Here is a 72,089-nt window from a genome sequence, read left to right as displayed (position 1 = left end):
TGGGGGAGGGGGGGGGATGAGTTAAATAACCGCTGGGGGACAATGGTCCGTTGTAATATATTTAGAGACACACTCGTGCTGGAGGCGATCTGTATTCCGTCAGTTGCCATGGTAGCGCAGTATGTACAATTACTTCGACACTTTATTCCGTTTTCAATAGCTATAAGCAGTTAAACTCATAAGTGAACCTTCACGTTTAATGATTATTTTTTCCCTTAACGTGTAGGCGTTCTCAGTGTTTTTCATTAAGAGAAACTTGATTAAACTAGTTTGCAGTAGAAAAAAAGTGACAACCCTGATATAACTAGCTTTTTAAAACGGATTTTAGAAAGAAAAACGTATATCTGGTTTGTGTACCTTGATGTCACTCTTCTCGGCCAGCGTGGAGAACCTTGTTATTATGGCGCGACTGTCCTGATCATTGCTGGTCAGAAGAATCACTTTATTCCACTCAAAGTACTTGAGAAGACGCAGCCAAACGTCTGCCTGGTCAGAATACGGGGGGATGGTACGCAGGAACGACTCGTGGATAGTCTAACAGATAAACAGCACCAAGTGACAATAATAAACAAACCTAATCCTGGTCGGAATACGAGGTGACGCGCAAAAAAGACTCGTGGATAGTCTAATAGACAAATAGCGCCAAGTGATAACAATAAATAATACTTTCTACGACAGACAATTCGTTAATATAGACAAATTGTTAATATAGATAAGTCATAATATAGACGGTGAACTCTACATCACGTGCGGTGACGCCACATAATAAATATAAGATACGGAAGTGGGATAATGTTAGCGTAATTAATACGTTGTTTGTTACTTCGAATCAAAATTAGCCTCCTCCGCATCTCAAAGAAAAGAAAGAGAAAAAAGAAGAAAACAGTGAAAAAAACTAATTTCTCCTTAGTCTTTCTTCTCCGCAATTTCCCCACAGGTAACCCGTTTATTCCTAGCCTGCTTGCAGGCGGTACTCGGTGTTTATTGCGGAAAACCCTCTCCGTTCTGTTGTTGGGCGCCATCTTGTATTATAAGCCGCGTGGTTCCTGGGGGCGCGTTCTTTTCCTTCTTTCTTTTCTTTCCAATTCGGAGTGGCCTGCCGAGGCTAAACTAATATAATCTTCACGATGTACATCTACTGGCTACTAACACCCCTACCTCCCCCCACCCTCCACTCTAACGGATCTTAAGCTAAGGAACGGATTTTGATCAGTTTCGAAAGCAAATTTTGCCTCAAATTGCATTGACAATGAGACAATGAGGAAATAAAAAGCAATGTGAGTACATTGAAAATAGTGAAAATATAATAATGCTAAAAATACAGCGAAAATATGACAATTGCTAAAATATGGACACAGTGAAAATTTGACAATTGCAAAAGGATTTTGCGGCACTAGTATCACAGTCTTATCTTTCTTAGGCGAAATCCGCAAGTAATATAAACTAAGCTCTCTGTGTAAAAAAACACCGAATACTCCAAAACAAAGAAAAGTCATTTGACAACGTAATTAAAATTTCATTAAAAAGAACCGAGAAACGTTATTTGAAAGCCTCCGACTTGATAAAAAAATGGTTGTCATGTCAGGAAGAAATATCATTGTTTCTTTTGTATCTGATATATGCGCTACTGCATAGAAGTGTTACATTGAACCATAAAGATGTGCAAATGATTATGTACACAATGTCTAAATATGAATATTCAAAATTGGTCTTGAGATATTTTTAAATGCTTTATCAAATGGCCAAGATAGGCAAATTGGCTTTTCACTTCATAGACCTCTAGAGCATCGCTAGAAATGTTTACTCCTGAGGCTTTAGGTACTTATTCTGTTTATTTTCATTTATTATTTTTCATTTTGTGGAAAAGGCGAATTATTATGAATTAACAATAGAACTGCACTATAATTGAAAAAGGGTGATTATTGTATGGAAATAAAAAGAGCGATACGTGAAATACGTTCCGTGTGGAAAGAGGGATATTATACTTTCTACCGGAGCTGTCAAGCTGTGCCGAAAAAATATACAAAGCCAAAACCGAATTGTTCAAGGAAGCGCTTTTAATTACATAAAAGGGGATTCGTAGGTTAAACGTGTTAATCACTCTGCGTATTCAAAATATAACTTCTTCTTGATGACTTTTGTAGACCGCAAAAGTGAAAATCCGAAAGTGACAGCTTAAGATGAAATTTCAAGTAAATAAATGACGGCGATGTGAGACGCGCGGTTATGATAATAACATAAAAAATGTAAATGTAAGGAAGTAGTCAGCTCGGCTTTGGATTGCTTAGTTATATTCCAAAATAAACACGGGACTTACCTTGTCGGAAAATATAGATTCTCTGGCTGAAATCCCAATGACAGGAATTCGATAAAAACCGCATGCGTACGAAACGGAGATCGGTGGGTCGGTTGTACCATTTGGGTGACTAACTATTACAATATGCACTTGTTTCGCCACAAGCTGCTCGCACACATCCAACGCAGACCGAATCGGATTCTGGCTCAGAATAAACGAGCTGGCGTTGAGCTTTACTCCTGGAAATGTCTCGTTGTTGACATTCACCGCCTCGATAGCTTCTTGAAAAGCCCCTATGGCATCTGTAGACGATAGCATAGCGCCAATATTGAATGTTTTCGCAGAGTCAACGCTATAAGTCGAAAACGCCAACAACAAAAAGAGGCGGGCAGGAATCGCCATTTTCCCACAAAATGCTAGCTACTCCAACACTTGAAACCGACTCTAAAACCGCCGGAAAATTGAATAACGCGGGAAAAACCAATACACAAAGGATCGATTTCACAAATCGTTCCGTATGATTGAACGTTCGAAGCTTGTCGATATCCGATTGTTCGTTATTCAAAAGTCTCTGTCTTTTGAAGTAATGCTGGGGATGGCACAGTTTTTACATGTCAGTGGTTGAAAGGAAGGTACGATCCGATTCGCCGCCATCAGCACTCTGTTTTTATTACTAGTGGTCTCTTACGACCAGCACGCTACTAATTAACATACCAGCTGCCAGCCCTGGTTGCCTAGCAACTCCGCCTTCAGCCAACAAAGACACCTTAAAATTCAAAACAATTATTGTATTCAAGTATTGTATACTTGTGTAACCACAGGTAATAACCGTTAGTGGTTATATTTATATGCTGGTTTGTATTAAAATATCACAAATATTTCAGTTTTTTTTGTGCGTTTGGTTCCGAGAGTTTTCATGCATTTTTTTTTTAATTTCAGAAAGTCATTTTTTATTGCATGTGTAATAGTACGAGCTGATGGAGACTGGCAAAAAAGATAATTTGAACACCTTCCTTCCTTCAAAATCGTTATAAAAAAAAGACAGCTTTTACTTATTTCGAACTTTATTCCCCACTTTCAAATTTAATTCATATTACCCAGAATATGTATTCTTTTATCTTCAGCTGTTTTTTTTGCGCTTGGGCAAATATCCGTCTATGAGTCTGTCTGGGAAGAGTTAAAGAATACAAACCAGGTGGGCACGATACTGACTAGAAAGAACTCATTTCCATCGGTTAATTCGAGCAAGTGACTGAGATACTTCAATTTAAATATCGTTTTTTAATAAGGTATTAAACCTTTATCGTGGGTGGTTATTTTGAAGTTTTCTTGCAGATAATAAGATGTATTTTCAAATGTAAACATTTATAAAGAAGCGGCTGATCAACATTCTTTAAAGTCAATGGCCACACTTACTCCGCCCTACCAATAATTATAACAAGAAAAATGTGCATTTGTTTATCACTGAAAATAGTTTGGTCGCTAGAAAGACCTGATTTAGACAAAATGGCTGAATCATTACTATCATAATAGATGTAATTTTCTCTTGATTTCAAGGTGTCGGAGTCTCTCACCGCCAAAAAAAATCTTAAAGAGAATATACGATATTATATTTAGTCTTTCTTTTCTATATCTTTCCGAGATACAAAAAAAATCTCCTTAGTTATTAGAATTTGAAGAGCTCACACAATGATATTATGTTGATGCACTTTTCTATCCGTGCCGTGCATTCGATCAAACAATGTTAACCCCCCCCCACACACACACACACACACACAACGGCCAAAAGTCCACTTTCGGTTCTCAATAGACTATCCAATAGTGCTTTTTGTAGACAAAAAAACTATAAAGCATAAGCTAGATCACTCTCTGGTTTGTCATTAATCTATAAGTCAGACTTTTTGTAGCCAAATCCGACAATAAACGTCCCGTGGAGATAATGCATAGGCATAAGAAAAACTTTTTTATTCTTTTTTATTCTTTTTGGGGTGGGGGTCAGATTCCCCCCCACCCCCCTCCCTTTTCTCCCGGAATAATTAGATAATTAGGTCCACTTTTTCTGATTCCGCCCCCCCCCCCCCCCACTCACACACACACCCCAAGAAAAATCCTGGGTACGGGACTGATATGTATATCCTGACGAGAGTGCGCAGTTATCACAAACGATGTAGATTTTTTTTAGATAAAAAGTTCATTTTAATCAGGACTTTGCTAAAATGTCCGAGACTAATAATAAAGACTTGTAAAGCAGGATTTTCACTTGGGAACGGAAGCGGAGAAGAAGCGTCTCTTGTAAAGATTCCTCGAATAATTTTGTTGACAATATTTTTTTGTTCTTTTCTCAATACTATTGAAACAATTTATGCACTTGCGCGAACTTTTGTGTACGAACTTCAATCTCATGTATACCTATTTCAGGAAATGTTTCAATAAAATGAAAGTGCAAATAGCGAATGGCAATTGGCAAATGGCAGTTCTACGGTCGAAAGTAACCTTGCGTTTCGAAGAATATGGATATATAAAAACAATTATCTATTAAAGGTTACCAATGCTTGGCTCTGACTTTAATTTTACGAAGAATTAGTACCGATAAGCCATTTACCATTCGCTTTTGTGAAATACAACAAATGAGTAACCCAATGCTGCGTTGTCATGACAACAGTTTTTCTGTAATGTTATGTGGTAAGATTATGTTATTACTAGAAATATTACTAGAAAAGTTGAGTACTTCGCAAATGGAATCATAGATATTCAGATTTCACTTCTGGCAAAGCTCTCCAGATACCATAGTGAAGCTGGCAGGCAACTCAGCAGGCAACTCGGTGAAGCTTTAATAACGACGAATACGATATTCCCAGTGCATCACGAGTTACCTGCTGTACTGTCAAGTTGCCTGCTATATGTTTTTATAAAAGTAAATCACGAAAACATTCCAAAAAAGTTAGGCTTTAATAACGACATACATAATTTGTCGTACTTCGATTTCACTGTTATTTCAGTCAGAACTCTAGATATCGATTTTTTTTCCCACGGTCACGTGATTGATGGCGTCATATTTTAAAAGTTCATGATTGTAAAATCCCATGTGCTATTTGTCATATTTCGAAAGTTTCGTAATGTTTTCTCAATAGGAACTCGAGAAAATGTTTTTTCCCACGGTCACGTGATTGATGACGTCATGAGAATAACTAATACGGCGTTGTCTTCGTTATTACATTTGTACACTTAGGTTAAAGTTTGATGACTATCGGTGAAAATGGGACGTAGATATTGCGACAATTGTGATGTAACGACTTGCCTGCTGGAACATTCAACGTCACACAGTCACGTGATTAATAATATTTGATATCATACATGCATGAATATGTTTGTTGTACTTTTTGTACAATCGTGTCAAAATTTCGTGACAATCGGCCATATACCTGCCGAGATATTACACAAATCATCACATTTGAGTTGCCTGCTAACTTCACCGAGTTGCCTGCTGAGTTGCCTGCCAGCTTCACTATGGTCTCCAGATATACTGTAAGAACATCATGTTATTTTCACGTCATGCGAATGTTGGCGTTTTCATTGGTGTGATTTAATTAGGTCTTTTGTTTATTTTCAATTACACTAAAATTTACTTAAACCATTAGCAAGCCATTAATAAACAAGCGCAAAGTAACTATCCTACTTGGGACACAAACAAACGATTAAAGTGGAATTCTTAGACAAAACTAGCAAATCTAGAAATGCAGAAAAAAGGAAATTACATATTCCGGGGGTCTATGTTTACGATAACAGAGCAAGCTACAAAAGCGGCAAAGTCTTATGTTTCACAAACAAAAAGAGATGATTGTGTTGTCAATAGTAAATCCGTGGAGATTACTTCAATGTCTGAGCACAAAGGCTTGACTTTGATAACTGACATAACACACTAGGCGGAAATTAGTCAATCGTAACGCGGCGTGTTGAGCACACTACAATCGCTAGCCAGCCATCTCACTCATCACTTCCCCTAGTAGCACACAGAGCTCACCATGCCCGATGCGAGAACAGGCGATCAAGTAAAACTTCCCCCTATCGGGGCGATCTTTCGCGGTCCAGGTCCGGGGAGATACATGCTTCCCACTACGTGCAACTATAACATGCACGATGTCACCAGGAACAGGAGACCGGCGTTCAGTTTTGGGAACAAGCACATGCATGCGTTGACAAATGATTGCAGCCCCGGTCCGATGTATCTTCCAGATTCACGGATAACAAGGGTTGGAGCCGAGGGAAATCCGAAATATTCGTTAGGAGGAACGGATCGCTACGCTAAGAAGACGATAATAAGGCCGCCCGGACCAGGTAGGAGGTGTTGTGTTGCGCTGACTTTTCAAGTGGTTTGCTTTTCGTTTTAAGAAGGCGTTTAACCTAAGATTCCAGCCCTCTGTTGATCTACTCCCACGATCTCAGCGCTCATAGCCACAGATGGCTTATATTATTTCTAATGTCGGGAATATAATGTGGTGCAGTGGTTTTGTAGACGGCTAGGGTGATGGTAGTGAATGTGAGAGGCGCACAACGCAGAATCTCAACTCTACACAATGTTTGATGTATTTCCCATGCCATCAAACCTGCGCGCCTAGTTTTTCTACTGCTCGCCTGTATTCTATCTAGACCAAGGAATATGCGTGGTTTTGGATTAGCGGTTTTGTGGACGGCTAATCCTGTCGGTAGCCTGTCGGTAGCCTGTCGGTAGCCTGTCGGTAGCGAGGGGTGATGACCCGACAACGACACAACAAGGCGCACGCTCGAAACCAGGAATCTCTGACCATGATTTGATGATGGCAGCTACATTGTCATTTGGTTAAGTGATGCTTTGCGAATGCTCATGAAACACTTTTTTTTTAATATTGCGCGGCTGGATTACTGGCTGGCTGATTTGTGACACCAGAGGGTAACCGCGCGGTGACCACAAAACCAAGTCGCATAGCTTACCATATTTCTATACCTATGGAGCTCCGCGCGCGGCCTGCGGCCGCGCTGGCTCCGCTAATAACAGAACTCAAGAAAAAAAGGTCTTTTTTTTTCATCGAAGAATGAAATTGGAATCTGTGCAATATAGAAAAGAGTCGGAAGTATAAAATAATAAAAAGGTATTTGAAGCTCAAGCTAACCTTATGTTTACTTTTGGTTTGTTGACATAACAAAAACACTGCACAAACAAATGTCTAGTAGCGCTTTGTTTACTGTCCGAGTATCCGTGCACACGTCGAGTGGCTAGGATTAGCGTCTATTGTATGGAGAAACTTATATATTATATATCACAAAACACTCATTGACATAAGTGTACGAAAGCTTTAAGATCACACAAACTTTATGAAAAACAGTACATTTAACGTGCAGTAACAAAAATAATTGCGATATTTCCACATTTCTATACTGCTAAAATAAATTTCATCAAAACGTTTAAAAATACGGCAGATCCTATGCTTTGAAATAAAGTAAATATAATGTGTTGTTTACAAATTTTAGAATTCATGTGGTAGTTGCTAAGGGAACAGAAAAGTAGCCACGTGACCGTGTGATAATTTGTTGTCGTTATGAAGGCAAATTTTACACCGTTAGATTGCTGAATACTTTGAGAACTTATTTATTCTGTTTCAACCTTGAAATGTGATGCGTTGCCCTTATAAGCAAATTTTACATCGTTGATTCTGGTCTTCACCTTAAAGTAGATTAAAATATGCAATTATCAAATACTTTTTAATTGGATAAACAATCAAAATAGGAAAAGAGAGGATTATATTATCACAAAGTTGACTTTGAGATCTTTAGTGTTGAAAAATGCCTTAATATGTAGTTGCGTTGCTGAAGCACCGAGAATTTATGTTGTTTGTGTACACGTTTTTTAAAAGTTTACAAGAGTTAATATAAGTAGATTGTTAATCATAATTTTAAATATCGCCGTTTTATATTACCGCTTCATGCTAAATAAAGAAAAATAAGTAGATATTGTAGACTTTCGTAATGGAATGAAAACTTGACATAAACTTTATGTTTGCTAATTGCACCAGCTTTGCAAGAAAATGGGAAATATTTTCACAAGAAAGTCTACACGTCCTCGCGTGGGTTTCAGCTAATGGTTTACATTATATATACTCTGTGACGTCACAATCGCCCAGATCACCCGCGCGCACACTCGCGCTAAGAACGAGCAAAAAGCAACAAGATTCTAATGTTAAAAAACTAAGCGAGGAACAGAAAATGACAGTAGACGTAGATTGTACAGAGAAGGAAATAACGATCGCGGCGAAATGCCGCGGGCCTGGACCAGCGAAGTACCTTCTACCAGGAACAGTTGGCAAGAAGAATCACGACGTGAGAAAAACGACCAATCCTGCGTTCAGCTTCGGCCAGCGTCACCGAGATTTTTTTACGCAAATAAGTCCAGGCCCTAAGTATATGGTTCCTTCTGGCTTAACGCAGTGCGGGAAAGATGGGACGCCGGCATTCTCGCTGTATAGTCGCGCTAAAGAAAAGAATCTTTCTCACGTCCCTGGACCAGGTTAGGATGGTAATCACATATTTGCTCTACTTTATTTTTGATAACAAAATAGTTGTATCATACGATTCTATTGGCAGAACTCTGCGAAATAATGTTATTTTAGTGATCGTTAAGATGGAGACGGTGATTAAAACTGACAAAAGTAGCTGTGATAAAAACATGTCGTTATATAGTTTCTGGGTATATAGGAGCTGATTGTGGTGACGACGACGATGATTTATAATGATGATTGCGGTGATAGTAATGAGATGATGGTGTTGATGATGATGTTGAAAATGACGATGGTAAAAATTATGATGGCGGTGGTGGTCATGGTAATGATTTAAAGAGAACTTGACACGAAAATACATATAAGCTTTTATTATAAATATATATTTTATATATAAATATAGCTATCGATGTTTGTTGACAATGCTGATGATGACCACGGTAGTTGTAATGATAATATTATTTATATTTTGTTTGATTTATTATTCCGATCCATTTCTTCTTTTATTTGTTAACCCCCCAACAGTGTTGCTAAGTTGGATGATAACAATGGCCTTAATGATAATGGCGGTGATGATAATGATGACGGTAAAAGATTATGATGGTGGTGGTTGTGGTGATGATTTGATATAATGATGTTGCTGACGATGATGAAGGCGATGTTTTCCTTGATTTACTTACTTAATGGTGGCGAAATAACCAATAATGTTAACGAGTTTAGTTGTGGGGAGTTCATGTTGGTAGCGAGTAGATTGTAAACAGTGATTTGCCGGTAAACATTATTTTTACATTCCTAAATTCGTGTATTTTCCAGGTGAATATTCCCCCGAGAAGCACAGCATCCCGCACGAGCGGAAAGCTCCCAGCTACTCGTTCGGCTCACGGACTAAGTACGCTCAGAAACAAATCACTCCCTCGCCCAACTCGTACAGTCTCCCCGCGCTCACGGGCCCCAAGGTGGTGAACAAGGCCTCAGCGGCCGCCTACTCGCTCACAGGACGAAGTAACAACGGCGGATTTAGCGAGGACTTACAAAAGGTCTGTGGTGATTGTAATATTATGCTTAACATCATTACGCCCTCATTTTTTTATCAGACCGCCTAACTTTTTGTTGCCGGCTATTTTTGGAGCATTTCGTGGATGAATTAAGTGTTCTTACCGAGGCCTTTTAAATTATTTAGTTTTGTTTTTGCTATAATGTTTCTCAAATCTATTTGAAAACACCACATAAACTAGCGTATATAAGAAATGACACAAGTGAAAAATTACAGACAGAATGACCCATGAGTTTAAATTTCAAAGGGTATTGATTTGGAACAAAAAATTTTTCGCACAAAGCTCAGAATGTTTTTGTAATAAAGAGTGCACTCCAGATGCTACTGATGAGTTAATTATTTTTTTCTTGTCCGATTTTAGACCTCCGGACGGTAAAATAGCTTGCAATGCCGGCGTTTGCCCGATATTTTTATAGCGAAAAACCAGCCTCGAGCGATTCGTAGCCGCCACCTTGGATTTTGAGCAAAAATAAAAAACGAGGGGAGGGGGTGGGTAAGGAGAGAGAGAGAATTATCATAATCCAGCCATTTCATGTCACTTCTTCCCTCGACGTTTTCTCCTTTATAACCACCATCATCCTTATTGTTGATGATTATTTTTGTCCTGTCCGATTCTAGACCCCCGGACCCGGCACCTACAAGGTGACGTCACCAGACAAATATCGCAAGCGCATGGCGGCATACTCCATGAATGGTCGAAATTTTATGCCTGGGGACTCCACACAGAAGCCAGGGCCCGGACAGCACAGTCCGGAAAAGGTAAAGCGGTCTGTCCGACTTTCAAAAACAAATTGCACTTTTTCTTCCTATTTTCATTATACAGTAAGCTGTTCCTCACGAATTTCAGTGCTACTTTCATTGCTTCTACTTCGCGCTACTTTAACAAATCATCAAATTCTCTTTTACGATGGTATTTCAACGGTATCAAAAGGCGCGAGATCTAGGCATCTGTTGCTCTGGACATATTCCTCGCCTTTCACCGATTTCAGACCCTACATTTTTCCATAGTCATATGTTAGTTTATTCATTATCTTTTCTGATCCATACCGATTCATATTTGTATCGATATTCACCTAAATAACCAATTTAAGCACTGTTACGAAATCTAGGGTATTTGTATCGATATTCATCTAAATAACCAATTTAAGCACTGTTACGAAATCTAGGGTAAATTGTTACTTTTCGTTGTTTGTCGTAACGACATGTATGTACAAACTTTCCTCACAAGTCTGTGAATCACCCGATAAAACTCTGGCACCTCTACGACCTCTACACCAGCTATACTGGTGCGGAAGGCACAACAGAGCTAGGGCTCCACATCAAGTGACCCGTGTGTGTATTGTTAGTAAGCACTGTCACTGAGAAGCTCTGAATTGGCACTAGCTGAACTCGTGTGTCAAGTGATGGAAAAAAGGGTATTCACGTGTCAAATGACGTCATGTGTCCTCTAATCGTCCAATGAGGTTTCATGTCACGGTCACGTGTCTTAGGATTGTCCAGTGAGGGTGCAAGTTTTTTTTAGACTAGCTACATAATGGTCTTCGTTACAAAAAAAACACCAAAAATATTGTCCTGTCCTGTTTAAACAGGTTTAGATGCATAAAATAAATTACTTGCTCCTATACTTTCCTTATATTGTCCGGTTTAAACAAGTTGTGATGCATCAGAAATCCGCTTTTTTACTACCAACTCGTCCATGTATTATCTATTATTAAACAGGTTTCGATGCATCAAGAAATGCAATTGCTTCTGTACTTATATTGTCCGGTTCAAACAGGTTGTGATGCATCACAAGGCCGTCCCAAAAGTATCATTTGGTATCAAACACTCGGAGTATTCTTTACCCTTAGTGGTGGACGTACTGGACGTGGATTAATCGGGAGCCCTGTGGTATGCTGTGCTTGATCTCAATACGGCTGCAAAGGATGTCGGGAGCGAAATTGTAAATACAAGATCATAAGTACTGCTTATTAGGGGAGTGCGAGATTTCACGAGTTGAAAAAAAGGGCAAAAAGGTATCCTTCGATTAGTTTAGCATTTACGCTGTAATTAAACGTTTTAACGCTTGTTTGTGATTTCGCACGGCTAAAATATTTCTAGCCATTTCAAATAGTTTCATGCAAAACCTGACATCCTTTGCAGACCATGCCTCTTTAAAAACAGGCAGATAACCGAGATAGTGCAGCATTAGTAAAAAAAGTCATGATTAAAAAATAATTAGTCGTCATATACATAGGTAAAATCAAGACAATCGAAACATAACAGTAAGGTCATCGTGTATCGCGTCATTACATTGAGATAATCAATCCTTTGTGACGTCATGGAAGTTAGGTCAGCGTGTATGGCGTCATAACAGCGTGATGATCATATACGATGTCATGACAAAGAAGTCATGATGTAAGACGTCATGACAGTGAGATCACCATGTATGTGTGTATGACGTCATAGAAAAGATGTTTGTTTCCACAGGTTGTCATTAACAGACATTCTGCCCCCGCCTGCACATTCGGTATTCGCCACACCGAGTACATAACCCTACTAAAATGTTAGAAACCATCATCCTTCATTTGCAAGAACTATCAACAGACGCCGAGTCCTCGAGAGGAATGGTACATTACCGCGAGTGCATAGTGTTTCTGTAAATAATCCAAACAAAATTTTAATGAAGATAGCAGGATGGAGCGAGGTTACGAGATGGTTTCACAGTAGCGCACCTTTCGCATATGTATTGTAAATAAAAAAATATTAACTTTTATCTCAGTATTGGTGTGCGCTGCGCTGCTGATGCTTAAGGGGCGAGGGGAGGTCTGGGGACAACACAATAAAATAGAATTGTGTATCCTTTCATCTCAAACCACTACTATTATCTCAGTGTGATGACTTTTAAGAAAATACTGTACGTCTAATTTAGTTGCGATGATGACAAGCCGCACTGTCACCAGTTTACTTCCGGTCGATTACGTAACAATCTCTGATGATTTTTAGCGTAAAACGCGATAGAATCTTTCAAAATTGTAAAAGCAGTGTGTCCATTAGAAGTTTCTACGAGGATGTGATTGATAATTTAGACAAATAGCGCGGATTATAATAGACTCTTTGGTCTCTTGTCGGTAGAATTTATCATCGGCCCTTCGGAGGTAGACTGGTGACAATGAATATTTAAGAGAGATTAAAAAAATAGGGGGTGTGGGATTTTTTTATTACACATGACAGGAGGTGAACATGGCGTGGCGCCAGCAATCTTTGAGCTTGTCACGGGGAATAGCGCTCCAATATTACCCATACTCACCTGCGAGCTTGTCTCACGGGGAACAGCGCTCCAGTATTACCCATACTCACCTGCGCGCTTGTCTCACGGGAAATAGCGCTCCAGTATTACCCATACTCACCTGCGAGCTTGTCTCATGGGGAATAGCGTTCCAGTATTACCCATACTCGCCTTCGAGCTTGTCTCACGGGGAATAGCGCACCAATATTACCCATACTCACCTGCGAGCTTGTCTCACGGGGAATAGCGCACCAATATTACCCATACTCACCTGCGAGCTTGTCTCACGTGGAACAGCGCTCCAGTATTACCCATACTCATCTGCGCGCTTGTCTCACGGGGAATAGCGCTCCAGTATTACCCATACTCACCTGCGCGCTTGTCTCACGGGGAATAGCGCTCCAGTATTACCCATACTCACCTGCGAGCTTGTCTCACGGGGAATAGCGTTCCAGTATTACCCATACTCACCTTCGAGCTTGTCTCACGGGGAATAGCGCTCCAGTATCACCCATACTCACCTGCGCGCTTGTCTCATGTGGAATAGCGCCTCAGTATTACCCATACTCACCTGGGAGCTTGTCTCACGGGGAATAGCGCTCCAGTATTACCCATACTCACCTGCGCGCTTGTCTCATGTGGAATAGCGCTCCAGTATTACCCATACTCACCTGCGAGCTTGTCTCACGGGGAATAGCGCTCCAGTATTACCCATACTCACCTGCGCGCTTGTCTCACGGGGAACAGCGCTCCAGTATTACCCATACTCACCTGCGAGCTTGTCTCACGTGGAACAGCGCTCCAGTATTACCCATACTCACCTGCGCGCTTGTCTCACGGGGAACAGCGCTCCAGTATTACCCATACTCACCTGCGCGCTTGTCTCACGGGGAACAGCGCTCCAGTATTACCTATACTCACCTGCGAGCTTATCTCACGGGGAATAGCGCTCCAGTATTACCCATACTCACCTGCGCGCTTGTCTCACGGGGAATGGCGCTCCAATATTACCCATACTCACCTTCGAGCTTGTCTCCCGGGGAATAGCGTTCCAGTATTACCCATACTCACCTGCCCGCTTGTCTCACGGGAAATAGCGCTCCAGTATTACCCATACTCACCTGCGCGCTTGTCTCACGGGGAATAGCGCTCCAGTATTACCCATACTCACCTGCGCGCTTATCTCGCGGGGAATAGCGCTCCAGTATTACCCATACTCACCTGCGAGCTTGTCTCACGGGAAATAGCGTTCCAGTATTACCCATACTCACCTTCGAGCTTGTCTCACGGGAAATAGCGCACCAATATTACCCATACTCACCTGCGAGCTTGTCTCACGGGGAAGAGCGCACCAATATTACCCATACTCACCTGCGAGCTTGTCTCACGGGGAACAGCGCTCCAGTATTACCCATACTCACCTGCGCGCTTGTCTCACGGGGAATAGCGCTGCAGTATGACCCATACTCACCTGCGCGCTTGTCTCACGGGGAATAGAGCTCCAGTATTACCCATACTCACCTGCGAGCTTGTCTCATGGGGAATAGCGTTCCAGTATTACCCATACTCGCCTTCGAGCTTGTCTCACGGGGAATAGCGCACCAATATTACCCATACTCACCTGCGAGCTTGTCTCACGGGGAATAGCGCACCAATATTACCCATACTCACCTGCGAGCTTGTCTCACGTGGAACAGCGCTCCAGTATTACCCATACTCACCTGCGCGCTTGTCTCACGGGGAATAGCGCTCCAGTATTACCCATACTCACCTGCGCGCTTGTCTCACGCGGAATAGCGCTCCAGTATTACCCATACTCACCTGCGAGCTTGTCTCACGGGGAATAGCGTTCCAGTATTACCCATACTCACCTTCGAGCTTGTCTCACGGGGAATAGCGCTCCAGTATCACCCATACTCACCTGCACGCTTGTCTCATGTGGAATAGCGCCTCAGTATTACCCATACTCACCTGGGAGCTTGTCTCACGGGGAATAGCGCTCCAGTATTACCCATACTCACCTGCGCGCTTGTCTCATGTGGAATAGCGCTCCAGTATTACCCATACTCACCTGCGAGCTTGTCTCACGGGGAATAGCGCTCCAGTATTACCCATACTCACCTGCGCGCTTGTCTCACGGGGAACAGCGCTCCAGTATTACCCATACTCACCTGCGAGCTTATCTCACGGGGAATAGCGCTCCAGTATTACCCATACTCACCTGCGCGCTTGTCTCACGGGGAATAGCGCTCCAATATTACCCATACTCACCTTCGAGCTTGTCTCCCGGGGAATAGCGTTCCAGTATTACCCATACTCACCTGCGCGCTTGTCTCACGGGGAATAGCGCTCTAGTATTACCCATACTCACCTGCGAGCTTGTCTCCCGGGGAATAGCGCTGCCGTATCACGCATACTCTTTGTTTCTTCAAGCTTGGACTTTTTTACTAGGGCAACTTTACGAGAGGTGGGTTATAACGTGTGCTCGCGAAAAAAAACATTTAAATATGCAACCCTGTCATTCAGTCTAGCGAAGAATCCTTGGCACATTTTGCGGGAAAAACATTAGAAAAAGGGAGATAAAAATACTTATATAAATCTAATTTATTAAAAATAAAATAAAATAGAATAAAATAAAATAAAATAAAATAAAATAAAATAATGAAACAACCAATAACATCTAATAACAAACAAAAAGTCGACAGTCGCTGGGCATACTCTTACGTTTTGGCATGGAGAATTCGTCCGAGAAATATCGGGAAATATCGATTCCATTACATATAATCTTGCTAACAATAATTTATTAATCTCATCATCTTAAGATATATTATTAGTATAGATATAATGCTGACATAAGCTCTCTGGAACACTTGACACTATATAAATATTCTTACGAAGATGATTTGTTTTTATTGTGAATGCATGTTGTCTATGTTGGTGCTCATGTTGTTGTTGTTGCTGTTGTTGATTTGATCGTTTATGTTTATATATTATGTTTATACTATACTAATTCACACGTTTTCGTGGAATGCATTTCGTGGAATGCATTTCATATTTAGCTATTCAAATTCTATATACTCAGTTCGCACGGCTGTCAATAAGACAAAGCAAACGTTTAAAAAAATATTTCGCAGAACAGACAGCCAAAAGCATTTTTGTCCCTGCTTGCACGGGTCTTTAGCAAACCCCTAATAAACACTTACTTACTTATTTCCCCGAAATTTCACACGAAAAAAAGGAAGATTTTCTCTTTGGAACTTTCTGCAAGTTCTGTGGCAAGCATCTGAGAATACCGTTTCAAAAAAAAAAAAAAAAAATAAAATAAAACCAAAAAAAAAAAAATGAAAATGCAAAAAAGGCAGTGTTGTAAACAGACTCCCGCCTGCTACAGCCTCGCTTTGGTTCATAAATACCACAGGACAGCTATTATCTGGAAACCGACCAATAGTGGATTTGCGCTAAGAGATCACGTAAGTTAATGTTAGCTGGGGAGGGGGCTGGGTTTTTAAATCCCTACTCTTGCGGAAAATCTAAATTTTTGCCTCCATCAACCCCTTTAAAGCCACTGAGCTTCACCCCCCTCCCCCTTATCCAGTTTAATTAACTTTAAACGAATAAAAGCCTCTTTTAGCATCCTCGAATACCAAGCGGTCTTTGCGGGGGCTCAAAAAGTTCGCTACGGTGTGACCAAAGAAAGGGCGAAAGGTCGAAGCGATTTGCCTCGAATAGGCCTGTTAAGCCATTGAACATTGGCCTTCATCTTTCCGTAGAGTACCCCCCTCCCTCCCTAATTTGACCAGGGAAGTGTAAGGAAGGGAAGTGTACACTTCCCTGATGTGACATACTAATACAGGGCGAAGCAATGGTCACGTGTTAACCTGAGCTTTTCGCCCGTCAACTTCCTTGTAAGTCACCGACCTGAAAGGTGTCAATAAAAGGGGAAAATTAGGCGAATGTATGGTTAACATAAAACAATCAAAGGATAGACGAAATGTTGAGGTACGTAAGAAGTGCCATTGTGAAGCAATCAGAAACAAGAACAATAGTTTCTTTACTTATTTTTAAAAGGTTTCTCACATCAAATTTCTCCAAGGGGCCACAATACACAAAATAATATACCTTAAAGCTCCTACAACATTAGTCAAAATCGTTTTTTTTATTTATTTATCCTTTCTTATCTTGGCAAATCAAATTTCTATTTTATTTATTTTATTTTGTCAGATTTGCCACTAATCGAGAATAAGAGAATTACGAATTTCCACCACAAATGGCGGGGACAGCGATTCCGCTATAGGCGAATAAACACATTGACCCCTGAACCGGCCTGTACCGGCTTTGGGAAGTACCCACAACCCAAAAAATTCATAAATTCAAAATAAACACAACAAGATGAAGATACTCAGGCATCAGTCTAAGGGATAAATGGTCTTGCAGATATGCATCCAACCAAGGTGTTGGCATCTACTCTTAAGCCAAATAATAGCACAGGTTCTTTGACAAATCTCAAATCGAACAAGGAGAGAAAAGCAGAATCACCCCTCTCAATAAAACGCTCAAAATACCACACAAGGGAGAGAAATCAGCAAACACAGCTCAAGACACAAATAGATACCTTTATTCTGATCCTCCAGGTACATTTCCTTGGCCTCAAAACACAATGTTCATTCCTTGAAGGATTGTACAACCACGAAAATATCTTTACGTATTGCAAAGCATTCTGGGAGATCCAGGGGAAAATTCACGAGGGGAGGGCCAGTCAACACTCCTCTCCCCAAAGTCAGATGGTTTTTTATAAGTCTTTTCACCCCGAAGCCAAACGAATCAATTCCAGGCCATACAGACCCAGAATAGCAGTGTAAACAATTTTGGAATCAATTTGGTTTCAGAAAAGACAGCATTTAGGAGAGCTGTGGTGATTCATTAGAAAATTATTTTCTCATCCGGGCAAAGCCAAACAAGAAAAAATCATCATGAATCCACCTTTGCTTGCAAATATCCATAAGCAAAGCACTCAATTATGCCCCAAAAGACTTCATGATGTCCTGAGACACTCTCCTAATATGCTCATAGCTGTATTTTTGATGAAAAATACAAGCAACCATCAACTTGTGCTGGCTTCAGCACATCGACGAGGGATTAAAAGTGGGGACCGCAAAGCACTGTTGGAAAGCTTGGATACCGCTGACTAGGTGCAGCTGTGTTTGACTTTGACGGGCTGTATAAAACTCAGAATAGGGGGGGAGGTATCTGTTTTCAGTCTGTTTTTTGTAAATTCAGCTCCAAAAAAGCCAGGAGTCAATGGGTTAATCAACCACCCCTAGATTTTAATCAAAATAACTAGACCTTTTTAGACTTGTGCTGTGACATACACCAGTGGATTGGATCACATATATGCCATTTCTAGCAAGTGAATATCTTTAACCTAGAAAATATAATTTTTTTTTACTTGGACATGACTGGACTCATTGATAGGGATGATATGCATAGCTTTTTTAGAAAAAAATGCCCAAGAAAACATCAGATTCAGGCCAGGTTTTGTGATAAGATTACTTTGACGGTGAATATACAGGAAAAGTACCAAAAGTGGGTTGACACTGCTGCTTTGAATTTATAAAGGCAAATATTTTTATAGAATTTGGGCTCCCTGTGGTTTCCCTAATGGTTTTAACATAAGAATTATATGTTAGAATATCAGCCATAACTTAAAGGAGGCTTGTTTGTATATCAAGCAGAATTTGCCTACACTGTTGTATGCACCTAAGCTTGCGAAAAATGCATTGTTCTCAGGCAGTGAGGCAAGCATGATTTTTAGGGTGTGTTGGTAAACACATTGACCCCTGAACCGGCCTGTACCGGCTTTGGGAAGTACCCACAACCCCAAAAATTCATAAATTCAAAATAAACACAACAAGATGAAGATACTCAGGCATCAGTCTAAGGGATAAATGGTCTTGCAGATATGCATCCAGCCAAGGTGTTGGCATCTACTCTTAAGCCAAATAATAGCACAGGTTCTTTGACAAATCTCAAATCGAACAAGGAGAGAAAAGCAGAATCACCCCTCTCAATAAAACGCTCAAAATACCACACAAGGGAGAGAAATCAGCAAACACAGCTCAAGACACAAATAGATACCTTTATTCTGATCCTCCAGGTACATTTCCTTGGCCTCAAAACACAATGTTCATTCCTTGAAGGATTGTACAACCACGAAAATATCTTTACGTATTGCAAAGCATTCTGGGAGATCCAGGGGAAAATTCACGAGGGGAGGGCCAGTCAACACTCCTCTCCCCAAAGTCAGATGGTTTTTTATAAGTCTTTTCACCCCGAAGCCAAACGAATCAATTCCAGGCCATACAGACCCAGAATAGCAGTGTAAACAATTTTGGAATCAATTTGGTTTCAGAAAAGACAGCATTTAGGAGAGCTGTGGTGATTCATTAGAAAATTATTTTCTCATCCGGGCAAAGCCAAACAAGAAAAAATCATCATGAATCCACCTTTGCTTGCAAATATCCATAAGCAAAGCACTCAATTATGCCCCAAAAGACTTCATGATGTCCTGAGACACTCTCCTAATATGCTCATAGCTGTATTTTTGATGAAAAATACAAGCAACCATCAACTTGTGCTGGCTTCAGCACATCGACGAGGGATTAAAAGTGGGGACCGCAAAGCACTGTTGGAAAGCTTGGATACCGCTGACTAGGTGCAGCTGTGTTTGACTTTGACGGGCTGTATAAAACTCAGAATAGGGGGGGAGGTATCTGTTTTCAGTCTGTTTTTTGTAAATTCAGCTCCAAAAAAGCCAGGAGTCAATGGGTTAATCAACCACCCCTAGATTTTAATCAAAATAACTAGACCTTTTTAGACTTGTGCTGTGACATACACCAGTGGATTGGATCACATATATGCCATTTCTAGCAAGTGAATATCTTTAACCTAGAAAATATAATTTTTTTTACTTGGACATGACTGGACTCATTGATAGGGATGATATGCATAGCTTTTTTAGAAAAAAATGCCCAAGAAAACATCAGATTCAGGCCAGGTTTTGTGATAAGATTACTTTGACGGTGAATATACAGGAAAAGTACCAAAAGTGGGTTGACACTGCTGCTTTGAATTTATAAAGGCAAATATTTTTATAGAATTTGGGCTCCCTGTGGTTTCCCTAATGGTTTTAACATAAGAATTATATGTTAGAATATCAGCCATAACTTAAAGGAGGCTTGTTTGTATATCAAGCAGAATTTGCCTACACTGTTGTATGCACCTAAGCTTGCGAAAAATGCATTGTTCTCAGGCAGTGAGGCAAGCATGATTTTTAGGGTGTGTTGGTAAACACATTGACCCCTGAACCGGCCTGTACCGGCTTTGGGAAGTACCCACAACCCAAAAAATTCATAAATTCAAAATAAACACAACAAGATGAAGATACTCAGGCATCAGTCTAAGGGATAAATGGTCTTGCAGATATGCATCCAACCAAGGTGTTGGCATCTACTCTTAAGCCAAATAATAGCACAGGTTCTTTGACAAATCTCAAATCGAACAAGGAGAGAAAAGCAGAATCACCCCTCTCAATAAAACGCTCAAAATACCACACAAGGGAGAGAAATCAGCAAACACAGCTCAAGACACAAATAGATACCTTTATTCTGATCCTCCAGGTACATTTCCTTGGCCTCAAAACACAATGTTCATTCCTTGAAGGATTGTACAACCACGAAAATATCTTTACGTATTGCAAAGCATTCTGGGAGATCCAGGGGAAAATTCACGAGGGGAGGGCCAGTCAACACTCCTCTCCCCAAAGTCAGATGGTTTTTTATAAGTCTTTTCACCCCGAAGCCAAACGAATCAATTCCAGGCCATACAGACCCAGAATAGCAGTGTAAACAATTTTGGAATCAATTTGGTTTCAGAAAAGACAGCATTTAGGAGAGCTGTGGTGATTCATTAGAAAATTATTTTCTCATCCGGGCAAAGCCAAAAAAGAAAAAATCATCATGAATCCACCTTTGCTTGCAAATATCCATAAGCAAAGCACTCAATTATGCCCCAAAAGACTTCATGATGTCCTGAGACACTCTCCTAATATGCTCATAGCTGTATTTTTGATGAAAAATACAAGCAACCATCAACTTGTGCTGGCTTCAGCACATCGACGAGGGATTAAAAGTGGGGACCGCAAAGCACTGTTGGAAAGCTTGGATACCGCTGACTAGGTGCAGCTGTGTTTGACTTTGACGGGCTGTATAAAACTCAGAATAGGGGGGGAGGTATCTGTTTTCAGTCTGTTTTTTGTAAATTCAGCTCCAAAAAAGCCAGGAGTCAATGGGTTAATCAACCACCCCTAGATTTTAATCAAAATAACTAGACCTTTTTAGACTTGTGCTGTGACATACACCAGTGGATTGGATCACATATATGCCATTTCTAGCAAGTGAATATCTTTAACCTAGAAAATATAATTTTTTTTACTTGGACATGACTGGACTCATTGATAGGGATGATATGCATAGCTTTTTTAGAAAAAAATGCCCAAGAAAACATCAGATTCAGGCCAGGTTTTGTGATAAGATTACTTTGACGGTGAATATACAGGAAAAGTACCAAAAGTGGGTTGACACTGCTGCTTTGAATTTATAAAGGCAAATATTTTTATAGAATTTGGGCTCCCTGTGGTTTCCCTAATGGTTTTAACATAAGAATTATATGTTAGAATATCAGCCATAACTTAAAGGAGGCTTGTTTGTATATCAAGCAGAATTTGCCTACACTGTTGTATGCACCTAAGCTTGCGAAAAATGCATTGTTCTCAGGCAGTGAGGCAAGCATGATTTTTAGGGTGTGTTGGTAAACACATTGACCCCTGAACCGGCCTGTACCGGCTTTGGGAAGTACCCACAACCCAAAAAATTCATAAATTCAAAATAAACACAACAAGATGAAGATACTCAGGCATCAGTCTAAGGGATAAATGGTCTTGCAGATATGCATCCAACCAAGGTGTTGGCATCTACTCTTAAGCCAAATAATAGCACAGGTTCTTTGACAAATCTCAAATCGAACAAGGAGAGAAAAGCAGAATCACCCCTCTCAATAAAACGCTCAAAATACCACACAAGGGAGAGAAATCAGCAAACACAGCTCAAGACACAAATAGATACCTTTATTCTGATCCTCCAGGTACATTTCCTTGGCCTCAAAACACAATGTTCATTCCTTGAAGGATTGTACAACCACGAAAATATCTTTACGTATTGCAAAGCATTCTGGGAGATCCAGGGGAAAATTCACGAGGGGAGGGCCAGTCAACACTCCTCTCCCCAAAGTCAGATGGTTTTTTATAAGTCTTTTCACCCCGAAGCCAAACGAATCAATTCCAGGCCATACAGACCCAGAATAGCAGTGTAAACAATTTTGGAATCAATTTGGTTTCAGAAAAGACAGCATTTAGGAGAGCTGTGGTGATTCATTAGAAAATTATTTTCTCATCCGGGCAAAGCCAAACAAGAAAAAATCATCATGAATCCACCTTTGCTTGCAAATATCCATAAGCAAAGCACTCAATTATGCCCCAAAAGACTTCATGATGTCCTGAGACACTCTCCTAATATGCTCATAGCTGTATTTTTGATGAAAAATACAAGCAACATCGACGAGGGATTAAAAGTGGGGACCGCAAAGCACTGTTGGAAAGCTTGGATACCGCTGACTAGGTGCAGCTGTGTTTGACTTTGACGGGCTGTATAAAACTCAGAATAGGGGGGGAGGTATCTGTTTTCAGTCTGTTTTTTGTAAATTCAGCTCCAAAAAAGCCAGGAGTCAATGGGTTAATCAACCACCCCTAGATTTTAATCAAAATAACTAGACCTTTTTAGACTTGTGCTGTGACATACACCAGTGGATTGGATCACATATATGCCATTTCTAGCAAGTGAATATCTTTAACCTAGAAAATATAATTTTTTTTACTTGGACATGACTGGACTCATTGATAGGGATGATATGCATAGCTTTTTTAGAAAAAAATGCCCAAGAAAACATCAGATTCAGGCCAGGTTTTGTGATAAGATTACTTTGACGGTGAATATACAGGAAAAGTACCAAAAGTGGGTTGACACTGCTGCTTTGAATTTATAAAGGCAAATATTTTTATAGAATTTGGGCTCCCTGTGGTTTCCCTAATGGTTTTAACATAAGAATTATATGTTAGAATATCAGCCATAACTTAAAGGAGGCTTGTTTGTATATCAAGCAGAATTTGCCTACACTGTTGTATGCACCTAAGCTTGCGAAAAATGCATTGTTCTCAGGCAGTGAGGCAAGCATGATTTTTAGGGTGTGTTGGTAAACACATTGACCCCTGAACCGGCCTGTACCGGCTTTGGGAAGTACCCACAACCCAAAAAATTCATAAATTCAAAATAAACACAACAAGATGAAGATACTCAGGCATCAGTCTAAGGGATAAATGGTCTTGCAGATATGCATCCAACCAAGGTGTTGGCATCTACTCTTAAGCCAAATAATAGCACAGGTTCTTTGACAAATCTCAAATCGAACAAGGAGAGAAAAGCAGAATCACCCCTCTCAATAAAACGCTCAAAATACCACAAGGGAGAGAAATCAGCAAACACAGCTCAAGACACAAATAGATACCTTTATTCTGATCCTCCAGGTACATTTCCTTGGCCTCAAAACACAATGTTCATTCCTTGAAGGATTGTACAACCACGAAAATATCTTTACGTATTGCAAAGCATTCTGGGAGATCCAGGGGAAAATTCACGAGGGGAGGGCCAGTCAACACTCCTCTCCCCAAAGTCAGATGGTTTTTTATAAGTCTTTTCACCCCGAAGCCAAACGAATCAATTCCAGGCCATACAGACCCAGAATAGCAGTGTAAACAATTTTGGAATCAATTTGGTTTCAGAAAAGACAGCATTTAGGAGAGCTGTGGTGATTCATTAGAAAATTATTTTCTCATCCGGGCAAAGCCAAACAAGAAAAAATCATCATGAATCCACCTTTGCTTGCAAATATCCATAAGCAAAGCACTCAATTATGCCCCAAAAGACTTCATGATGTCCTGAGACACTCTCCTAATATGCTCATAGCTGTATTTTTGATGAAAAATACAAGCAACCATCAACTTGTGCTGGCTTCAGCACATCGACGAGGGATTAAAAGTGGGGACCGCAAAGCACTGTTGGAAAGCTTGGATACCGCTGACTAGGTGCAGCTGTGTTTGACTTTGACGGGCTGTATAAAACTCAGAATAGGGGGGGAGGTATCTGTTTTCAGTCTGTTTTTTGTAAATTCAGCTCCAAAAAAGCCAGGAGTCAATGGGTTAATCAACCACCCCTAGATTTTAATCAAAATAACTAGACCTTTTTAGACTTGTGCTGTGACATACACCAGTGGATTGGATCACATATATGCCATTTCTAGCAAGTGAATATCTTTAACCTAGAAAATATAATTTTTTTTACTTGGACATGACTGGACTCATTGATAGGGATGATATGCATAGCTTTTTTAGAAAAAAATGCCCAAGAAAACATCAGATTCAGGCCAGGTTTTGTGATAAGATTACTTTGACGGTGAATATACAGGAAAAGTACCAAAAGTGGGTTGACACTGCTGCTTTGAATTTATAAAGGCAAATATTTTTATAGAATTTGGGCTCCCTGTGGTTTCCCTAATGGTTTTAACATAAGAATTATATGTTAGAATATCAGCCATAACTTAAAGGAGGCTTGTTTGTATATCAAGCAGAATTTGCCTACACTGTTGTATGCACCTAAGCTTGCGAAAAATGCATTGTTCTCAGGCAGTGAGGCAAGCATGATTTTTAGGGTGTGTTGGTAAACACATTGACCCCTGAACCGGCCTGTACCGGCTTTGGGAAGTACCCACAACCCAAAAAATTCATAAATTCAAAATAAACACAACAAGATGAAGATACTCAGGCATCAGTCTAAGGGATAAATGGTCTTGCAGATATGCATCCAACCAAGGTGTTGGCATCTACTCTTAAGCCAAATAATAGCACAGGTTCTTTGACAAATCTCAAATCGAACAAGGAGAGAAAAGCAGAATCACCCCTCTCAATAAAACACTCAAAATACCACACAAGGGAGAGAAATCAGCAAACACAGCTCAAGACACAAATAGATACCTTTATTCTGATCCTCCAGGTACATTTCCTTGGCCTCAAAACACAATGTTCATTCCTTGAAGGATTGTACAACCACGAAAATATCTTTACGTATTGCAAAGCATTCTGGGAGATCCAGGGGAAAATTCACGAGGGGAGGGCCAGTCAACACTCCTCTCCCCAAAGTCAGATGGTTTTTTATAAGTCTTTTCACCCCGAAGCCAAACGAATCAATTCCAGGCCATACAGACCCAGAATAGCAGTGTAAACAATTTTGGAATCAATTTGGTTTCAGAAAAGACAGCATTTAGGAGAGCTGTGGTGATTCATTAGAAAATTATTTTCTCATCCGGGCAAAGCCAAACAAGAAAAAATCATCATGAATCCACCTTTGCTTGCAAATATCCATAAGCAAAGCACTCAATTATGCCCCAAAAGACTTCATGATGTCCTGAGACACTCTCCTAATATGCTCATAGCTGTATTTTTGATGAAAAATACAAGCAACCATCAACTTGTGCTGGCTTCAGCACATCGACGAGGGATTAAAAGTGGGGACCGCAAAGCACTGTTGGAAAGCTTGGATACCGCTGACTAGGTGCAGCTGTGTTTGACTTTGACGGGCTGTATAAAACTCAGAATAGGGGGGGAGGTATCTGTTTTCAGTCTGTTTTTTGTAAATTCAGCTCCAAAAAAGCCAGGAGTCAATGGGTTAATCAACCACCCCTAGATTTTAATCAAAATAACTAGACCTTTTTAGACTTGTGCTGTGACATACACCAGTGGATTGGATCACATATATGCCATTTCTAGCAAGTGAATATCTTTAACCTAGAAAATATAATTTTTTTTACTTGGACATGACTGGACTCATTGATAGGGATGATATGCATAGCTTTTTTAGAAAAAAATGCCCAAGAAAACATCAGATTCAGGCCAGGTTTTGTGATAAGATTACTTTGACGGTGAATATACAGGAAAAGTACCAAAAGTGGGTTGACACTGCTGCTTTGAATTTATAAAGGCAAATATTTTTATAGAATTTGGGCTCCCTGTGGTTTCCCTAATGGTTTTAACATAAGAATTATATGTTAGAATATCAGCCATAACTTAAAGGAGGCTTGTTTGTATATCAAGCAGAATTTGCCTACACTGTTGTATGCACCTAAGCTTGCGAAAAATGCATTGTTCTCAGGCAGTGAGGCAAGCATGATTTTTAGGGTGTGTTGGTAAACACATTGACCCCTGAACCGGCCTGTACCGGCTTTGGGAAGTACCCACAACCCAAAAAATTCATAAATTCAAAATAAACACAACAAGATGAAGATACTCAGGCATCAGTCTAAGGGATAAATGGTCTTGCAGATATGCATCCAACCAAGGTGTTGGCATCTACTCTTAAGCCAAATAATAGCACAGGTTCTTTGACAAATCTCAAATCGAACAAGGAGAGAAAAGCAGAATCACCCCTCTCAATAAAACGCTCAAAATACCACACAAGGGAGAGAAATCAGCAAACACAGCTCAAGACACAAATAGATACCTTTATTCTGATCCTCCAGGTACTTTTCCTTGGCCTCAAAACACAATGTTCATTCCTTGAAGGATTGTACAACCACGAAAATATCTTTACGTATTGCAAAGCATTCTGGGAGATCCAGGGGAAAATTCACGAGGGGAGGGCCAGTCAACACTCCTCTCCCCAAAGTCAGATGGTTTTTTATAAGTCTTTTCACCCCGAAGCCAAACGAATCAATTCCAGGCCATACAGACCCAGAATAGCAGTGTAAACAATTTTGGAATCAATTTGGTTTCAGAAAAGACAGCATTTAGGAGAGCTGTGGTGATTCATTAGAAAATTATTTTCTCATCCGGGCAAAGCCAAACAAGAAAAAATCATCATGAATCCACCTTTGCTTGCAAATATCCATAAGCAAAGCACTCAATTATGCCCCAAAAGACTTCATGATGTCCTGAGACACTCTCCTAATATGCTCATAGCTGTATTTTTGATGAAAAATACAAGCAACATCGACGAGGGATTAAAAGTGGGGACCGCAAAGCACTGTTGGAAAGCTTGGATACCGCTGACTAGGTGCAGCTGTGTTTGACTTTGACGGGCTGTATAAAACTCAGAATAGGGGGGGAGGTATCTGTTTTCAGTCTGTTTTTTGTAAATTCAGCTCCAAAAAAGCCAGGAGTCAATGGGTTAATCAACCACCCCTAGATTTTAATCAAAATAACTAGACCTTTTTAGACTTGTGCTGTGACATACACCAGTGGATTGGATCACATATATGCCATTTCTAGCAAGTGAATATCTTTAACCTAGAAAATATAATTTTTTTTACTTGGACATGACTGGACTCATTGATAGGGATGATATGCATAGCTTTTTTAGAAAAAAATGCCCAAGAAAACATCAGATTCAGGCCAGGTTTTGTGATAAGATTACTTTGACGGTGAATATACAGGAAAAGTACCAAAAGTGGGTTGACACTGCTGCTTTGAATTTATAAAGGCAAATATTTTTATAGAATTTGGGCTCCCTGTGGTTTCCCTAATGGTTTTAACATAAGAATTATATGTTAGAATATCAGCCATAACTTAAAGGAGGCTTGTTTGTATATCAAGCAGAATTTGCCTACACTGTTGTATGCACCTAAGCTTGCGAAAAATGCATTGTTCTCAGGCAGTGAGGCAAGCATGATTTTTAGGGTGTGTTGGTAAACACATTGACCCCTGAACCGGCCTGTACCGGCTTTGGGAAGTACCCACAACCCAAAAAATTCATAAATTCAAAATAAACACAACAAGATGAAGATACTCAGGCATCAGTCTAAGGGATAAATGGTCTTGCAGATATGCATCCAACCAAGGTGTTGGCATCTACTCTTAAGCCAAATAATAGCACAGGTTCTTTGACAAATCTCAAATCGAACAAGGAGAGAAAAGCAGAATCACCCCTCTCAATAAAACGCTCAAAATACCACACAAGGGAGAGAAATCAGCAAACACAGCTCAAGACACAAATAGATACCTTTATTCTGATCCTCCAGGTACATTTCCTTGGCCTCAAAACACAATGTTCATTCCTTGAAGGATTGTACAACCACGAAAATATCTTTACGTATTGCAAAGCATTCTGGGAGATCCAGGGGAAAATTCACGAGGGGAGGGCCAGTCAACACTCCTCTCCCCAAAGTCAGATGGTTTTTTATAAGTCTTTTCACCCCGAAGCCAAACGAATCAATTCCAGGCCATACAGACCCAGAATAGCAGTGTAAACAATTTTGGAATCAATTTGGTTTCAGAAAAGACAGCATTTAGGAGAGCTGTGGTGATTCATTAGAAAATTATTTTCTCATCCGGGCAAAGCCAAACAAGAAAAAATCATCATGAATCCACCTTTGCTTGCAAATATCCATAAGCAAAGCACTCAATTATGCCCCAAAAGACTTCATGATGTCCTGAGACACTCTCCTAATATGCTCATAGCTGTATTTTTGATGAAAAATACAAGCAACCATCAACTTGTGCTGGCTTCAGCACATCGACGAGGGATTAAAAGTGGGGACCGCAAAGCACTGTTGGAAAGCTTGGATACCGCTGACTAGGTGCAGCTGTGTTTGACTTTGACGGGCTGTAGAAAACTCAGAATAGGGGGGGAGGTATCTGTTTTCAGTCTGTTTTTTGTAAATTCAGCTCCAAAAAAGCCAGGAGTCAATGGGTTAAGAAGACATTTTTGTCATGTTGGTTCACACTCTCCGCAATTTCGCAATCTCGCAATCTCGCATTCTAGCCTAAAGAAAGCATATATAATCTTAAGAATAATCTCTGATAAAGGAAATTTGAAAATTTGATTTAAATTTGAATTTTCTACAGCGCACACCCCCCCCCCCCCCTTCCCTCCCTAACCCTACCCCCATACGAATACCTGTGTCTCAGGAGTCGGAGTCGTAGTCCTGGTTACCAAGCAGACTGGCGTTCTTCAGCAAACCGTCGTCAAACTTCACGTGTTCAGCACGTGACCTTGAGCGCCTGCGCGCGCACCAGCAGCAGCACAAGGTCAAGGTCATGAAGATGAGTATCCCAAGAGTCAACGCGAACGCCAATAGAAAACCTACACGACAGAAGACACATTTATCATAATCGCCATCACACTCTCGGAATACGCTGATATGGCCCGCATTATCCCTATTCAAACTCTACGGTCTGTCAGATTGCACTTATGGTAGATGCTATCGAGGGATCTCTCTGTCCAAAGAAAATCAGCGATGGCAGCTTCCTGGAGCTGATGGGAGGCAGGCCGAGACCCACCGAATCAGAGGGGACGCGGGCTCATCAGTCGCACAGGAGCAATGACCGGACAATTTTTGCCTCCGTGGCCTTCATTGGGATACGACTCTAGGAAGTTTTGTACATATTTCCTGAAGGGATCAGGGGTGGCCCTGTGTTAGCGTATGGGGCCTATCACCACAGGTGGCCCAGTGTCAGCGTATGAGGCCTCTCACCACAGGTGGCCCAGTGTCAGCGTATGGGGCCTCTCACCACAGGTGGCCCAGTGTTAGCGTATGGGGCCTATCACCTCTGATAAAACGGGCTCGATTACCGGTCGAGACATGGATAGTATCTTTCTGTTTCTCGGCTCTGACTTTGACTTGTTGAACGTATGTTCAACTAGAAACTTGTGTTCCTTATTCCCAAGATGGAACATTCTCTATACATACGTTATTATAACATACGTTATTATAACGCATAACTAATAAGATTTTAAATGTGAAGCGCCATTGAGCTTCTGGAAAGGGTTAGGCCCAGTGAATAGTTTGAACACTATTTCACACTCCCGCGATCCACTCCCGCACAATACCGAGTCACTCAAAGAATCAATTTCCATTACGTACTTTTATACAGGATGGTCTTCACGCACGTCTTGTCTTTAAGGCCGCACTCAGCATCAATATCTTGAGGTATCATCTTCTCTGTCAAACTACAAAAGGATATCAACTGTATAGAAACAAAGGGCAAACGCACCATGTCGAATTTACTTGTATGAACGCGCATGGATTGGAGCTAAGGTCCCAATGTAAATTGAGCGAATCAGGAGGGGGGGGGGGGTGCACAAGGATTTTGTTTAGACTTGTTCAAAGGCCCTTTGCACGGAAGGAAAATGGGGAAGGAAGTTAAGGCAATAAGATGGTCTGTGTAGGCGTGGTGCAGACAAGCTATAATCAACACAAGGTTGAAAAAGTAACGCGTCTATGAAACATAGTAGTTGCGCTGACGTATCGAGCGTTTTTCTTTTGCCCCGACTGAGGGCTACACTGATTCATAGAAGGCGTTCAACTTACCTTTTCAAGCTTGAGTTGATTTATACCTAAGATAATACCTTGATCACCTCGGAATCTTTTGTTTTCTGAGGGACGATTACTAGCGAAATTCCCTCGAAAATAATTGATGGTTCTAAATTTCCCTCTACATCAGTGCATGAGAGAAATTTAGAACCAAGATGCTTGTCTTCTAATTTCCACAAGGGAAACAAATAGAAGGCAACTTCCACAGGAATTAACCCTAGGCATTCTCAGAGTCTCTGTCATGTATTTTTAATACAAGAAGCGCCTAAAATCACGCACTCTATGCATTTTAATGTCTTTAATTGATTGGATCCAGCGTACTCTATGCAGGATCATTTTCACATCGTTCGTAAAAAAGGAAGGTATTTTCGGTCTAAAAGATTTCCATAACAGTCTTTGCTGGTTCACATCGCCCAACATGTGATCGCGCGTAAGACTCGTGTTGCTAGGAAACTTGAGCGCTAGCCAATCAGAGACATATCTAAAAATAACTGCTTGTTATAAAAATAGCTTTCGCGGACGACATCATTGGAACATACCCTAATACGGGGGATCTGTTCTCTTACATTATAGTCTCTTGGAGGTACAGTATATATATAAACTTACTAAATCGCATTTCCATTTCGTTTTTAATAGCAAAGGAATATATGGATAAATTAATAAAATAGATAGCCATAACTTACGTGATAAATTGACTCGTGATAAATTGGCTTACGTGATAAATTGGATTACGTGATAAATTGGATCAAATAACTGCTTGTTCTAAAAATAGCTTTCGCGGACGACATCATTGGGACATACCCTAATACGGGGGATTTGTTCTCTTACATCATGGTCTCTTGGAGGTAAAGTATATATATATAAACTTACTAAATCGCATTTCCATTTTGTTTTAGTCAATGAATATATGGATAAATTAATAAATAGATAGCCATTACTTACGAGATAAATTGGTTTAGGGGGCAATCCGCTGTACATCCTGGTATGATGAGTTGACTTGCCTTGTTACTTTGTCCATAACGATAATGAATTTGGACCGTGGGCTCAGACCTTGTCAAAAAGGCAAAAGGTTAACTGTTTGTTTGTAGTTTTCATTGCAAATTGCCTATTGCAAACATAGGTGAATATCAGGCAAAATAAACGGAGCCAGTCTTAGCCTCAAAAGGTTGTTTTTTCTTTTTAAATAGATATACACCCGACTCTTTAGATTTATTCAGGGCGGACACTTGTTGACTAAATTTGAACACAATATCATAATGTGGGAATATGACGTGTATATCAAAAGTCTAAATTCAGTTTAGAAACAATTCAGTTTGACCTTTTCCCGTAAAGCGTGTTCTAAACCCCTATCTGAGACAGGGTGGGGGTGGGGGGGGGGGGGGGGTTCTTACCTATTATCCTTGTCCTCATATAGTTCTACCATAAGCGCCGAGGAGTATGCGGGCACCACCCCGCTGTTCAACTTAAGCGCTGCTAATAAAGTCATGACTGTGATGTCATGCTGTTAGGAGAAAAACTCCGAGTGAGTATAAAAACATGATTGATACAGAAGTACAGGATGTCACAAAAAGGAACCTCGATAAAGCGGTCACTTGACCAAGTCCCGAGGTGCGGAGTAGGATTGTGTGGGATATCTCTGCTGTGGAGTGGGATTGTGTTGGATATCTCTGTGTGGAGTGGGATTGTGTGGGATATCTCTGCTGTGGAGTGGAATTGTGTTGGATATCTCTGTGTGGAGTGGGATTGTGTGGGATATCTCTGCTGTGGAGTGGGATTGTGTTGGATATCTCTGTGTGGAGTGGGATTGTGTGAGATATCTCTGCTGTGAGTGGGATTGTGTTGGATATCTCTGTGTGGAGTGGGATTGTGTTGATATCTCTGTGTGGAGTGGAATTGTGTTGGATATCTCTGTGTGGAGGGATAGTGTGGGATATCTAAGCTGTGGAGAGGGATTGTGTGGGATATCTCTGCTGTGGAGTGGGATTGTGTTGGATATCTCTGTGTGGAGTGGGATTGTGTGGGATATCTCTGTGTGGAGTGGGATTGTGTTGGATATCTCTGTGTGGAGTGGGATGGTGTGGGATATCTCTGTGTGGAGTGGGATTGTGTTGGATATATCTGCCATGGAATGTGAATGGGTGGATTAACAAGGCTAAGGATGAATGATGAGTATCATAAACTCACCGCTGAATAAATGTAAACTTTTCTGACTCCATCTTCAGCATTTGCAAACCCTCTCATGTTCTTGACAAACTCCCCTAGTAAGGGACCTGGAAAACAACAAAATCCGGTACCACAGGGAACCCAAAACAAAACACAAAATACCACAGGGAACCCAAAACAACACACAAAATACCACAGGAAACCCGAAACAACACTCAAAATACCACAGAGAATCCGAAACAACACTCAAAATACCACAGGGAACCTGAAGCACTACCAGGGTCAGGTATTTATAATTTTGGATACTTCGGATAGGCATGCTACAACATTGACATAAATTTTCAAGCTGGCGTATTTGAAGAAAGTATTCTAAATCCATATTGTATAAACAAAATGTCTTAAGGCTGAGCTGTCAAAACAACGAAATATCTAGAGAAACCAGCATTCATCAGATCTACGGGCATAAGATTTCTCACGAAATAGATGGATCAATGACAGCCTTTGACATGCTCAATCCCCAAGTGGCCACGCATTTTGACCAAGTTTGTATCTTACTGTTCCCAAGAGGTTATTCTCCTTCGAAGTGAAACTTTAGAGGAAAGTACCCCTGGGATCTGAAAATGCTCAGTTCTACAGTGGTAAAAAAGGGATAAACTGATTGTGGATTTCCAAATATGGTTAAATGTCCTTATAAGGAATTGCCGGCAAACAAGAAAACAACACTTTTTAGGACAGAATTGATTGATATTATTTCCCCCACCCTTTCGAACAGGAAACCAAAAACACCACAGGTAACCCAAAAAACCACAGGTTACCTAAAATACCAAAAGTCACCAAAAGCACCACAGGTATACCAAAAATCAACAGGAAACCCAAAATAACACGAAAGGGAGGGTTGCATTGTGACATGGCAAACCTCCTTTGAATCTAACCATCTCATCTGTCTGAATCTTGAGCCCCACAGGAAACCAAAAACACCACAAGGCAACTCAAAACACCACAATTTACCCAAAACACCACAGGCAACCCAAAACACCACAGGTAACCCAAATATCATGAAGCCAGGGTTGCATTGTGACATGACACACCTCCTTTGAGTGTAGCCATCTCATCCATATGTATCTTGAGCCCCACAGGAAACCAAAAACACCATCAGGCAACCCAAATATACAGGAGACCCAAAATAGCACAAAGTGCAGGGTTGCATTGTGACAAAAGACCATAATGTAAGAGAACGAATCCCCCGTATTAGGGTATGTTCCAATGATGTCAACCGTGGAAGCTATTTATAAAACAAGCAGTTATTTTTAGATACGCCTCTGATTGGTTAGCGCTCACATTTCCTAGCAACATGAGTCTTATGCACGGTCACATCTTCAGCGATGTGAACCGGCAAAGGTTGTTATGGAAATATTTTTAACGAAAATACCTTCCTTTTTTACGAACGCTGTGAAAATGATCCTGCATAGAGTAGGCTGGATCCAATCAACAGTTTAACGGAATTAAAGACATTGAAATGCATAGACAGCGCGATTTTAGGCGTGTGGATCAACTTCCCCAGTAAAACTTTATACAGCTGATTCACAAATTATAAAACAACAATCAATCATAAATTTTTGTTTATAACACACAATTCTCTTCCAAATCCCTTTAAATGAAAAAGATACATCCAGAACTTAATACCATTATATTCACTCCGATATTGCGGTTATTAGGACAGGTATTTCACAAGATTTCAAATCTTTATAGTCAAATGAAGAAAAACTGATAAGATTTTAAGTCTTTATAATGAAGAAAAACTGGCGCTGACATGATTTCTGAACATTTGCCTGAAGAATTGAAGTTCATTCATCTAAAAGTATTGTAAAAAAAAAAATAAAAAATAAAGACCTTCTTGTATTAAAATACACAACATAGACTCTGAGAATGCCTAGGTATTTTATCTCACCGAATTGCAGAGAAAAAAATGTTTAGGAGTCAGCCCGATGCATCTTGAACGAACTCCAAATTCGCTGACTCCAAGACGTCTTCCTGTTTAGTTATTTTTATAACATTTAGATAACTTGACAGATACCAGGACATCACTCTACGAGTAGAATTGTGATCATGAGCCTTGAGGAGCAGCTAAAAGGATAAAAACAGGTAGCGTCGAAGAAAAGAAGTGCGGAGGAAAAAAGTTTGTTGTGAAAATGTACTAGCTTTGCAAGGTGCCCATAACCAAATATGGCGCGACAAACCATAAATAGATGCTATGATTGACAAGCTTGCGCAATCTAAAAATAACACATGGGCCACCGTTTTCTTATATCATGGTCTCTTGATTGTGACATGGCCAAACACCTGAACTAGCCATCTCATCCATCTGTATCTTGAGCACCACAGGAAACCCAAAACACCCATGGTAACCCAAAACACCACAGGTAACCCAAACACCACAGGCAACCCAAAATACCGCATGAAACCCAAAACAAAACAGGAAACCCAAAATAACAGGAAGGGAGGGTTGCACACCTCCTTTGAGTCTTGCCATCTCATCCGTCTGTATCTTGAGCCCCACAGGCAACCCAAAACCCCACAGACAACCCAAAACACCACAGGCAACCCAAAACGCCACAGGAAGCCCAAAATAACAGGAAGGGAGGGTTGCACACCTCCTTTGAGTCTTGCCATGTCATCCGTCTGTATCTTGGGCCCCACAGGCAACCCCCAACACCACAGGCAACCCAAAACACCACAGGAAGCCCAAAATAACAGGAAGGGAGGGTTGCACACCTCCTTTGAGTCTTGCCATGTCATCCGTCTGTATCTTGGGCCCCACAGGCAACCCCCAACACCACAGGCAACCCAAAACACCACAGGAAGCCCAAAATAACAGGAAGGGAGGGTTGCACACCTCCTTTGAGTCTTGCCATGTCATCCGTCTGGATCTTGGGCCCCACAGGCAACCCAAAACACCACAGGAAACCCAAAACACCACAGGAAGCCCAAAATAAAAGGAAGGTCAGGGCTTCACCTCCTTTAAGTCTTGCCATCTCATCTGTCTGTATGCTGAGCATCATCATGAACTGAGAGATGTTTGCAAGCTGACCCATCAAGCTGTCTGTCACCCACTCTGGGAGGGTCAGGTTATGGCATTTCTGTTGGGAAGCGAAATAGATCAATGAGCCAAAATGGTTAGAGGTTAAAACAAATGTTTCACTAGTAATGGTTAGGGTTAGGGATGGGGTTAGAGGCACTGTGAACCACATATGAATGACCTAACAGATCTCTGAACCTTGCCCCTAGCACAAAGGTACGTGGGCTCTGGAAAGGGGATTCTTCATTTAAAGTTAAAGAGCCCTTTTTAGTCGAGTGTTTGTACCATGAGCTCCCCGAGCTCGGGAGACTGGGTGACCACTCCTCACGTCATTGACGGAAAATAAATTATTGTATTGTATCGCATTGTTATTGTTGTATTGTATTGTGTATTGTTTAGCCACACCTTGTTTTCATTTAATATTGGAAGACACATAATGTGGTAACATACATACCAACATTCAAAGTTAAAAAACCCCGGAGATTTTGACTTCAGATGCAATTTGTTACTAAAGAAGTTTTAATTATAATTATTGCCACTAAGGGATCTGCCAACACAACAAAAACACCAACAATGTCAATTATTCTTTATTTTACAAATAGATACATTTTCTAATTTGAAAAATATCAGATGCAATCTCAAAATAAAATATTCAATGATACATTATTATTTTTTTTTATTTAGATGTAAATACATACATGTTTTAGCTATTGAAAATAAACTTTTGTTATCATAATGCGGGAAAGAATATTCACTCACAGATGCCGGGAATCAAATTTCCTAACTTTTAACACGGTCTCAAGCAGAAAAGGTGCATGTTTAAAATATTTTAATCCAAGAAATTAAAAGACCAGAAAAAAATTAAAAAAAAGGTGAAAACTGGATGTCATTTTTTCCAACGGAGATTAACCTAAAAAACCTGTAGTCTCCTGGTGAAAACCAGAGTGTAGGCATGTATGTGGTAAAATCTTGAAATATCTAAAATAAGGTAGAAAATATTTGCTTGCGAATAGACTTTTTATGCTTTCCCACGGGTTATTCAAATTAATGCTATAATATTATAATCAGAACCCTGTGCAGTATAATTCATTGATGGGGACCCTGTGTTATTGTTATATAACAACTGTCCACACGTGACTCCTGTTGGGGATGCATTGCATTGACCCCTATCCATTAGCACTAGGCTAGGGAAACACTCGTGCACGGTGTCATTTGCTGCCAGTCGCCGAAGGATCCGCTAAAGTTTTTCCCCTCCCTACCCTCCCAGGAGTCCTGTTTGGCGTTGTTTGCCCTCACCTTTACTGGGCAATTTTTAGATTTATCAGAGCAAATTATATATTTTGACAAATTTTATTAATAAAGCGGCTTTGGGCTAACAGCCCATAGCCATTATGATTCAAACACTGTCTTGTTTTGTATCCATGCCCAGTAAACAAAGCGCGGGTTAAAGCAGCTCTCGTTCTATGGAAGCTAAGTGGGGAAGGCATAAAAATACTTTATTTATTAAATTAAATCAAAAGTTTTGCATGGGCTTCTCCAAATCAGCTGATGGAAATGGATGCTTTATCACACTTGGTAATTTTCTGGGATAACGAAATGGCGCTTGATAGAGGTTGATTAAATAGGGGAGAAGGGTGGGCTACTTGAACAATCACAGTACTATCTTAGTTTCAATTTAAATATTTATCTATTTAACTCACCTCCTTCCTATCATAATTTTAGATCCTTCTCGAATCAGACCCTTAACATTATCAAGGAGTGTGCTGCAATGCATTATGGATCACTTACCTGGCAAAAGAGCGTGTCATGGAGATTCCAGGCTTCAGTTAAGTCAAGAGATCCGTTTCGCCCAGTATGTGGGCCGAGGGCAGAGAGAAGGTCTTTGTACTCTGCTTCCTTTCGCTTGTATGAAGCACTTTTCATGGCCTTGTCCATCAGTTCAGAGTAGACCAGGCAGTCTACATCAAAATAGAGTAGCTAACAAAAAAAACACCAGAAGTCAGCACCTCTGGGCTAGAGTGAGTGCGCACCCCTCCCACCCCTCCCATGTCATATTTTGTTGTTTATTTAAATGAATACTATAAAAAAGAAGTTAAGGACTACTCAAGTCAAGGCGAGTGTAACTATTATTTTTTTCTTGGCTGAGTAGAAACACAGCTTCTATTATAGAGTACAAGTCCCGACTACCATCAACCAATTGTAATCATCATCATCCTTGTCATCATCATCATAATTGGAATTTCTTCACAAAATTTGTCTTTCTATATCGCATAAAACATAACAAAGCTGTGGCTTTTAACCTTTATGTTATGTTGGTCACCCTGTGTCACTATAACCACCAGACTATGATCAACATCAGTATCACTAGTCAAACCAAACTGCATTCTTTGGTTGACTTACTAGAGGGCTAACAGTTATAGATTATTGAAAAAATCAAGAAAAATGACTAGACAAACCACAGGATATACATAGGATAATTTGACTCTGAAATGAAGTCTAATGTCTTGTTAGTGTTGAATGAAGAATGTATCCCTACTAACTGGATGTATTTGCCTTGGTTTTGCTCCTACAGTGAACTTGTCCCTACGAGCTTGCGACATTTCAAACGACAAGCTGTTTAACTGCCGCCACCACCTAGTAAATATGAAACTCACCCCCCTCGCCCCCAGAAGCGTGTTTTTTTTTCTATACGCCACAATGAAATAGCAAGGTAGGAAAAAGAAGGGCTTTCCATTGTTCTCTCGTCTCCTTGATTTCTTGCCTTGTCAAGTCAGCTTGCAAGCTCGTAGGGACAGAGCTTGCTGTAGAAGCGAAAACAAGGCAAATACATCCAGCTGAAGTAGGGATGTGTGCTTTCTTCAACACTAACAAGACATTTAGACTTCATTTTAGAGTCAAATTATCCTATAGCCTGTGGACAATCAACAAACTAATAATTTCACTAAAACAATTTATAGGCTTTAAGCTCAGAGCCAAAAGACAAAAGAAAGACAAAAGGAATAGTAGGAAAAGTATAAGCTTGTGTATATGTTCATTGCATCACCTACCTTGTCAAGATTCTTGGGAACCACATGGACTGGTATAGGCTGCCAGTCAAGGTTATGCCTCCACTCCTAGACCACAAAAAAATCTCTTTTTCAGAAGCATAATTTTACGATTTGGATTGACCAAATGGTGTATGGATATAGCATCTGAATTTGTTAATGGGTGCAGTACCTATGTTCGTCTATGGGCACATACCTGTGCTTGTTTATGGGTTTAGTAGCCGCCCTTGTCTATGGGCGTGGTACTTGTTGTTGTATATAGGTTGGGTTCAAGTATTCATCTATAAGTGCAGTACATGTGTTTGACTATGGGTGCAGTACCTGTATATGTCTATGGGTGCAGTACCAGTGTTTGACTATGGGTGCAGTACCTGTGTTTGACTATGGGTGCAGTACCTGTGTTTGACTATGGGTGCAGTACCTGTATATGTCTATGGGTGCAGTACCTGTGTTCGTCTATGGGTGCAGTACCTGTGTTTGACTATGAGTGCAGTACATCTGTTTGACTATGGGTGCAGTACCTGTATATGTCTATGGGTGCAGTACCTGTGTTCGTCTATGGGTGCAGTACCTGTGTTTGACTATGAGTGCAGTACATGTGTTTGACTACGGGTGCAGTACCTGTGTTTGTCTATGGGTGCAGTACCTGTGTTTGTCTATGGGTGCAGTACCTGTATATGTCTATGGGTGCAGTACCTGTGTTCGTCTATGGGTGCAGTACCTGTGTTTGACTATGGGTGCAGTACATGTGTTTGACTATGAGTGCAGTACGTGTGTTTGTCTATGGGTGCAGTACCTGTGTTCGTCTATGGGTGCGGTACCTGTGTTTGTCTATGGGTGCAGTACATGTGTTCGTCTATGGGTGCAGTACCTGTGTTTGTCTATGGGTGCAGTACCTGTGTTTGTCTATGGGTGCAGTACATGTGTTCGTCTATGGGTGCAGTACCTGTATATGTCTATGGGTGCAATGTCTATGGGTGCAGTCCCTGTGTTTGACTATGGCTGCAGTACATGTGTTCGTCTATGGGTGCAGTACCTGTGTTTGACTATGGGTGCAGTACCTGTGTTTGACTATGGGTGCAGTACCTGTATATGTCTATGGGTGCAGTACCTGTGTTCGTCTATGGGTGCAGTACATGTGTTTGACTATGGGTGCAGTACCTGTGTTCGTCTATGGGTGCAGTACATGTGTTCGTCTATGGGTGCAGTACCTGTGTTTGACTATGGGTGCAGTACCTGTGTTTGACTATGGGTGCAGTACCTGTGTTCGTCTATGGGTGCAGTACATGTGTTCGTCTATGGGTGCAGTACCTGTGTTCGTCTATGGGTGCAGTACCTGTGTTCGTCTATGGGTGCAGTACCTGTGTTCGTCTATGGGTGCAGTACATGTGTTTGACTATGGGTGCAGTACCTGTGTTCGTCTATGGGTGCAGTACCTGTGTTCGTCTATGAGTGCAGTACATGTGTTTGACTATGGGTGCAGTACCTGTATATGTCTATGGGTGCAGTACCTGTGTTCGTCTATGGGTGCAGTACCTGTGTTTGACTATGAGTGCAGTACATGTGTTTGACTACGGGTGCAGTACCTGTGTTTGTCTATGGGTGCAGTACCTGTGTTTGTCTATGGGTGCAGTACCTGTATATGTCTATGGGTGCAGTACCTGTGTTCGTCTATGGGTGCAGTACCTGTGTTTGTCTATGGGTGCAGTACCTGTATATGTCTATGGGTGCAGTACCTGTGTTCGTCTATGGGTGCAGTACCTGTGTTCGTCTATGGGTGCAGTACATGTGTTTGACTATGAGTGCAGTACGTGTGTTTGTCTATGGGTGCAGTACCTGTGTTCGTCTATGGGTGCGGTACCTGTGTTTGTCTATGGGTGCAGTACATGTGTTCGTCTATGGGTGCAGTACCTGTGTTTGTCTATGGGTGCAGTACCTGTGTTTGTCTATGGGTGCAGTACATGTGTTCGTCTATGGGTGCAGTACCTGTATATGTCTATGGGTGCAATGTCTATGGGTGCAGTCCCTGTGTTTGACTATGGCTGCAGTACATGTGTTCGTCTATGGGTGCAGTACCTGTGTTTGACTATGGGTGCAGTACCTGTGTTTGACTATGGGTGCAGTACCTGTATATGTCTATGGGTGCAGTACCTGTGTTCGTCTATGGGTGCAGTACATGTGTTTGACTATGGGTGCAGTACCTGTGTTCGTCTATGGGTGCAGTACATGTGTTCGTCTATGGGTGCAGTACCTGTGTTTGACTATGGGTGCAGTACCTGTGTTTGACTATGGGTGCAGTACCTGTGTTTGACTATGGGTGCAGTACCTGTGTTCGTCTATGGGTGCAGTACATGTGTTCGTCTATGGGTGCAGTACCTGTGTTCGTCTATGGGTGCAGTACCTGTGTTCGTCTATTGCTGCAGTACCTGTGTTCGTCTATGGGTGCAGTACATGTGTTTGACTATGGGTGCAGTACCTGTGTTCGTCTATGGGTGCAGTACATGTGTTTGACTATGGGTGCAGTACCTGTATATGTCTATGGGTGCAGTACCTGTGTTCGTCTATGGGTGCAGTACCTGTGTTCGTCTATGGGTGCAGTACATGTGTTTGACTATGGGTGCAGTACCTGTATATGTCTATGGTTGCAGTACCTGTGTTCGTCTATGGGTGCAGTACCTGTGTTCGTCTATGGGTGCAGTACATGTGTTTGACTATGGGTGCAGTACCTGTGTTCGTCTATGGGTGCAGTACCTTATATGTCTATGGCTGCAGTACATGTGTTTGACTATGGGTGCAGTACCTTATATGTCTATGGGTGCAGTACATGTGTTTGACTATGGGTGCAGTACCTGTATATGTCTATGGGTGCAGTACCTGTGTTTGACTATGAGTGCAGTACCTGTGTTCGTCTATGGGTGCAGTACATGGGTTTGACTATGAGTGCAGTACCTGTGTTCGTCTATGAGTGCAGTACCTGTGTTCGTCTATGGGTGCAGTACCTGTATATGTCTATGGGTGCAGTACCTGTGTTCGTCTATGGGTGCAGTACATGGGTTTGACTATGAGTGCAGTACCTGTGTTCGTTTATGGGTGCAGTACCTGTGTTCGTCTATGGGTGCAGTACCTTATATGTCTATGGGTGCAGTACATGTGTTCGTCTATGGGTGCAGTACATGGGTTTGACTATGAGTGCAGTACCTGTGTTCGTCTATGGGTGCAGTACATGTGTTCGTCTATGGGTGCAGTACCTGTGTTCATCTATGAGTGCAGTACCTGTGTTCGTCTATGGGTGCAGTACATGTGTTTGACTATGAGTGCAGTACCTGTGTTCGTCTATGAGTGCAGTACCTGTGTTCGTCTATGGGTGCAGTACCTGTGTTCATCTATGAGTGCAGTACCTGTGTTCGTCTATGGGTGCAGTACCTGTGTTCGTCTATGGGTGCAATACCTGTGTTCGTCTATGGGTGCAGTACCTGTATATGCCTATGGGTGCAATGTCTATGGGTGCAGTCCCTGTGTTTGACTATGGGTGCAGTACATGTGTTCGTCTATGGGTGCAGTACATGTGTTTGACTATGGGTGCAGTACCTGTGTTCGTCTATGGGTGCAGTACCTGTGTTCGTCTATGGGTGCAGTACATGTGTTTGACTATGAGTGCAGTACCTGTATATGTCTATGGGTGTAGTAACTGTGTTCGTCTATGGGTGCAGTACCTGTGTTTGAATATGGGAGCAGTACATGTGTTTGTCTATGGGTGCAGTACCTGTATATGTCTATGGGTGCAGTAACTGTGTTCGTCTATGGGTGCAGTACCTGTGTTTGTCTATGGGTGCAGTACCTGTGTTTGATTATGGGTGCAGTACCTGTATATGTCTATGGGTGCAGTACATGTGTTTGACTATGGGTGCAGTACTTGTGTTTGACTATGAGTGTAGTACCTGTGTTCGTCTATGGGTGCAGTACCTGTATATGTCTATGGTTGAAGTACCTGTGTTCGTCTATGGGTGCAGTACCTGTGTTTGACTATGAGTGCAGTACCTGTGTTCGTCTATGGGTGCAGTACATGTGTTCGTCTATGGGTGCAGTACCTGTATATGTCTATCGGTGCAGTACCTGTGTTCGTCTATGGGTGCAGTACCTGTGTTTGACTATGGGTGCAGTACCTGTGTTCGTCTATGGGTGCAGTACCTGTGTTTGACTATGGGTGCATCACCTGTGTTCGTCTATGGTTGCAGTACCTGTGTTCGTCTATGGGTGCAGTACATGTGTTTGACTATGGGTGCAGTACCTGTGTTCGTCTATCGGTGCAGTACCTGTGTTTGACTATGGGTGCAGTACCTGTATATGTCTATGGGTGCAGTACCTGTATATGTCTATGGGTGCAGTACCTGTGTTCGTCTATGGGTGCAGTACCTGTGTTCGTCTATGGGTGCAGTACCTGTATATGTCTATCGGTGCAGTACCTGTGTTTGATTATGGGTGCAGTAAATGTATATGTCTATGGGTGCAGTACCTGTGTTCGTCTATGGGTGCAGTACCTGTGTTCGTCTATGGGTGCAGTACCTGTGTTTGTCTATGGGTGCAGTACCTGTATATGTCTATCGGTGCAGTACCTGTGTTTGTCTATGAGTGCAGTACCTGTGTTTGACTATGAGTGCAGTACCTGTGTTCGTCTATGGGTGCAGTACATGTGTTTGACTATGAGTGCAGTACCTGTGTTCGTCTATGGGTGCAGTACCTGTGTTCGTCTATGGGTGCAGTACCTGTGTTCGTCTATGGGTGCAGTACATGTGTTCGTCTATGGGTGCAGTACCTGTATATGTCTATGGGTGCAATGTCTATGGGTGCAGTCCCTGTGTTTGACTATGGGTGCAGTACATGTGTTCGTCTATGGGTGCAGTACATGTGTTTGACTATGGGTGCAGTACCTGTGTTCGTCGATGGGTGCAGTACCTGTGTTCGTCTATGGGTGCAGTACATACTATGGGTGCAGTACCTGTGTTCGTCTATGGGTGCAGTACCTGTGTTTGAATATGGGTGCAGTACATGTGTTTGACTATGGGTGCAGTACCTGTATATGTCTATGGGTGCAGTAACTGTGTTCGTCTATGGGTGCAGTACCTGTGTTCGTCTATGGGTGCAGTACCTGTGTTTGATTATGGGTGCAGTACCTGTATATGTCTATGGTTGCAGTACCTGTGTTCGTCTATGGGTGCAGTACCTGTGTTCGTCTATGGGTGCAGTACATGTGTTTGACTATGGGTGCAGTACCTGTGTTCGTCTATGGGTGCAGTACCTGTGTTTGACTATGGGTGCATCACCTGTGTTCGTCTATGGTTGCAGTACCTGTTTTCGTCTATGGGTGCAGTACATGTGTTTGACTATGGGTGCAGTACCTGTGTTCGTCTATCGGTGCAGTACCTGTGTTTGACTATGGGTGCAGTACCTGTATATGTCTATGGGTGCAGTACCTGTATATGTCTATGGGTGCAGTACCTGTGTTCGTCTATGGGTGCAGTACCTGTGTTTGACTATGGGTGCAGTACCTTTAAATGTCTATGGGTGCAGTACCTGTGTTTGACTATGGGTGCAGTACCTGTATATGTCTATGGGTGCAGTACCTGTATATGTCTATGGGTGCAGTACCTGTGTTTGACTATGGGTGCAGTACCTGTGTTTGACTATGGGTGCAGTCCCTGTGTTTGACTATGGGTGCAGTACCTGTATATGTCTATGGGTGCAGTACCTGTGTTTGTCTATGGGTGCAGTACCTGTATATGTCTATGGGTGCAGTACAGATGTTCGTCTATGGGTGCAGTACCTGTATATGTCTATGGGTGCAGTACCTGTGTTCGTCTATCGGTGCAGTACCTGTGTTTGACTATGGGTGCAGTACCTGTATATGTCTATGGGTGCAGTACCTGTGTTCGTCTATGGGTCCAGTACCTGTGTTTGACCATGGGTGCAGTACCTGTATATGTCTATGGGTGCAGTACCTGTGTTTGACTATGGGTGCAGTACCTGTGTTTGACTATGGGTGCAGTACATGTGTTCGTCTATGGGTGCAGTACCTGTGTTTGACTATGGGTGCAGTACCTGTGTTTGTCTATGGGTGCAGTACCTGTGTTTGTCTATGGGTGCAGTACCTGTGTTTGACTATGGGTGCAGTACCTGTGTTTGTCTATGGTTGCAGTACCTGTGTTCGTCTATGGGTGCAGTACCTGTGTTCGTCTATGGTTGCAGTACCTGTGTTCGTCTATGGGTGCAGTACCTGTGTTTGACTATGGGTGCAGTACCTGTGTTCGTCTATCGGTGCAGTACCTGTGTTTGACTATGGGTGCAGTACCTGTATATGTCTATGGGTGCAGTACCTGTGTTTGACTATGGGTGCAGTACCTATGTTTGACTATGGGTGCAGTACCTGTATATGTCTATGGGTGCAGTACCTGTGTTTGACTATGGGTGCAGTACCTGTATATGTCTATGGGTGCAGTACCTGTGTTTGACTATGGGTGCAGTACCTGTGTTTGACTATGGGTGCAGTACCTGTGTTTGTCTATGGGTGCAGTACCTGTGTTTGTCTATGGGTGCAGTACCTGTATATGTCTATGGGTGCAGTACCTGTGTTTGACTATTGGTGCAGTACCTGTGTTCGTCTATGGGTGCAGTACCTGTATATGTCTATGGGTGCAGTACATGTGTTCGTCTATGGGTGCAGTACCTGTGTACATCTATGGGTGCAGTACCTGTGTTTGTCTATGGGTGCAGTATTTGTATATGTCTATGGGTGCAGTACCTGTGTTCGTCTATGGGTGCAGTACCTGTGTTCGTCTATGGGTGCAGTACCTGTGTTCGTCTATGGGTGCAGTACCTGTGTTCGTCTATGGGTGCAGTACCTGTGTTCGTCTATGGGTGCAGTACCTGTGTTCGTCTATGGGTGCAGTACCTGTGTTTGACTATGGGTGCAGTACCTGTATGTCTATGGGTGCAGTACCTGTGTTCGTCTATCGGTGCAGTACCTGTGTTTGACTATGGGTGCAGTACCTGTATATGTCTATGGGTGCAGTACCTGTATATGTCTATGGGTGCAGTACCTGTGTTCGTCTATGGGTGCAGTACCTGTGTTTGACTATGGGTGCAGTACCTTTAAATGTCTATGGGTGCAGTACCTGTGTTTGACTATGGGTGCAGTACCTGTATATGTCTATGGGTGCAGTACCTGTATATGTCTATGGGTGCAGTACCTGTGTTTGACTATGGGTGCAGTACCTGTGTTTGACTATGGGTGCAGTCCCTGTGTTTGACTATGGGTGCAGTACCTGTATATGTCTATGGGTGCAGTACCTGTGTTTGTCTATGGGTGCAGTACCTGTATATGTCTATGGGTGCAGTACAGATGTTCGTCTATGGGTGCAGTACCTGTATATGTCTATGGGTGCAGTACCTGTGTTCGTCTATCGGTGCAGTACCTGTGTTTGACTATGGGTGCAGTACCTGTATATGTCTATGGGTGCAGTACCTGTGTTCGTCTATGGGTCCAGTACCTGTGTTTGACCATGGGTGCAGTACCTGTATATGTCTATGGGTGCAGTACCTGTGTTTGACTATGGGTGTAGTACCTGTTTATGTCTATGAGTGCAGTACCTGTGTTTGACTATGGGTGCAGTACCTGTGTTTGACTATGGGTGCAGTACATGTGTTCGTCTATGGGTGCAGTACCTGTGTTTGACTATGGGTGCAGTACCTGTGTTTGTCTATGGGTGCAGTACCTGTGTTTGTCTATGGGTGCAGTACCTGTGTTTGACTATGGGTGCAGTACTTGTGTTTGTCTATGGTTGCAGTACCTGTGTTCGTCTATGGGTGCAGTACCTGTGTTCGTCTATGGTTGCAGTACCTGTGTTCGTCTATGGGTGCAGTACCTGTGTTTGACTATGGGTGCAGTACCTGTGTTCGTCTATCGGTGCAGTACCTGTGTTTGACTATGGGTGCAGTACCTGTATATGTCTATGGGTGCAGTACCTGTGTTTGACTATGGGTGCAGTACCTATGTTTGACTATGGGTGCAGTACCTGTATATGTCTATGGGTGCAGTACCTGTGTTTGACTATGGGTGCAGTACCTGTATATGTCTATGGGTGCAGTACCTGTGTTTGACTATGGGTGCAGTACCTGTGTTTGACTATGGGTGCAGTACCTGTGTTTGTCTATGGGTGCAGTACCTGTGTTTGTCTATGGGTGCAGTACCTGTATATGTCTATGGGTGCAGTACCTGTGTTTGACTATTGGTGCAGTACCTGTGTTCGTCTATGGGTGCAGTACCTGTATATGTCTATGGGTGCAGTACATGTGTTCGTCTATGGGTGCAGTACCTGTGTACATCTATGGGTGCAGTACCTGTGTTTGTCTATGGGTGCAGTATTTGTATATGTCTATGGGTGCAGTACCTGTGTTCGTCTATGGGTGCAGTACCTGTGTTCGTCTATGGGTGCAGTACCTGTGTTCGTCTATGGGTGCAGTACCTGTGTTCGTCTATGGGTGCAGTACCTGTGTTCGTCTATGGGTGCAGTACCTGTGTTCGTCTATGGGTGCAGTACCTGTGTTTGACTATGGGTGCAGTACCTGTATGTCTATGGGTGCAGTACATGTGTTCGTCTATGGGTGCAGTACCTGTGTACATCTATGGGTGCAGTACCTGTGTTTGTCTATGGGTGCAGTATTTGTATATGTCTATGGGTGCAGTACCTGTGTTCATCTATGGGTGCAGTACCTTATATGTCTATAGGTGCAGTACATGTGTTCGTCTATGGGTGCAGTACCTGTGTTCGTCTATGGGTGCAGTACCTGTGTTTGTCTATGGGTGCAGTACCTGTGTTTGACTAGGGCTGCAGTACTTGTGTTCGTCTATGGGTGCAGTACCTGTGTTCGTCTAAGGGTGCAGTACCTGTGTTCGTCTATGGGTGCAGTACCTGTGTTCGTCTATGGGTGCAGTACCTTATATGTCTATGGGTGCAGTACATGTGTTCGTCTATGGGTGCAGTACCTGTATATGTCTATGGGTGCAGTACCTGTATATGTCTATGGGTGCAGTACCTGTGTTCGTCTATGGGTGCAGTACCTGTGATCGTCTATGGGTGCAGTACATGTGTTCGTGTATGGGTGCAGTACCTGTGTTTGTCTTTTGGTGCAGTACCTGTGTTCGTCTATGGGTGCAGTACCTGTGTTCGTCTATGGGTGCAGTACCTGTGTTTGACTATGGGTGCAGTACATGTGTTCGTCTATGGGTGCAGTACCTGTGTTCGTCTATGGGTAAAGTACCTGTGTTCGTCTATGGGTGCAGTACCTGTGTTCGTCTATGGGTGCAGTACCTATGTTCGTCTAAGGGTGCAGTACCTGTGTTCGTCTATGGGTGCAGTACCTGTGTTCGTCTATGGGTGCAGTACCTTATATGTCTATGGGTGCAGTACATGTGTTCGTCTATGGGTGCAGTACCTGTATATGTCTATGGGTGCAGTACCTGTATATGTCTATGGGTGCAGTACCTGTGTTCGTCTATGGGTGCAGTACCTGTATATGTCTATGGGTGCAGTACCTGTGTACATCTATGGGTGCAGTACCTGTGTTTGTCTATGGGTGCAGTATTTGTATATGTCTATGGGTGCAGTACCTGTGTTCGTCTATGGGTGCAGTACCTGTGTTCGTCTATGGGTGCAGTACCTGTGTTCGTCTATGGGTGCAGTACCTGTGTTCGTCTATGGGTGCAGTACCTGTGTTCGTCTATGGGTGCAGTACCTGTGTTTGACTATGGGTGCAGTACATGTGTTCGTCTATGGGTGCAGTACATGTGTTTGACTATGGGTGCAGTACCTGTGTTCGTCTATGGGTGCAGTACCTGTGTTCGTCTATGGGTGCAGTACATGTGTTCGTCGATGGGTGCAGTACCTGTGTTCGTCTATGGGTGCAGTACATGTGTATGACTATGGGTGCAGTACATGTGTTTGACTATGGGTGCAGTACCTGTGTTCGTCTATGGGTGCAGTACCTGTGTTTGAATATGGGTGCAGTACCTGTGTTTGATTATGGGTGCAGTACCTGTATATGTCTATGGGTGCAGTACCTGTGTTCGTCTATGGGTGCAGTACCTGTGTTCGTCTATGGGTGCAGTACCTGTGTTTGATTATGGGTGCAGTACCTGTATATGTCTATGGTTGCAGTACCTGTGTTCGTCTATGGGTGCAGTACCTGTGTTTGAATATGGGTGCAGTACATGTGTTTGACTATGGGTGCAGTACCTGTATATGTCTATGGGTGCAGTAACTGTGTTCGTCTATGGGTGCAGTACCTGTGTTCGTCTATGGGTGCAGTACCTGTGTTTGATTATGGGTGCAGTACCTGTATATGTCTATGGTTGCAGTACCTGTGTTCGTCTATGGGTGCAGTACCTGTGTTCGTCTATGGGTGCAGTACATGTGTTTGACTATGGGTGCAGTACCTGTGTTCGTCTATGGGTGCAGTACCTGTGTTTGACTATGGGTGCATCACCTGTGTTCGTCTATGGTTGCAGTACCTGTGTTCGTCTATGGGTGCAGTACATGTGTTTGACTATGGGTGCAGTACCTGTGTTCGTCTATCGGTGCAGTACCTGTGTTTGACTATGGGTGCAGTACCTGTATATGTCTATGGGTGCAGTACCTGTATATGTCTATGGGTGCAGTACCTGTGTTCGTCTATGGGTGCAGTACCTGTGTTTGACTATGGGTGCAGTACCTTTAAATGTCAATGGGTGCAGTACCTGTGTTTGACTATGGGTGCAGTACCTGTATATGTCTATGGGTGCAGTACCTGTATATGTCTATGGGTGCAGTACCTGTGTTTGACTATGGGTGCAGTACCTGTGTTTGACTATGGGTGCAGTCCCTGTGTTTGACTATGGGTGCAGTACCTGTATATGTCTATGGGTGCAGTACCTGTGTTTGTCTATGGGTGCAGTACCTGTATATGTCTATGGGTGCAGTACAGATGTTCGTCTATGGGTGCAGTACCTGTATATGTCTATGGGTGCAGTACCTGTGTTCGTCTATCGGTGCAGTACCTGTGTTTGACTATGGGTGCAGTACCTGTATATGTCTATGGGTGCAGTACCTGTGTTCGTCTATGGGTCCAGTACCTGTGTTTGACCATGGGTGCAGTACCTGTATATGTCTATGGGTGCAGTACCTGTGTTTGACTATGGGTGCAGTACCTGTTTATGTCTATGGGTGCAGAACATGTGTTCGTCTATGGGTGCAGTACCTGTGTACATCTATGGGTGCAGTACCTGTGTTTGTCTATGGGTGCAGTATTTGTATATGTCTATGGGTGCAGTACCTGTGTTCGTCTATGGGTGCAGTACCTGTGTTCGTCTATGGGTGCAGTACCTGTGTTCGTCTATGGGTGCAGTACCTGTGTTCGTCTATGGGTGCAGTACCTGTGTTCGTCTATGGGTGCAGTACCTGTGTTTGACTATGGGTGCAGTACCTGTATGTCTATGGGTGCAGTACATGTGTTCGTCTATGGGTGCAGTACCTGTGTACATCTATGGGTGCAGTACCTGTGTTTGTCTATGGGTGCAGTATTTGTATATGTCTATGGGTGCAGTACCTGTGTTCATCTATGGGTGCAGTACCTTATATGTCTATAGGTGCAGTACATGTGTTCGTCTATGGGTGCAGTACCTGTGTTCGTCTATGGGTGCAGTACCTGTGTTTGTCTATGGGTGCAGTACCTGTGTTTGACTAGGGCTGCAGTACTTGTGTTCGTCTATGGGTGCAGTACCTGTGTTCGTCTAAGGGTGCAGTACCTGTGTTCGTCTATGGGTGCAGTACCTGTGTTTGTCTATGGGTGCAGTACCTTATATGTCTATGGGTGCAGTACATGTGTTCGTCTATGGGTGCAGTACCTGTATATGTCTATGGGTGCAGTACCTGTATATGTCTATGGGTGCAGTACCTGTGTTCGTCTATGGGTGCAGTACCTGTGATCGTCTATGGGTGCAGTACATGTGTTCGTGTATGGGTGCAGTACCTGTGTTTGTCTTTGGGTGCAGTACCTGTGTTCGTCTATGGGTGCAGTACCTGTGTTCGTCTATGGGTGCAGTACCTGTGTTTGACTATGGGTGCAGTACATGTGTTCGTCTATGGGTGCAGTACCTGTGTTCGTCTATGGGTGCAGTACCTGTGTTCGTCTATGGGTGCAGTACCTGTGTTCGTCTATGGGTGCAGTACCTATGTTCGTCTAAGGGTGCAGTACCTGTGTTCGTCTATGGGTGCAGTACCTGTGTTCGTCTATGGGTGCAGTACCTTATATGTCTATGGGTGCAGTACATGTGTTCGTCTATGGGTGCAGTACCTGTATATGTCTATGGGTGCAGTACCTGTATATGTCTATGGGTGCAGTACCTGTGTTCGTCTATGGGTGCAGTACCTGTATATGTCTATGGGTGCAGTACATGTGTTCGTCTATGGGTGCAGTACCTGTGTACATCTATGGGTGCAGTACCTGTGTTTGTCTATGGGTGCAGTATTTGTATATGTCTATGGGTGCAGTACCTGTGTTCGTCTATGGGTGCAGTACCTGTGTTCGTCTATGGGTGCAGTACCTGTGTTCGTCTATGGGTGCAGTACCTGTGTTCGTCTATGGGTGCAGTACCTGTGTTCGTCTATGGGTGCAGTACCTGTGTTTGACTATGGGTGCAGTACCTGTATGTCTATGGGTGCAGTACATGTGTTCGTCTATGGGTGCAGTACCTGTGTACATCTATGGGTGCAGTACCTGTGTTTGTCTATGGGTGCAGTATTTGTATATGTCTATGGGTGCAGTACCTGTGTTCATCTATGGGTGCAGTACCTTATATGTCTATGGGTGCAGTACATGTGTTCGTCTATGGGTGCAGTACCTGTGTTCGTCTATGGGTGCAGTACCTCTGTTCGTCTATGGGTGCAGTACCTTATATGTCTATGGGTGCAGTACATGTGTTCGTCTATGGGTGCAGTACCTGTATATGTCTATGGGTGCAGTACCTGTATATGTCTATGGGTGCAGTACCTGTGTTCGTCTATGGGTGCAGTACCTGTGATCGTCTATGGGTGCAGTACATGTGTTCGTGTATGGGTGCAGTACCTGTGTTTGTCTATGGGTGCAGTACCTGTGTTTGACTAGGGCTGCAGTACTTGTGTTCGTCTATGGGTGCAGTACCTGTGTTCGTCTAAGGGTGCAGTACCTGTGTTCGTCTATGGGTGCAGTACCTGTGTTCGTCTATGGGTGCAGTACCTTATATGTCTATGGGTGCAGTACATGTGTTCGTCTATGGGTGCAGTACCTGTATATGTCTATGGGTGCAGTACCTGTATATGTCTATGGGTGCAGTACCTGTGTTCGTCTATGGGTGCAGTACCTGTGATCGTCTATGGGTGCAGTACATGTGTTCGTGTATGGGTGCAGTACCTGTGTTTGTCTTTGGGTGCAGTACCTGTGTTCGTCTATGGGTGCAGTACCTGTGTTCGTCTATGGGTGCAGTACCTGTGTTTGACTATGGGTGCAGTACATGTGTTCGTCTATGGGTGCAGTACCTGTGTTCGTCTATGGGTGCAGTACCTGTGTTCGTCTATGGGTGCAGTACCTGTGTTCGTCTATGGGTGCAGTACCTATGTTCGTCTAAGGGTGCAGTACCTGTGTTCGTCTATGGGTGCAGTACCTGTGTTCGTCTATGGGTGCAGTACCTTATATGTCTATGGGTGCAGTACATGTGTTCGTCTATGGGTGCAGTACCTGTATATGTCTATGGGTGCAGTACCTGTATATGTCTATGGGTGCAGTACCTGTGTTCGTCTATGGGTGCAGTACCTGTGATCGTCTATGGGTGCAGTACATGTGTTCGTGTATGGGTGCAGTACCTGTGTTTGTCTTTGGGTGCAGTACCTGTGTTCGTCTATGGGTGCAGTACCTGTGTTCGTCTATGGGTGCAGTACCTGTGTTTGACTATGGGTGCAGTACATGTGTTCGTCTATGGGTGCAGTACCTGTGTTCGTCTATGGGTGCAGTACCTGTGTTCGTCTATGGGTGCAGTACCTGTGTTCGTCTATGGGTGCAGTACCTGTGTTCGTCTATGGGTGCAGTACCTGTGTTTGACTATGGGTGCAGTACCTGTATATGTCTATGGGTGCAGTACCTGTGTTTGACTATGGGTGCAGTACCTGTGTTCGTCTATGGGTGCAGTACCTGTGTTTGTCTATGGGTGCAGTACAAGTGTTTGACTATGGGTGCAGTACCTGTATATGTCTATGGTTGCAGTACCTGTGTTCGTCTATGGGTGCAGTACCTGTGTTCGTCTATGGGTGCAGTACATGTGTTTGACTATGGGTGCAGTACCTGTGTTCGTCTATGGGTGCAGTACCTGTGTTTGACTATGGGTGCATCACCTGTGTTCGTCTATGGTTGCAGTACCTGTGTTCGTCTATGGGTGCAGTACATGTGTTTGACTATGGGTGCAGTACCTGTGTTCGTCTATCGGTGCAGTACCTGTGTTTGACTATAGGTACAGTACCTGTATATGTCTATGGGTGCAGTACCTGTATATGTCTATGGGTGCAGTACCTGTGTTCGTCTATGGGTGCAGTACCTGTGTTTGACTATGGGTGCAGTACCTGTATATGTCTATGGGTGCAGTACCTGTATATGTCTATGGGTGCAGTACCTGTGTTTGACTATGGGTGCAGTACCTGTGTTTGACTATGGGTGCAGTCCCTGTGTTTGACTATGGGTGCAGTACCTGTATATGTCTATGGGTGCAGTACCTGTGTTTGTCTATGGGTGCAGTACCTGTATATGTCTATGGGTGCAGTACAGATGTTCGTCTATGGGTGCAGTACCTGTATATGTCTATGGGTGCAGTACCTGTGTTCGTCTATCGGTGCAGTACCTGTGTTTGACTATGGGTGCAGTACCTGTATATGTCTATGGGTGCAGTACCTGTGTTCGTCTATGGGTGCAGTACCTTATATGTCTATGGGTGCAGTACATGTGTTTGTCTATGGGTGCAGTACCTGTGTTCGTCTATGGGTGCAGTACCTGTGTTCGTCTATGGGTGCAGTACCTTATATGTCTATGGGTGCAGTACATGTGTTCGTCTATGGGTGCAGTAATTGTATATGTCTATGGGTGCAGTACCTGTGTTTGACTATGGGTGCAGTATTTGTATATGTCTATGGGTGCAGTACCTGTGTTCGTCTATGGGTGCAGTACCTGTGTTTGACTATGGGTGCAGTATTTGTATATGTCTATGGGTGCAGTACCTGTGTTCGTCTATGGGTGCAGTACCTTATATGTCTATGGGTGCAGTACATGTGTTCGTCTATGGGTGCAGTACCTGTGTTCGTCTATGGGTGCAGTACCTGTGTTCGTCTATGGGTGCAGTACCTTATATGTCTATGGGTGCAGTACATGTGTTCGTCTATGGGTGCAGTACCTGTATATGTCTATGAGTGCAGTACCTGTATATGTCTATGGGTGCAGTACCTGTGTTCGTCTATGGGTGCAGTACCTGTGATCGTCTATGGGTGCAGTACATGTGTTCGTGTATGGGTGCAGTACCTGTGTTTGTCTATGGGTGCAGTACCTGTGTTTGACTAGGGCTGCAGTACTTGTGTTCGTCTATGGGTGCAGTACCTGTGTTCGTCTAAGGGTGCAGTACCTGTGTTCGTCTATGGGTGCAGTACCTGTGTTCCTCTATGGGTGCAGTACCTTATATGTCTATGGGTGCAGTACATGTGTTCGTCTATGGGTGCAGTACCTGTATATGTCTATGGGTGCAGTACCTGTATATGTCTATGGGTGCAGTACCTGTGTTCGTCTATGGGTGCAGTACCTGTGATCGTCTATGGGTGCAATACATGTGTTCGTGTATGGGTGCAGTACCTGTGTTTGTCTATGGGTGCAGTACCTGTGTTCGTCTATGGGTGCAGTACCTGTGTTCGTCTATGGGTGCAGTACCTGTGTTTGACTATGGGTGCAGTACATGTGTTCGTCTATGGGTGCAGTACCTGTGTTTGACTATGGGTGCAGTACATGTGTTCGTCTATGGGTGCAGTACCTGTGTTCGTCTATGGGTGCAGTACCTGTGTTCGTCTATGGGTGCAGTACCTGTGTTCGTCTATGGGTGCAGTACCTGTGTTCGTCTATGGGTGCAGTACATGTGTTCGTCTATGGGTGCAGTACATGTGTTCGTCTATGGGTGCAGTACCTGTATATGTCTATGAGTGCAGTACCTGTGATCGTCTATGGGTGCAGTACCTGTGTTCGTCTATGGGTGCAGTACCTGTGTTTGACTATGGGTGCAGTACCTGTATATGTCTATGGGTGCAGTACCTGTGTTTGACTATGGGTGCAGTACCTGTGTTCGTCTATGGGTGCAGTACCTGTGTTCGTCTATGGGTGCAGTACCTGTGTTCGTCTATGGGTGCAGTACCTGTGTTCGTCTATGGGTGCAGTACCTGTGATCGTCTATGGGTGCAGTACCTGTGTTCGTCTATGGGTGCAGTACCTGTGTTCGTCTATGGGTGCAGTACCTTATATGTCTATGGGTGCAGTACATGTGTTCGTCTATGGGTGCAGTACCTGTATATGTCTATGGGTGCAGTACCTGTATATGTCTATGGGTGCAGTACCTGTGTTCGTCTATGGGTGCAGTACCTGTGATCGTCTATGGGTGCAGTACATGTGTTCGTGTATGGGTGCAGTACCTGTGTTTGTCTTTGGGTGCAGTACCTGTGTTCGTCTATGGGTGCAGTACCTGTGTTCGTCTATGGGTGCAGTACCTGTGTTTGACTATGGGTGCAGTACATGTGTTCGTCTATGGGTGCAGTACCTGTGTTCGTCTATGGGTGCAGTACCTGTGTTCGTCTATGGGTGCAGTACCTGTGTTCGTCTATGGGTGCAGTACCTGTGTTCGTCTATGGGTGCAGTACCTGTGTTTGACTATGGGTGCAGTACCTGTATATGTCTATGGGTGCAGTACCTGTGTTTGACTATGGGTGCAGTACCTGTGTTCGTCTATGGGTACAGTACCTGTGATTGTCTATGGGTGCAGTACCTGTATATGTCTATGGGTGCAGTACCTGTATATGTCTATGGGTGCAGTACCTGTGTTCGTCTATGGGTGCAGTACCTGTGTTCGTCTATGGGTGCAGTACCTGTATATGTCTATGGGTGCAGTACCTGTGTTTGACTATGGGTGCAGTACCTGTGTTTGTCTATGGGTGCAGTACATGTGTTTGACTATGGGTGCAGTACCTGTATATGTCTATGGTTGCAGTACCTGTGTTCGTCTATGGGTGCAGTACCTGTGTTCGTCTATGGGTGCAGTACATGTGTTTGACTATGGGTGCAGTACCTGTGTTCGTCTATGGGTGCAGTACCTGTGTTTGACTATGGGTGCATCACCTGTGTTCGTCTATGGTTGCAGTACCTGTGTTCGTCTATGGGTGCAGTACATGTGTTTGACTATGGGTGCAGTACCTGTGTTCGTCTATCGGTGCAGTACCTGTGTTTGACTATGGGTGCAGTACCTGTATATGTCTATGGGTGCAGTACCTGTATATGTCTATGGGTGCAGTACCTGTGTTCGTCTATGGGTGCAGTACCTGTGTTTGACTATGGGTGCAGTACCTTTAAATGTATATGGGTGCAGTACCTGTGTTTGACTATGGGTGCAGTACCTGTATATGTCTATGGGTGCAGTACCTGTATATGTCTATGGGTGCAGTACCTGTGTTTGACTATGGGTGCAGTACCTGTGTTTGACTATGGGTGCAGTCCCTGTGTTTGACTATGGGTGCAGTACCTGTATATGTCTATGGGTGCAGTACCTGTGTTTGTCTATGGGTGCAGTACCTGTATATGTCTATGGGTGCAGTACAGATGTTCGTCTATGGGTGCAGTACCTGTATATGTCTATGGGTGCAGTACCTGTGTTCGTCTATCGGTGCAGTACCTGTGTTTGACTATGGGTGCAGTACCTGTATATGTCTATGGGTGCAGTACCTGTGTTCGTCTATGGGTGCAGTACCTTATATGTCTATGGGTGCAGTACATGTGTTTGTCTATGGGTGCAGTACCTGTGTTCGTCTATGGGTGCAGTACCTGTGTTCGTCTATGGGTGCAGTACCTTATATGTCTATGGGTGCAGTACATGTGTTCGTCTATGGGTGCAGTACCTGTATATGTCTATGGGTGCAGTACCTGTGTTTGACTATGGGTGCAGTATTTGTATATGTCTATGGGTGCAGTACCTGTGTTCGTCTATGGGTGCAGTACCTGTGTTTGACTATGGGTGCAGTATTTGTATATGTCTATGGGTGCAGTACCTGTGTTCGTCTATGGGTGCAGTACCTTATATGTCTATGGGTGCAGTACCTGTGATCGTCTATGGGTGCAGTACATGTGTTCGTGTATGGGTGCAGTACCTGTGTTTGTCTATGGGTGCAGTACCTGTGTTTGACTAGGGCTGCAGTACTTGTGTTCGTCTATGGGTGCAGTACCTGTGTTCGTCTAAGGGTGCAGTACCTGTGTTCGTCTATGGGTGCAGTACCTGTGTTCCTCTATGGGTGCAGTACCTTATATGTCTATGGGTGCAGTACATGTGTTCGTCTATGGGTGCAGTACCTGTATATGTCTATGGGTGCAGTACCTGTATATGTCTATGGGTGCAGTACCTGTGTTCGTCTATGGGTGCAGTACCTGTGATTGTCTATGGGTGCAATACATGTGTTCGTGTATGGGTGCAGTACCTGTGTTTGTCTATGGGTGCAGTACCTGTGTTCGTCTATGGGTGCAGTACCTGTGTTCGTCTATGGGTGCAGTACCTGTGTTTGACTATGGGTGCAGTACATGTGTTCGTCTATGGGTGCAGTACCTGTGTTTGACTATGGGTGCAGTACATGTGTTCGTCTATGGGTGCAGTACCTGTGTTCGTCTATGGGTGCAGTACCTGTGTTCGTCTATGGGTGCAGTACCTGTGTTCGTCTATGGGTGCAGTACCTGTGTTCGTCTATGGGTGCAGTACATGTGTTCGTCTATGGGTGCAGTACATGTGTTCGTCTATGGGTGCAGTACCTGTATATGTCTATGAGTGCAGTACCTGTGATCGTCTATGGGTGCAGTACCTGTGTTCGTCTATGGGTGCAGTACCTGTGTTTGACTATGGGTGCAGTACCTGTATATGTCTATGGGTGCAGTACCTGTGTTTGACTATGGGTGCAGTACCTGTGTTCGTCTATGGGTGCAGTACCTGTGTTCGTCTATGGGTGCAGTACCTGTGTTCGTCTATGGGTGCAGTACCTGTGTTCGTCTATGGGTGCAGTACCTGTGTTCGTCTATGGGTGCAGTACATGTGTTCGTCTATGGGTGCAGTACATGTGTTCGTCTATGGGTGCAGTACCTGTATATGTCTATGAGTGCAGTACCTGTGATCGTCTATGGGTGCAGTACCTGTGTTCGTCTATGGGTGCAGTACCTGTGTTTGACTATGGGTGCAGTACCTGTATATGTATATGGGTGCAGTACCTGTGTTTGACTATGGGTGCAGTACCTGTGTTTGTCTATGGGTGCAGTACCTGTGTTCGTCTATGGGTGCAGTACCTGTGTTCGTCTATGGGTGCAGTACCTGTGTTCGTCTATGGGTGCAGTACCTGTGTTCGTCTATGGGTGCAGTACCTGTATATGTCTATGGGTGCAGTACCTGTGTTTGTCTATGGGTGCAGTGCCTGTGTTTGTCTATGGGTGCAGTACCTGTGTTTGTCTATGGGTGCAGTACCTGTGTTCGTCTATGGGTGCAGTACCTGTGTTCGTCTATGGGTGCAGTACATGTGTTCGTCTATGGGTGCAGTACATGTGTTTGACTATGGGTGCAGTACCTGTGTTCGTCTATGCGTGCAGTACCTGTGTTTGTCTATGGGTGCAGTACCTGTATATGTCTATGGGTGCAGTACCTGTGTTCGTCTATGGATGCAGTACATGTGATCGTCTATGGGTGCAGTACATGTGTTTGACTATGGGTGCAGTACCTGTGTTCGTCTATGGGTGCAGTACCTGTGTTTGTCTATGGGTGCAGTACCTGTATATGTCTATGGGTGCAGTACCTGTGTTCGACTATGGGTGCAGTACATGTGTTTGACTATGGGTGGAGTACCTGTGTTTGTCTATGGGTGCAGTCCCTGTGTTTGTCTATGGGTGCAGTACATGTGTTTGACTATGGGTGCAGTACCTGTGTTCGTCTATGGGTGCAGTACCTGTGTTCGTCTATGGGTGCAGTACATGTGTTCGTCTATGGGTGCAGTACATGTGTTTGACTATGGGTGCAGTACCTGTGTTCGTCTATGGGTGCAGTACCTGTGTTTGTCTATGGGTGCAGTACCTGTATATGTCTATGGGTGCAGTACCTGTGTTCGACTATGGGTGCAGTACATGTGTTTGACTATGGGTGGAGTACCTGTGTTTGTCTATGGGTGCAGTCCCTGTGTTTGTCTATGGGTGCAGTACATGTGTTTGACTATGGGTGCAGTACCTGTGATCGTCTATGGGTGCAGTACCTGTGATCGTCTATGGGTGCAGTACATGTGTTCGTCTATGGGTGCAGTACCTGTATATGTCTATGGGTGCAGTACATTATATGTCTATGGGTGCAGTACATGTGTTCGTCTATTGGTGCAGTACCTGTATATGTCTATGGGTGCAGTACCTGTGTTTGACTATGGGTGGAGTACCTGTATATGTCTATGGGTGCAGTACCTGTGTTCGCCTATGGGTGCAGCACATGTGTTCGTCTATGGTGCAGTACCTGTGTTCGTCTATGGGTGCAGTACATGTGTTCGTGTATGGGTGCAGTACCTGTGTTTGTCTATGGGTGCAGTACCTGTGTTCGTCTATAGGTGCAGTACCTGTGTTCGTCTATGGGTGCAGTACCTGTGTTTGACTATGGGTGCAATACCTGTGTTCGTCTATCGGTGCAGTACCTGTGTTCTTCTATGGGTGCAGTACCTGTGTTCGTCTATGGGTGCAGTACCTGTGTTTGTCTATGGGTGCAGTACATGTATTCGTCTATGGGTGCAGTACCTGTGTTCGTCTATGGGTGCAGTACCTGTGTTTGACTATGGGTGCAATACCTGTGTTCGTCTATCGGTGCAGTACCTGTGTTCTTCTATGGGTGCAGTACCTGTGTTCGTCTATGGGTGCAGTACCTGTGTTCGTCTATGGGTGCAGTACCTGTGTTCGTCTATGGGTGCAGTACCTGTGTTCGTCTATGGGTGCAGTACCTGTGTTCGTCTATGGGTGCAGTACCTGTGTTCGTCTATGAGTGCAGTACATGTGTTCGTCTATGGGTGCAGTACCTGTGTTCGTCTATCGGTGCAGTACCTGTGTTCGTCTATGGGTGCAGTACATGTGTTCGTCTATGGGTGCAGTACCTGTGTTCGTCTATGGGTGCAGTACCTGTGTTCGTCTATGGGTGCAGTACCTGTGTTTGTCTATGGGTGCAGTACCTGTGTTTGACTATGGGTGCAGTACCTGTGTTCGTCTATGGGTGCAGTACCTGTGTTCGTCTATCGGTGCAGTACCTGTGGTCCTTTGGGTGGGTACAGTCCATTCAGTTGAGCCTGGGCACTCATTATTGTCCGATCCTTATCTGTACTTCTGCAATACACCTACACGAAACAAAGGATTATTAGGTTTTCCCGATTTTCAATTACAACACAGTAAACAATGCAATATGGGTTGAAAACAACCTGACAACAACTTCAGCCCATAGGGAAATTTTGTATGGACAGCAAAACATCTTACAGTACCATTATGCAACATAATGTACACATATAACCAAACAATATAGAACACCAAGGAGCTTTTATGCAACGTGACGTACAAATAACACAACAACAACATACAACACCAGGGGCTTTCATGCAACGTGACATACAAATAACACAATGACAGCTTACAACACCAGGAGCTTACATTTAAAGTGACGTACAAATAACACAACAATATCTCACAACACCAAGCACTACCATGCAACATGACATACAAGTAACACAATTACTGTCGAATCAGTTGTATTGCAACCTGCATTTTCAGAACAGGATTTGTTTTGGTTTTCTGTTCAAATCGATGCTTTGAAAATGTGGTGTTGCGATACAACGGATTCAACAGTCATAACATTATAACAATATGCCTTAATCAGTTTGCTTGAAAATTGTAATTCATTTTCAACACCCTCACCTGATTTCGAATGTATGAGCTGTTTAAAAAATTAGTGGATTCCATGTAGCGGTTCCTCAGGAATTTCCCAAGATAGTATTCCTGTTGCATGCCAAGCTGGTGAATAAAAGAAACATTAAAAATACACCAGTCCTAAATTAACTTGTTAACTGAAATTATGGAAAAACTCTGGCATATGCACGCTACAATTTCAGTTTCAATTGCATGGTTCTTGAAAACTGAATTTTCCCATCAAAATGTATTGTTGTTTAATTCAAACACATAAAATTTCTGTTCTTATTCTGTAACTCATGAGATTTTTGCTTTTACAATGAATTTTCCATCCTCGCATAATGGCACATTGAAAAAGCTCCATTAACACCCCCCCCCCCCTAAAAGTCAAATGGTTACCTCTTCCTCACTTATCAAAATCTCACCTTGCCCCCCCCCCCCCCTTCTTAAGCTAAATGATTGGTGACTCATGAAAACTCTTACCTGGGTTAGTTGACCAAACCCCTGAGGCCAGTAATTAGCATATGGGTCACTTGGATATGACCTAATGGCTGATCTGTCACCATGGCGATAAACCTGAAAAGGTTTTTATCAAATTAAGAGTACTGACCCATTAAAGAGTGGGCTCTACCCACTAACAATAAAATAAGAGGAGTTTTCAATAAAAGGGTGTCAAAAATCGTGTACCAGAAAAGTTAAATACATGCTGCTTTGGTTTTGGTGTCTCTTTACATTTAAATATGTCAGTATTCTTGTGTAGTGTTTCCATTCAAAAATCTTTATTGTGAGCTGTTAAAACAGAATTTTTATTCTGCAAAAAACACAGTTTTTCTCGATGATTTTCAATGTCAATTGAAACACTAAAATAATAACATTCCCTGTATTATTTCATAAGTTTGGAAAATGTTTTCCATGGTGGTGCAAACACTATCAACTTCACTACTCAACATACTCTATTATCCAAAGCTATACCGTAAAGCTATGTAAAACTATTAAAATTATTTTGATACACAAATTTTGCCATTGGAAGGCCTGAGGTTCTAATGAATCCTCTCTAAATACTTTTGAAAGTATAAAATAAAACAAGAGCTGGACGATGGTGAAACCCAGCAGACTTATTTTTGAAATTTGAATATTATACCTTATTTGCTTCGGGCAATATCGCCCACAAAATATATGTGCCTCACAATTCAAATCAACAAACTGTAAATGTATGGCATTTCTTATTTGTTCATAGTAAAAAGTATAGTCAAGTCTGATCATATTGTAGTTCATTTTTTAATAATTAACTTCTAAGACACCAATATAGCCTTTTTCAGGTTATGTTCTGAGTCTTCTTGACAAGAATGCTCCTGAACCAAAACCATTAGAGCTTACATACAAACCTGGGAGAGGGAACCTTTACCAAAAATGGCTTGTTCAACTGCCAAATACAACCAAACCGAATGTCTTAATATAAAAATTTCTAGAACTCTTAACAAAAAAGACATATATCCTTAATTCAGAACATTGGATTTTATGTTAAAGCTAGCGTAGCAGGTTATATGTATTAGCTTTTAAAGCAGTGTTTCTAGGTAATACTTTTGGTGTCTGGGGGAACAAAGGTTTTGAATAATCAATGTTTTAAAGAGGTTAAATTATGACACTAAAACATATAAAAAATGGGACAATAAAAATCAATATGTCTCAATGGCTATATCAATATTAAAAACATGACAGAAAAATAAGACAAATGCTTCTCATACAATGTTGTAATTTTTGAGAAACAAAATTGCTTAGCAACAAGGACATTAGAATTATAAATGGATAAATGATGATTTTCAAAGACTTTAGCTTTCCATTTAGTTTATTGTACAAGCATCACGACTAGAATAAATAAATATGTAGGAAAACAATATTTTTATGCTAAAATCCTTGTATGGCTTTCAAATCTCCCTAAAATCATAAATCTTATAAAATGACATTGAATTTCCTTTTAAAATTTAAATTACTAAAAAGCAACTTTTAACTGAAAAATACTAGTCGAATAACTTCTTTAAATGTATAAAGTTTATTGAATATTTAGTCAGCTCTCGCCGAAGACAAATAACTTACTGCCTTAGTCCCTAGAACAATAATAGACATTTCCAAACGTGATCACAACACGTACTTTACCAAATAAAACAACATCAAAGAAGTTCCCGTGATAGAAAAAAGTGTCAGTGAAATATTTTCACGAAACATCGCCTTCTACATTTTAGTTTCTACATTCGCCACGTCACTTCTATGAATTTGTAAAGCTTTTTTTTTCTTTTAATTTCTCCCTTTGTTTTGTTTAGTTTATAAAGCCATTGAAATCAAATTGTGTTCATTGGATGTTAGCCTTTGATCGTGCTCATATCTTACCAGATTTGCCATGCGTAATATCTTCTCGGCATTAGTGGAGAATTTTAGTGAAGACAGACAGAATACGAGTAAAAGTCTAATTACATTCAAGCTGATCATTTGTTTTGCTCCGTCCGCCATTTTGTCTAAATGGTTAAATGGGGGAAGAGAAGAACTGGGAACGAGGAGGCGGTTATGGCCTATTATACTAGCGACGACTCGATCGAACTAGCATAATTTCTGGCATAATCGCTCAAAAATAGCAAATCACCAAATAACGAGTATTTCGCGAGTAAGCGTGAGTTTGTGTGAGAGAAAACGATTATGACGCGGCGTCTTTATTTTGCAACTTTATTTGAGGTATAAATAAAGTGCTTTTCCTCTTGGTAGCTTGGTAGCCTATACAAATATAAAACGCACATTTTTTGTTTGCATTTTAAAGTGGCTCTTATTGATAATTGAAATTGATTTGCACATTTAAAGCCATTTACTTTGCATTACTTGACCCATCATAGTACGATTGCCGCTGTCATAGTTTACTAAACCAGTTGTACGAAATGATAATTATATCGATGCTCAAAGATGGTGATCACATATTATAATTTGAAAATTGTATGACCCAAAAAATCTGGATGAAATGCACACATTTTTTTGCATAACCTCATTTATCTCTTAGAATGTATCATTTAAAAGTGAAATCGCTTTTGTATTTCTTTACTGCAAATGTTGTTTTTATTTTTATAACAATAAATATTATTTTACTACTACTTTATTTACTTATTTTATTTTATTTTTATTTATTTTTTTTTTTTGGGGGGGGGGGCTGAGGATGAGGGAAGGGGTGGGAATGGTAAAACAAACTTGTTCTCAGTCCCTATCTTGCTCTCGTGAAACTGGGGATGGCTGTTTAGAACCTTATGGTAACGACGCCATACATTTATATTTATATCCACGGAGAATCTATTATTTATATACATAAAACATACAAATTCAAATAAAGAAAAATATAAATTCGCCTCCTCTTTCAACCATTTTGTTTGTCTTACAAATAGACTTTGCTTGATAAACAATAACTTGTTAAAAACTAGGTAGCAACTGCGATATTGTATGAAGAGAGTGCCCCTCCCCTACCCCTGCTATTGTTGACATTATTGGAACAAATCTAGATTGCGTTATATCACATAAAAAGGCTCAATAAACTGTTATCACTCCCCTCTCCACTCATGAAAGGGGTAGCGTCATGGCACTGCGCATGTCTGGAGTCAGTGTTTATTGTAGGCTTTCAATTGTCTACACACAGTTGAACTTTAATAGTTGTCAATGCTTTGTTAAAATAATATTCGATATTTTACTGAATGTTTATTGACAGTTTGTGGGCATTTCCTTTGAATTCAAGTCTTCCACATGTACCAAAGGCTCTTAGGTCAACATTAGAATTTGACTGAAATTCATTGTGTCCTGGCCGGAGAGCTATTGCAAAGCTCTTCATCACACTGCACATTTAAGCATATTCTATGTATGCTTCTTTGTACAAAATGTACCCCTCCTAATAAAACATTAAAGATCACATAACTTGTTTACTTCCTCGACTCTTTGCTTTTTATTTTTGTTTTCTTACTAGGAAAATATCGAATGCAAATAATCAGTAAATTTAGCAAGCTCATTTTGCTAGCTGTATATAATGCATATCAAGCCTGTATCTTTAGTATCCTGGATCAGGTAGACGAACCTATGTCACACCACTTTTTTGATGAGTATTATAAAAAAAATACTAAAACACGTTATCTTGAACTGTGTAAAAAAAAAAAAAAAAACATAGAGAAAAAAAAAGGCCATTGGCCTGGGATCGAACCCGGCCTGAAGAACAAAACGGAAACCATACATACGGATTACCCAATCGGTATGGCAGCACAAGGCTTTTACGGAAGGCTGTAAAGAACCCGAAGGCCCCAAGCACCGATATTTCCGGCGAATATGCTGTACAACACTCTTGCAAGGTATTCCAACCCGGGCATTAATGGGGAGGACAATAACCAGGATCCCAGGCCTGTAATACGGTTACGCCACGCACAGCTCGCTGAGATATAGGATGAAAAAAAAATACAGGTCTATGTGGGCGTTTTGGGTCCCTTGGGGGCTCGCTATGTCGGCGTGGCATCGTAACGCTCGCGGGAGCATTGTCTTTTATTGTGTACAGAATGTCTCTGTCGTTTTTTGCTTTACTTTTAGTTTTGCTTCATTTTTATTATTATTTTTTTGTCTTTTTATTTACAGTTCTATGTACAGTATTTGACCATAGCTATGATAACAATTATTCAAAATTATTGTAACCAACTATTGTAACCAATTATCGTAAACCAACTTGACTGCAAAACACTATTAGACATTTCTTTCATGTGACTGCGAAGTTGACATGTCAACATCTAGAGGGGCTTCACCCAACAAGGAATCATGGGGTACCATGAAAGCACGGTGTCGCGGAAAATTTTCCTGCCCCATTTATCAGGAACATCTGTGCAGCCGATGCCCTTAGTTGGATGGGGTGCACAGGTGCTTTGGGTATGGCCCTGAAGATGGCACGGTGACCACAAGATGTATCTGAATGAAACTGTATACTTATTTAAAATTTTAAAAACATTTGAGTGTTACTTACTTAGTTACAGTAGTTCTTTTGAATATCATTATTTACGTGTATAATTTAGATGAGTAATAAATACTTCTTATTTGTCTCGTACAGCTCGTATCGTTCCTCCTAAATAACAAACAAAATAATGTGTGTTATTATCTTGGTGCAAAGGAATCTACAGTAGTTTTGTAATCAAATAATTGTTTTACTATTAACTCACTTGTTCTTTCAACCAGTTTGTTGGTCTCACAAATAGACTTTTAATAAACTTGTATCCCTCCCCTCTCCACTCATTAAAGGGGCAGCATCATGGCACTGCGCATGTCTGGAGTCAGTGTTTCTTGTAGGCTTTCAATTGTCTACACACAGTTGAACTTTAATAGTTGTCAATGCTTTGTTAAAATAATATTCGATATTTTACTGAATGTTTATTGACAGTTTGTGGGCATTTCCTTTGAATTCAAGTCTTCCACATGTACCAAAGGCTCTTAGGTCAACATTAGAATTTGACTGAAATTCATTGTGTCCTGGCCGGAGAGCTATTGCAAAGCTCTTCATCACACTGCACTTTTAAGCATATTCTATGTATGCTTCTTTGTACAAAATGTACCCCTCCTAATAAAACATTAAAGATCACATAACTTGTTTATTTCCTTGACTCTTTGCTTTTTATTTTTGTTCTCTTACTAGGAAAATATCGAATACAAATAATCAGTAAAGCTAGCAAGCTCATTTTGCTAGCTGTATATAATGCATATCAAGCCTGTATCTTTAGTATCCGGGATCAGGTAGACGAACCTATGTCACACCACTTTTTTGATGAGTATTATAAAAAAAATACTAAAAAACGTTATCTTGAACTGTGTAAAAAAAAAAAAAAAAAAAAAAAAACATAGAGAAAAAAAAGGCCATTGGCCTGGGATCGAACCCGGCCTAAAGAACAAAACGGAAACCATACATACGGATTACCCAATCGGTATGGCAGCACAAGGCTTTTACGGAAGGCTGTAAAGAACCCGAAGGCCCCAAGCACCGATATTTCCGGCGAATATGCTGTACAACACTCTTGCAAGGTATTCCAACCCGCGCATTAATGGGGAGGATAATAACCAGGATCCCAGGCCTGTAATACGGTTACGCCACGCACAGCTCGCTGAGATATAGGATTAAAAAAAATACAGGTCTATGTGGGCGTTTTGAGTCCCTTGGGGGCTCGCTATGTCGGCGTGGCATCGTAACGCACGCGGGCGCATTGTCTTTTATTGTGTACAGAATGTCTCTGTCGTTTTTTGCTTTACTTTTAGTTTTGCTTTATTTTTATTATTATTTTTTTGTCTTTTTATTTACAGTTCTATGTACAGTATTTGACCATAGCTATGATAACAATTATTCAAAATTATTGTTACCAACTATTGTAACCAATTATCGTAAACCAACTTGACTGCAAAACACTATTAGACATTTCTTTCATGTGACTGCGAAGTTGACATGTCAACATCTAGAGGGGCTTCACCCAACAATGAATCATGGGGGACCATGAAAGCACGGTGTCGCGGAAAATTTTCCTGCCCCATTTATCAGGAACATCTGTGCAGCCGATGCCCTTAGTTGGATGGGGTGCACAGGTGCTTTGGGTATGGCCCTGTAGATGGCACAGTGACCACAAGATGTATCTGAATGAAACTGTATACTTATTTAAAATTTTAAAAACATGTGAGTGTTACTTACTTAGTTACAGTAGTTCTTTTGAATATTATTATTTACGTGTATAATTTAGATTAGTAATAAATACTTCTCATTTGTCTCGTAGAGCTCGTATCGTTCCTCCTAAATAACAAACAAAATAATGTGTGTTATTATCTTGGTGCAAAGGAATCTACAGTAGTTTTGTAATCAAATAATTGTTTTACTATTAACACACTTGTTCTTTCAACCAGTTTGTTGGTCTCACAAATAGACTTTTAATAAACTTGTATCCCTCCCCTCTCCACTCATTAAAGGGGCAGCGTCATGGCACTGCGCATGTCTGGAGTCAGTGTTTCTTGTAGGCTTTCAATTGTCTACACACAGTTGAACTTTAATAGTTGTCAATGCTTTGTTAAAATAATATTCGATATTTTACTGAATGTTTATTGACAGTTTGTGGGCATTTCCTTTGAATTCAAGTCTTCCACATGTACCAAAGGCTCTTAGGTCAACATTAGAATTTGACTGAAATTCATTGTGTCCTGGCCGGAGAGCTATTGCAAAGCTCTTCATCACACTGCACTTTTAAGCATATTCTATGTATGCTTCTTTGTACAAAATGTACCCCTCCTAATAAAACATTAAAGATCACATAACTTGTTTATTTCCTTGACTCTTTGCTTTTTATTTTTGTTCTCTTACTAGGAAAATATCGAATACAAATAATCAGTAAAGCTAGCAAGCTCATTTTGCTAGCTGTATATAATGCATATCAAGCCTGTATCTTTAGTATCCGGGATCAGGTAGACGAACCTATGTCACACCACTTTTTTGATGAGTATTATAAAAAAAATACTAAAAAACGTTATCTTGAACTGTGTAAAAAAAAAAAAAAAAAAAAAAAACATAGAGAAAAAAAAGGCCATTGGCCTGGGATCGAACCCGGCCTAAAGAACAAAACGGAAACCATACATACGGATTACCCAATCGGTATGGCAGCACAAGGCTTTTACGGAAGGCTGTAAAGAACCCGAAGGCCCCAAGCACCGATATTTCCGGCGAATATGCTGTACAACACTCTTGCAAGGTATTCCAACCCGCGCATTAATGGGGAGGATAATAACCAGGATCCCAGGCCTGTAATACGGTTACGCCACGCACAGCTCGCTGAGATATAGGATTAAAAAAAATACAGGTCTATGTGGGCGTTTTGGGTCCCTTGGGGGCTCGCTATGTCGGCGTGGCATCGTAACGCACGCGGGCGCATTGTCTTTTATTGTGTACAGAATGTCTCTGTCGTTTTTTGCTTTACTTTTAGTTTTGCTTCATTTTTATTATTATTTTTTTGTCTTTTTATTTACAGTTCTATGTACAGTATTTGACCATAGCTATGATAACAATTATTCAAAATTATTGTTACCAACTATTGTAACCAATTATCGTAAACCAACTTGACTGCAAAACACTATTAGACATTTCTTTCATGTGACTGCGAAGTTGACATGTCAACATCTAGAGGGGCTTCACCCAACAATGAATCATGGGGGACCATGAAAGCACGGTGTCGCGGAAAATTTTCCTGCCCCATTTATCAGGAACATCTGTGCAGCCGATGCCCTTAGTTGGATGGGGTGCACAGGTGCTTTGGGTATGGCCCTGTAGATGGCACAGTGACCACAAGATGTATCTGAATGAAACTGTATACTTATTTAAAATTTTAAAAACATGTGAGTGTTACTTACTTAGTTACAGTAGTTCTTTTGAATATTATTATTTACGTGTATAATTTAGATGAGTAATAAATACTTCTCATTTGTCTCGTAGAGCTCGTATCGTTCCTCCTAAATAACAAACAAAATAATGTGTGTTATTATCTTGGTGCAAAGGAATCTACAGTAGTTTTGTAATCAAATAATTGTTTTACTATTAACACACTTGTTCTTTCAACCAGTTTGTTGGTCTCACAAATAGACTTTTAATAAACTTGTATCCCTCCCCTCTCCACTCATTAAAGGGGCAGCGTCATGGCACTGCGCATGTCTGGAGTCAGTGTTTCTTGTAGGCTTTCAATTGTCTACACACAGTTGAACTTTAATAGTTGTCAATGCTTTCTTAATATAATATTCGATATTTTACTGAATGTTTATTGACAGTTTGTGGGCATTTCCTTTGAATTCAAGTCTTCCACATGTACCAAAGGCTCTTAGGTCAACATTAGAATTTGACTGAAATTCATTGTGTCCTGGCCGGAGAGCTATTGCAAAGCTCTTCATCACACTGCACTTTTAAGCATATTCTATGTATGCTTCTTTGTACAAAATGTACCCCTCCTAATAAAACATTAAAGATCACATAACTTGTTTACTTCCTCGACTCTTTGCTTTTTATTTTTGTTCTCTTACTAGGAAAATATCGAATACAAATAATCAGTAAAGCTAGCAAGCTCATTTTGCTAGCTGTATATAATGCATATCAAGCCTGTATCTTTAGTATCCTGGATCAGGTAGACGAACCTATGTCACACCACTTTTTTGATGAGTATTATAAAAAAATACTAAAAAACGTTATCTTGAACTGTGTAAAAAAAAAAAAAAAAAAAAAAAAAAAAAAAACATAGAGAAAAAAAAAGGCCATTGGCCTGGGATCGAACCCGGCCTAAAGAACAAAACGGAAACCATACATACGGATTACCCAATCGGTATGGCAGCACAAGGCTTTTACGGAAGGCTGTAAAGAACCCGAAGGCCCCAAGCACCGATATTTCCGGCGAATATGCTGTACAACACTCTTGCAAGGTATTTCAACCCGCGCATTAATGGGGAGGACAATAACCAGGATCCCAGGCCTGTAATACGGTTACGCCACGCACAGCTCGCTGAGATATAGGATGAAAAAAAATACAGGTCTATGTGGGCGTTTTGGGTCCCTTGGGGGCTCGCTATGTCGGCGTGGCATCGTAACGCACGCGGGCGCATTGTCTTTTATTGTGTACAGAATGTCTCTGTCGTTTTTTGCTTTACTTTTAGTTTTGCTTTATTTTTATTATTATTTTTTTTTAGTCTTTTTATTTGCAGTTCTATGTACAGTATTTGACCATAGCTATGATAACAATTATTCAAAATTATTGTAACCAACTATTGTAACCAATTATCGTAAACCAACTTGACTGCAAAACACTATTAGACATTTCTTTCATGTGACTGCGAAGTTGACATGTCAACATCTAGAGGGGCTTCACCCAACAAGGAATCATGGGGGACCATGAAAGCACGGTGTCGCGGAAAATTTTCCTGCCCCATTTATCAGGAACATCTGTGCAGCCGATGCCCTTAGTTGGATGGGGTGCACAGGTGCTTTGGGTATGGCCCTGTAGATGGCACAGTGACCACAAGATGTATCTGAATGAAACTGTATACTTATTTAAAATTTTAAAAACATGTGAGTGTTACTTACTTAGTTACAGTAGTTCTTTTGAATATTATTATTTACGTGTATAATTTAGATGAGTAATAAATACTTCTCATTTGTCTCGTAGAGCTCGTATCGTTCCTCCTAAATAACAAACAAAATAATGTGTGTTATTATCTTGGTGCAAAGGAATCTACAGTAGTTTTGTAATCAAATAATTGTTTTACTATTAACACACTTGTTCTTTCAACCAGTTTGTTGGTCTCACAAATAGACTTTTAATAAACTTGTATCCCTCCCCTCTCCACTCATTAAAGGGGCAGCGTCATGGCACTGCGCATGTCTGGAGTCAGTGTTTCTTGTAGGCTTTCAATTGTCTACACACAGTTGAACTTTAATAGTTGTCAATGCTTTCTTAATATAATATTCGATATTTTACTGAATGTTTATTGACAGTTTGTGGGCATTTCCTTTGAATTCAAGTCTTCCACATGTACCAAAGGCTCTTAGGTCAACATTAGAATTTGACTGAAATTCATTGTGTCCTGGCCGGAGAGCTATTGCAAAGCTCTTCATCACACTGCACTTTTAAGCATATTCTATGTATGCTTCTTTGTACAAAATGTACCCCTCCTAATAAAACATTAAAGATCACATAACTTGTTTACTTCCTCGACTCTTTGCTTTTTATTTTTGTTCTCTTACTAGGAAAATATCGAATACAAATAATCAGTAAAGCTAGCAAGCTCATTTTGCTA

At 41.9% G+C, this 72,089-nt stretch overlaps 3 protein-coding genes across 4 annotated transcripts in view; 1 reads left to right on the top strand and 2 right to left on the bottom strand.

The window, feature by feature from the left end:
- LOC5506976 (glutamate receptor ionotropic, NMDA 1) overlaps window positions 1–2,999 on the bottom strand; it is a 12,386-nt gene extending 9,387 nt beyond the window's left edge. The window contains exons 1-2 of the mRNA XM_032375428.2: window positions 2,318–2,999; window positions 358–534 (exon numbers count right to left, since the gene is read on the bottom strand). Of these exons, the coding sequence (XP_032231319.2) occupies window positions 358–534; window positions 2,318–2,698 (558 nt within the window). The 5' untranslated portion in view covers window positions 2,699–2,999. The remainder of the gene's footprint in view (window positions 1–357; window positions 535–2,317) is intronic.
- Window positions 3,000–7,325: 4,326 nt separating this feature from the next.
- Window positions 7,326–12,632, top strand: LOC5506988 (outer dense fiber protein 3). 2 transcript variants are annotated; one of them, XM_001627604.3, is made up of 5 exons: window positions 7,327–8,834; window positions 9,637–9,860; window positions 10,496–10,636; window positions 11,655–11,767; window positions 12,347–12,632. In XM_001627604.3, the coding sequence occupies exons 1-4, from the start codon at window positions 8,324–8,326 to the stop codon at window positions 11,751–11,753; spliced, it is 975 nt and encodes a 324-aa protein (XP_001627654.3). In that variant the 5' UTR covers window positions 7,327–8,323; the 3' UTR covers window positions 11,754–11,767; window positions 12,347–12,632. The 2 variants fall into 2 exon arrangements, with proteins under 2 accessions (XP_032231317.2, XP_001627654.3); XM_032375426.2 differs by lacking the exon at window positions 11,655–11,767 and having other exon boundaries at window positions 7,326–8,834.
- A 3,297-nt stretch (window positions 12,633–15,929) lies between these two features.
- Window positions 15,930–63,782, bottom strand: LOC5506975 (prostatic acid phosphatase). Its single transcript, XM_048722944.1, has 13 exons — window positions 63,633–63,782; window positions 61,731–61,823; window positions 61,257–61,352; window positions 60,599–60,685; window positions 38,961–39,026; window positions 37,702–37,890; window positions 35,851–35,974; window positions 32,859–32,944; window positions 32,066–32,175; window positions 31,617–31,724; window positions 30,225–30,310; window positions 29,258–29,443; window positions 15,930–17,063 (listed from the first exon to the last, which is right to left on the bottom strand). The coding sequence occupies exons 1-12, from the start codon at window positions 63,750–63,752 to the stop codon at window positions 29,265–29,267; spliced, it is 1,344 nt and encodes a 447-aa protein (XP_048578901.1). The 5' UTR covers window positions 63,753–63,782; the 3' UTR covers window positions 15,930–17,063; window positions 29,258–29,264.
- Between the last annotated feature and the right edge of the window lie 8,307 nt (window positions 63,783–72,089).

This window comes from Nematostella vectensis, chromosome 15 (assembly GCF_932526225.1).
Source record: "Nematostella vectensis chromosome 15, jaNemVect1.1, whole genome shotgun sequence".
Classification (NCBI taxonomy): Eukaryota; Metazoa; Cnidaria; class Anthozoa; order Actiniaria; family Edwardsiidae; genus Nematostella; species Nematostella vectensis.
Note: the sequence above shows the minus strand (reverse complement) of the source record. Positions and strands in the feature narration are given on the sequence as shown.

Excerpts from the sequence above, each read along its gene's own strand:
- LOC5506988 (XM_001627604.3), top strand. The coding sequence starts at position 8,324 with ATGTTTGCTAATTGCACCAGCTTTGCAAGAAAATGGGAAATATTTTCA. Across the intron at positions 8,835-9,636 it reads TTCTCACGTCCCTGGACCAG|GTGAATATTCCCCCGAGAAG; the intron begins GTTAGGATGGTA and ends TGTATTTTCCAG. Across the intron at positions 9,861-10,495 it reads TTAGCGAGGACTTACAAAAG|ACCCCCGGACCCGGCACCTA; the intron begins GTCTGTGGTGAT and ends GTCCGATTCTAG.
- LOC5506975 (XM_048722944.1), bottom strand. The coding sequence starts at position 63,752 with ATGGCGGACGGAGCAAAACAAATGATCAGCTTGAATGTAATTAGACTT. Across the intron at positions 32,176-32,858 it reads AAGTTTACATTTATTCAGCG|CATGACATCACAGTCATGAC; the intron begins GTGAGTTTATGA and ends TTCTCCTAACAG. Across the intron at positions 29,444-30,224 it reads GAAGACCATCCTGTATAAAA|GTTTTCTATTGGCGTTCGCG; the intron begins GTACGTAATGGA and ends TCTGTCGTGTAG.